Raw genomic sequence first — 54,384 nt, forward strand, 5'->3', positions numbered from 1 at the left:
ACTAGTGTCTTATCAATTCCACTATCAGAACCGATCCTTAATGGTTGGTTCAACTTTTTCCATATTGTGGTGTCTTGTTAACTTTTTATTTTGCAACTCCAATTTATTTATCGACTATTATATAGCATGGTGGTTGGGATAAAAATGGATTTTCTGAATTTAGACTTTTCATTTGTTGTGAATCTCATATGAAAAAGATCACTTTATTATGAAGAGAATGACATAACATTCAGCACATTATCAGGCAGTAGCGTTGTTTCTCTTTTGTATTATCAGTGTTCCAAAATGTTTGAGCAACTGTTCATCATGTATGTATAGCTTCGAATGTGAAGCATCTAGCCTAAATTGGCACTTTAATATGAGTGGCCATTTAACTATTTCGTGGATTCGCATATCATTCAATTGGAATAGTAGATTCATAATGCACCTAAACCCAAAGTGTTAACATGTTACTTTTGTGACCAGTAATGGTGTAAAATATAAGTATGGCATGTTTATAGACGAAAACTAGATTTTAGACCCGTGTCCAACACTGGACACGAGGTTTATGATATTATCAATATTATGTCTTCATACTTTTAAGTCATAAAAGCTTATAATTTTGAAGAAATACGGTTCTAAGTATTATATTTGTAGTACAATAATCATATGTTTGTCACTGTAATAATTAGTCTAGACATATTGATGGAATTGTTTGTCGTAGTCATTCCATAAGTCACATGCTATATATAATAATTTCTCCATTATAGAATATTTTGAAACCAGTTATACTCATAATGTGATATTATTATGAAAGATAATTAAGAATTAAAATATAAACATATTTGTGATCCTATACTTGATATTCAAGTATATGTATTTAATCATGATTCGTGTGCATAACACGCATAGGTTTATTTTCAATCACTTGTTCTATGATAATATGATAACAATTAGGATTGTTTTTATATTCTTTGATAACAATTAGAACTCTTGATTTGAGTGACAATTGTAACATTAAACATTAATATGTAAAACTAATCTATAAAAAGGAGAAAATTATGTATCTTTTTTTTTATTGAGAGATAAAATGAATCTTGAATGTAGTTTATATTGATTTGGATTTAGAATTCAAGTAACCCTTTGTTGTAAATCGTGTTTGTGATATGTATCTAGAGTTCACATTGTATTTATATTAAATATTAAACTAAATATTAATATTTATAATTATAAAAATCTAATATAATATTTGTTAATAAGTCGTTAGGTTTTGAAATAATTTTTTGTAGAAAATATTTCATATGTTAAAATTTATTTTTAATTTAATTAAATGATTATAAATTTAAAAAATTCTCTCAAGTTGATGGCTAAAAATAAATATAAATTAAGTATTCAGGGATAAAAAGTGTAAATTATTGATGAAAAATAAAAAAGTGTAAATTAATGAGACTTTTTATACAAATTAATATAAATACTAATATCTCTTATATTAATAAAGTAAAATTGTTATGACATCATCTTTTGCTTACATGGCTTCTCAATATTTTCTTACATTAATCCTTGATATATACTAATTTTGTTAATGTGATGTCATCTCCCTATTAATAAGGTTTAACTAAATTCATGTTTTTATATGTTACTATTTTAACCCCATATTTTAAATATCTAAACAAAGTGTTATCGTTGGAGCTTTTTAAACAAAGGGTGTATGAACAAATAATATAGATAATTATGTATTTCTATTTGTAAAGTTTTCAATTAGATAACTCGGGTTAAACCCGTGTTTAATTAGTTAGTAATAATATATTTGGATAATAATTATTAAGATTTTTAATTTGTAGTTTATCTAAATGATGATTTATCAAAAGTCAATTTGATGAAATTGAGATATAAAGATGCGCCTCTAACTTGAGATGTACCCACCGGATTGAAATTATGCTTTCTTTCATAAAGGAATGACTAAACTGCAAATTTAAGAAGAAAAGGCACTTCGAACTCTCCGGTAAAAAGGAAAAAACAATTTACTGGTTTTAATCTTTCGATTTGATCATAAAGTAAGTGTGACCTAGGATGAACCATGATGCCATATATGTTATGAGCGTCATATCACTTTTCATCCTATCATGTAAATATCAAATCTATCCATGTTAAGTTGTTATCGGTCGTCCTCGCCATAAACAACCTCTGGCACTTGTTTCATTGTGCTTGATAGAAGTTGAAATGGAAATACAAAATGACCCACCAAAATCCCACTACGAATGAAGTTCCTAATGATCCTCACCTCGAACATATTTGACGCCGAACATTACATTGACACCAATATTGTGAGAACACCGCATGCTCTTATCTTTGTTATCTATATGCAACTCTTTTTGGTTTCATTTATCTAGAATCTAAGAATTTAGATTCTCGGACTTTTGACTCTTTAGATTTTTTATTTTTTCTTAACAATAAGCTTAATGACATCGCCTCTTCATAAAATTTTGTCTCTACCAAACATTTTGTTCACATCATGATTTGAACCTCAAATTTTCAAGTCCCCCAAGTTTCAATCCATGTATCAATTGATGGTTGACTCTTGATACTCGTACTTGATTCTTATATTTTATGTTATTCGTTTATAAGAATTTGTAATTAATGAAACCCATAAAATTTGTAATTAATGAAACAAACATATTTTTAGCGTTAAAAGCAAACAGAGGAGCCGAGGTACAAAAGGCCAAATTCACAAGTAGTATATTTCATTGCTCAAGGTCAGGCTTTAGTTGAATACATTGGGACTGAACCAATATCCAATTAACATGGCTCTTCTGCACCTTTAGAAGAGACTAACCGCAGATAATTCCAAGTATCGGATGATTATATATCACATTGTGCGGTCTAAAGGCACATACCAAAATAGTAAACCCTTGTAAATGTCATGTCATACATCTTAAATTTAAGAGTGCTGACAGTAACAAAACACAGAAAAAAGACAAGTCTATGGGCCATTTTACTCTTTAGAAGACTTGTTGATGAGTGACTTGTGAATGTGAGGGATAACACCTCCACCAGCAATGGTTCCTTTTATGAGTGTGTCGAGTTCTTCATCCCCTCTTATCGCAAGCTGCAAATGCCTTGGTGTAATACGCTTCACCTTCAGATCCTTGCTTGCATTGCCTGCTAATTCAAGCACCTCTGCAGTCAGATACTCAAGAATAGCTGCAGTATAAACAGCTGCTGTGGCTCCAACCCTTCCATTAGCTGAAGTTCTGGTCTTCAAAAACCGGTGAACTCGACCCACAGGAAACTGTAGAAATGTAATCAAAGTTTGAGTTCACACATAGCCATCTTTTAAATAATATATAAGGTTGATGTAATTCTTATTCAAAACACTGTTTTGTAAAATTTGGATCGACTCGAAAACGTAGAACTGCTACTCAATTATGATACAGAATCACCACACAATTGAAGTTGCAGGGCTAAGCCAATTAAAAATCTAGATAAAGACTCACCACTAGACTTCAATTAACTCTCCAAAGTTCACCACCTAAACTGCCATGATTAGGATAAGCAATGGAGTTATCTCAAGAACAAGAGATAATAATATTTGGGGTTAAAACTCTCTGCCTTTTTCATTGCAAAAGTAGTACATAAAAACAATAACATAAACGGTTACTACATCATGGGTAACCCACGATTTGTGTTACATGCACTTGATTGGATATTAAAAAAAACAAAACACTCATACTAAATCACATGATAAAAATGAAAAACTTGGCAGACGCACACGTGAGCTGTAAACATGGGAATCATGGAGTGGACCGGGTCACCCAATTGAAGGACTGTTGGGCTGTATGGGCTTGGATAGTAGATGGATCGACTTCCTTGCTAACAAAAAGGTTCTGAACTCGCTCAAAGAGTATTTTGATGCTTACAACCACCTAAAGCGATTTGTTTACAAAATACTCCGTAACAGATTGTTTGTCATATTTTATAGTTAAGGCATGATACATTAAGTATTAAAAAAAAACAAAAAGAGCCAATTTTATAGTCTTGATTCAATCCAACAGCCTCAGTTTGACCCGCGTTCTAAAGCAAAGCAGTACCCATTAGACCACTAGTATCTTGCTAGTGTTCTTGTTCCTATATAGCAATACAATTTTATTGCCATTCAAAAAAAAAAAAAGAAAAGAAAAAGTCCCCATTAGACCATTTCATTCAAACCCATTACACAACCTGTCCTAACCACCCATTATGCCACTTGTATAGTTCTATAACTTTTCTCAGCGTATCTGCAAATTATACTTGAGAATAACCAAATGACATGGAGTGATCAACAAGAACTAGAAGCAAGCAAGTGCAAATCCCAACCTTCGTTATTGTTTCTAATGCCTATGTATTTTGAGCAGATTTTTACTCAGTTGGCTTTAACTGCAAACTTACAATTTGAATGGAACATATAGGGATCAGGTAACTATAACAAAAAAATATTTTTATCACTCGTCAGTGGACAGAAACCAGAAGATGGGCATAAGGCCAGCATCCCCCATATGGTCAAAATAATAATTATACTTATAATCCCTGACTATTCATAAGCATTAAGCAAATGTAAACATCAATCTCAAACCGTCCACGCTCCAACAACAAACTCAATGTCGACACGATTTCCACACGTTGTAAAAGCGGAACTGCATATACAAATCTCGCGGATAATATCCTACACTCTCAGGACCCTAATTAAACACTTAGACTTACAAACACAATTTTAAAATACATACATACACCATATATCTATAATCGTATAAATATGTAAGTAATTTGAAACCCTAGGAATCCGCAATTGAATCACACGCATATAAACATATACAATTGGAATAGTATAACTATAAATAAATCAAAGTAAAACCTGAAGACCGGCGCGTGACGAGCGCGTGACAGCCTTCTTCTTATCTTTGTCTTTGTTACTGGATCCACCAGAAGCAGGTGTCTTCCCCATAATCAAACCTTTCGCTCCTTTTCCTGACATTTTCCCGCCAAATTGTTTTTGATTTTCTATTCGCAAAAATCTTCTGGAATGAATTCGCTGGAATTTATCTACGAGAGCGAGAGGTAGAGCCGATGAAGGACTTTTGTTTTTGTTTTTATTTTTTTATGTTTTGTGCGCATTTATTTACATTTATATATATGCGTTGTAAAAAGGTCATTTAGATATTTTGGTTACTCCATTAACCTCATTAATATATTAGGAGTAAAAAACTTAAAATATATCTATATAAATATTAAAACAGTAGGAATCCTAGCCTTTGAAGTCATCCTCCCCAAATCAAAGTTATGCTTAAATGTTGCCACATAAGATTTATCCTATGTGGCATCTCCATGTTTTTTTTTAAATTATCAATCTTTTTTATAGAAAATATAGTATAAATTAAAATATAAAAACTATAAAATTGGATATATCGTATATGAAAAACAATATATTTATGGGATTGATCAACATTAACTTGGCAAGAATATTACAAATCCACAAATTCTTACATACCCTTTATTATTGTTGTTGTTATTAATATTATTATTATTTATTTTTATTTTTAATAAAATCGTCACTTTGTACGTACGATTACAAATTCTATATTACTAAATCCTTATATTTGTTAGAATTGTACGTACGATTACAAATTCATTTGTTATTGATTCCATTTGTATGTATTTAGGATGAATGATAATATAATCTAATCACATTAGTAATTCTATAAAAAGGGTTTTCTTTTAAGTTTTATTTTGTGTATGTATATAATTGTTATTTAACAAATAGTTAAACATTCATCAAGCTCTATGTAGTCAAAAGATTCAATCATCATGATGTGGAAATAATATACTCTATATGAACTAATAGATGTATCAAAATAGGTTGGTTCAGAGTCCAGACATCTTCACCTAATTCTTGATCATATACACTATGAACTCCAATAAATCGAATTCGCGTGTTTCAACTTTACATGTAGGTCTACACTACACTTCATTGTTTTGTTGACCTAATTGTATGTTGCGGGTATTCGACCAACTATAACAATTCTTTAAAGAGGAGAAGAGATGAATGAAAAAGAAGGGTAGATTTTCTTCCTTCCAAATCATCCTAAAAATGGAAGGAAAGAATGTTAAACAAAATGTATTAAATTCTCTTTCTAAATCTTTCCTTTTCTTTTCTCTTCTTCTCTTAAATAAAACTCAAGAACACAACCAATTTTAAAATCCTTTAAAATCTTTTCCTTTTCTTCCAACAAAAAACTCAAGAACACAGGGTTAGGAATATAATTGAGAATAATGTATAAAGAGTTAATGTGATCAAGCTCAAAATGTTAATTAAGTTAAAAAAAAAGTAAATGAAGATTGGTGTCAATATATGAATTTTACTTTATTAAGGATGAGAATTACTACTCAAAAATTAAATCGAACTAATATTGTACCGGTACCGAAATAATGTACTAATAAGGATTGAGTTTCGACTCTTGATTTGGTTTGACTCGTATCGGTATTGAACCAACGTATGGTGATGTAGCATCGGGAATCTGATTCAATGTAAAACCAAGGAGTCAGAGCCTCATCTAGCAACGATCGTGATGAAAGCCAATTTTTACAACTTACGGTCGAAATGTGGGTATAAAGATGGTAAATGGACTTTTAATGGTTAGAGTGTTTTTTTTTTTGAACATGGTTAAAGTGTTTTAGAATATAACAAGTAACAGTAGTATCGAAACTATAAAAATCATTTAGTAAAGCGACTAATACAACATACAAAGGTCACATACACACATAATCATATTCGCAAAATTGTATAAATAGCAAAGTCAGCAAACTAGCTATGAGAAGAAGGGAGGTGATATTTATTTACTGTAAAAAAAAGGTAATGTTTACTATTTTGGTCAGGTTATTTTCCAGTTCAATCTTGCATTAATACGTTGGAAAATTGGCAACAACTTCCAATGATTTTTGGCTTTCTCTTTTGTTAGGGTGGTGCTTATAAGAGTCATGGGCTCGCGTCTTCAAGCCATAGGACGCAGGACTTCAATTGGCAGTGATCGTCCAAAGTGTAACGTCTTGAGTCAGAGTCTTTGAGGAGAAGATTGGGGACGCTCCATGTTGGTCCAGGCAGCAAACCTTTATATGTGTGTGTGTGTGTGCCGTGTGGGGGGTATATATAGGTGTATTTATGTGTGTGAAATAAATTATAATTGATTGATGATATGGCGAAGAAGTTCTAAAGAAACAGTTCTTATAGACAGTAAGTGTCCTGAGAGGAGTCCTGAATAATTTGATGCTGATGTGACAGTGAAAAAGCTCCAAGAAGATGTGTCCTATAAGCACAGGCCTTGGAGACTGGAGTCTTGCAATAATTTAAACCCGACAAAAGAGAGAAATAATAAAGTGAAAAAAACACCAATGATCACATGCTTACTACTCGACGATTATAACAGAAGTGCAATTTTTTTTTTTTTTTTTTGGAACGTTAACAGAAGTGCAATTAGAATTAGAATATACTATATGCATAGACATAAGCCATGATCTATTGCACGACAAAGACCCTTGTATTATTGCCGACCAAATAGAAGTAAAGACAACTTAACACAAATATTCAAAGGTTTTCAGATTGTTAGATAAACAATAGATCGATGTTAGATAAATAGGGAGTGATAGACATTTACAACAATATATGCTTTACATGGTTATAAACTATGTAGTAATTAAAATGTGTACATTTAATGTAAATGGCTAATGATTGTTGTAGATTTATCACTATAGATATATACGCACAAGAACAACAAAACACATGCAAGCGTAATTATGGTAGCTGTGTTCTGTTGTTAAAGCTATTGATCCTAAATTTGCAGTGTTAGCCATGGAGGATTGGAGGTCTTCTCAATACTATTATACAAAACTATTTCTATAAAATAAAATCACTTTATGTCATTGAAAACAAGCTAGTAATTAAGTTGCTAGAATAAGCTAGAAGATCGATGGTGACAATGCACGATATTCAAGGATAATAACAATTAGAGATTACCATTCTATCAATTCATTTGATTCCAAAATTTTTACCTACTTGAAAATTGAGATCCTGGTATAGGAAAGGAGCTTGAGGACACCAATTAAGATAAACAAATGAAAGAGTGTTATATAAGTCCCAATTCGCAGGATCTTTTAGGCCCAAAGTGTTATTATATGTTTGGTTATTATGGTATCCAACATTTGATTGATTAAGCTATGAGGTTTGAGATTACTTTTACACACACTTGAACCAGGTAAAAACTCTTCCAAATAGACAATATCATGACCCACAAAAAGTTGTCATATTTTTTATTTTTGTATATATATTAGTTAAAATATAGTTTAAAACTTGAACTTCTAATTTGTCAACATAGCCACTTTGACAACCTAAATTTGGTTGTCAATAACAACTCGAAAGTACAAAATTATTGTATTTAATTATACACACTAGTTAATAACCTCGGGTTCAACCCGGACATTTTAATTAAAATTTTCAAAAATATATATATATATATATATAATGTATGTAATTTTTGTTATTAATATTATAATTTGATATGAACATAGTGAATCGACCAATACAATGATATATAAAATAATAATACCTATTTCGTTAATAAGAAATAAAAGGCATTTTATCACATTATATATATATTTATATATTTTTCAATTAAAAGATTAGAAATTTTAAATAAGCATTAAAATGGGGTTCTTTTAAATATGACATCATAAATAAGAAAAAAACCTTTTTAAACAATATGTGATATTGACACATAATAATCTTTCTAAAAAATACTTTAAAAAACAATCTTTCTTTATTATATATAATATAAAGATTATGATGATCTTTAGCTTAGTCAAATCTTAGAGACATATGTATCCAACTATCCACGCCTTTATGTAGGCATTACGATCATGGTTGCATATTTGTGGAATAGATAGCCGAAGATTAATCTTATAAGAGAAATGATCCCTACACAACACAATTTTACCATATACAACAATATACGCATTAAAAGGTTGTACAGTACAACTGTCTGATGATTGTATTGTTGTGTATGGCAAAATTATGTTGTGTAGGGATCACCTCTCATCTTATAAGCTTTTAGATTGCTTTATATAAAAAAGTAGCATCTTATCAATCTAATTAACTCGATCTATATACAAGTTAATTAACTCAGGGTAAGCTACAACATAATATATCTATACTTTTATACTATCTTATAAAAAAATAGTTTTTATGTTGAAAGTTATATAAGAAAAATATCTAATATAGACTTAATGATTATATTACACTATCTTTAAAAATATTACACTATTAATCTTTTATCTTTTAAAATATTTTCATTAACCCTTTACATCCTCGACGCCGCCTCTACCACCAACTATTAATCTTTTATCTTTTAAAATATTTCCATTAACCCTTTACATCCTCAACGCCGCATCTACCACCAACAGTCGTCCCCACCACCACACTGTCGCCGTCACGAACACCGCCGCATTACGTGGGTACCGTGCTAATATATATATAGGAAATATAAGGTTGTCCGACACCTAAGCTTAGGTGTGGAACCTCTTACATACTACTATTTTATTATTTCTTGTTTAATGAATAAATGCATGGGCCCCCATGATTTTTATGGATTAAAAAAACAATATGTGAGTGTTCCACACCTAAGCTTAGATACCCGACAACTTTATATTACATTACAAATATATCTATACTATATTATAAAGTAAATTCACTTTTCAACAATATACACATATTAATGCATGATGTACCATACATCATGCATACAACATTCTCTCTTTTGCATAAATCATTTTATTTTTTTAATTCTTTCAAAATATTTTATCTCAATAACTGTACATAGATAAATTATAAAAATTATATGGGTGTTCTTAAAATTTCATGCTTTTTCATTAGATATGTCATTCAATATACTTTCGACGAATTTTAAAATCCGAGGGTGGAGCCCGTACGACTAAGGCATTTGGCTATGACACTCTATGACATATAACCTCCTATGACCTATATATCACACTTTATAACCTGTCACCCTCATCATTTTACCGCCGCAACACGCAGGTACTTGCTCTCGTATATATATATCCAAATAGCCAAATTCACCATTGGCAGATAAATTTATGTAGCAGTAATATATATGATACGAGTATAATTAAGTGAATTATGGTTTAAGTGTCGTAGTTAATATAAAAAAGGATAGGATCACATGGAATTTGGTCAGAAATCAGATCTTGGAGAGTTATTTATGGGTAAGAATGAATTATTAATTCTCAATCTTTGATCAAAGAGTTTGTAGACAAACACCACCTTCCATCCATTCATTACAACATGATCTCCATATTTGTTTATTTATTTTAGATGGCTACCCCCACCAGATATACATCTTATGTGTGTTTCATCTACCAGACATTGATTTCAATGTCCATGTGCCTTTTGTATCCCACATAAAATCTTTCTTGTAGAGATGACATTTTTGGTCATTTCAACTTATATCTACTATATAAACACGTAAATCACGTATAAAATCCTAAACTACGTTTATTTATGACATCAGTCTAATTTATAAATAAATTCCACTTAATTTTGTTCTAGTTGAAATAGATAATTATGAAAAACCACAAGACGCAGGTTTGAATCCTCGATCGGTTGGGTCATTGTGGCGTATTTCATGGAATTCATTCTGCTTTTGCAGTGGCATTAGCACAATTAAGATACTCGCGTCTACCTTGTAATGGCCCTCACCCTTGTGTAGTGAGATGAAGGAGTTGTCCGAAATATGTCGTTCCAAATAATTAATTTTATGAAGAATGGAATAAATTCTCTATGAAAGATTTGCAAATGAACTCCCTAGTGGCTCACCCGCTTTGACATCGGGCTTGCACAACAAATAGGACTACACAAGCTTGTAAAATTAAGGCAAAGAAAAAGTTTTATGTGCATATATAATTATGGTCATCCAATAAGACCTTAACGAAAAACGATCGACCAAATTGGTTTCTAGATAAACACTCGTATATATGTACCGTGAAATGGTAGCCCAAAAAGGTGTTACAAAAAGATGGTCGAAAACAACTGCTGTAAATCAATGGATTTTAAAAAAAAAAAGTGGTATGAAATATCATCATAATTAACTTCGCGATATCATCTTGTTAAAGTACCAACATACAAAATAACTATTTGGTTTATATATCATTGGTCAATAAAAAGTTACATAGTGTAATATATTGGCATTTTACAGTTAAATTTAAAAAAATTAATTAGTAATACTCACTAAAATACAATTTTATTTCATGTATTGTTAATAAAATTAATAGCCTACGTATTCATCCTCATGGTACTGCCATGAAAAGATGCCCAATATATATATAATGAGGGATCGAGCTAGGAACCCGAACATAAATGTCATACACGAGTTCTTATTCCTTGCTTCGGTGCAAATATTAATAATAGAGAGTAAAATATATGACAAAGATGTGGTTTAAGGGGGCACATCAGAACATGTGCCCGAAAAGGCTTTCTAGTATCACGAAAGATATATAGATAGGTTTATTTTCCTAAATGAAAACCAAAATCTTATTTATTATTTTAAGTTATCAATCATGGTCACTTGACCCGAAAAGATTCTACCCCGCTTCTTTTTATACTCCGTAATTTAATTATTTTTTTTTATAATAGTTCTTTTTATTAAATTATCGGAAATCATTTTGTACACTAATTCTCTTATTCATAGACGACATAAAGTCATAAAATGAATGTGATGATAAATTGTACTATAACTACGAAGGTATGATATTTTACTTGGCATATTTTTGTATATTTAATTTAACTTTCTAATCAAAATATATGCACCGTGAATAAGGTTTATTTTACAAAACTAGCTTGATATATGAAGTGAAGTGCAATAATATTTTTAAACCACATATCGCATGCATGTTGTTCTAAATACACGTACATTTAATTAGACTTCCAACATTTTAAATTTTGTGTATTGTATATTTGAACTGCCTAATATATAGTATCTCCAATTTATTTTTTTAATATTTGTCTGATAGTCATCCGTCTTTCAACGAACGTATGCGACTCAGGCAGGAATATAATATAATATAATATAATATATCATTATATCAATATCTTTTGACGTGAAAATGGGCATGGTTGACGTTGAAACCAGATTCTAAGAGAGTATGTATAGGTTATTATATGTAAAGTCATTAGTTAGTCATGTATCAAGATTTGAATGCTATATGTGTTTCTGTTTCCATCCTTTTTTTTTTCCTTCCTAAATATACTTTTCGATCAGTTTTTTCTTTTTGATCGAACATATACCCTTTAGTTTCTAATTAATAATTTATGCTGTTTATTGCATAGTGATGGTGTCTTGGGAAAAAAAAGGTGGAATAAATACTATAACTCATTTCGTATATATACATCATATACATGATTTATATAATATATGTTTCATAAAAGACTAGGTTAAATAATCAAGTTCCGGATTTATGATCTTTTAAAAGTAGCAGTGGTCGGAAGACAATAAATAGTCGATTACATTTCGTAGTTATAGATCAGATACGACAAGTTTGGATTTTGGAATTTATTTATATACATTTGTATTTATTGGTTTCCCGAAGGTTTATGTTGGATCTGCAAGGATGGGGTTTGTATTTCCCAAGAGTACTGTGTCATACGCAATCATTTATCGGATAAATATATAACCATGTATGGGTTGATATATACGAGTAACACTTATTTAGTAAGTTCCCAAATGACATCTTTGTGCTTGTAGTGAAATGTTATTATCATAGATTTAAGTATACGGGAGAGTTATTTTGAGAACTCATAAAAAAAAAAGACGCGAGAACAAATCTGAACATACGTACATTCTCTCTTTCTCTCTTCAATTAAATAATAAAATTCACCCAAATCATTCAAAATGCTTTATCTCACAAACCGTAAATCGTTAGACGAAACAAAAAGCATGGGTAGTCTTAAAATTTCGTCTTTTTTCATTAGCGATCCAATTCGATATACTCTTTACGACTTTTTAATTTTCGTTTTCTTTTTGGTACTTACACATAACTTACACATGTTTAGGTTGAACTTACACATGTGTAGGTTGAACAAAAATTATGATTCGGAACGGGCTTCGCCCTTAATGATATTCATAAACCAAAGCTAGTGGGGGTGATAGGTCATTGAGGTTGATAGGTCATAGGGTGATAGGTCATAGAGGGTGACCGGTGATGGGTGATCTACCTAACGGGATCCGTCCTTAGCCGCTATGGCTCCACCATGGATTGACGGGCTCCGCCCTTAACCTTAATTGTTGTGTACATAAGTTCATTTACTAATTTACATGTGAAAACAATGATTCTACACATGTGTAGGTACACAAGTACAAGAGGAAAAAAAACGAAAATTAAAAAGTCATCAAAAGTATATCGAATTAGATCTCTAATGAAAGAGGACGAAATTTTAAGACTACTCATGCTTTTTGTTTCGTCTAACGATTTACGGTTTGTGAGATAAAACATTTTGAATAATTCACCCCTTTATTATCGATAAAGATTGGTAGTAGTGTCACTTGTTTTGCTTCAGAATTTAGCATGAAATGTTTGAAAGATTAATTACTGAAATAAAACACTAAATAATACTGTAGTTTTTAAGATGAATAAAAAATAAAGAAGTTATAAAGTATTTAAAAGATGAGTGATTATATTAGTTTAATGCGTGAACAAATATATTAGCCGATGATGTGGTATTGTCAAATCAGAACATACAAAAATACTATTTCAACATTTATATATGTAAACGTATATATTTTAGGGAAAACTGAGAGTAATTACTCTTATCCTTTTATGGGATATCAAATAGTACATAAATTGAATACGAATAAAAATTTCACGAAAAATGGTGCAACACCGGTAAAAGATGAGACGATGTGGGGTTTACTTGACGATCACCTAGGAAAGTAAGTTACGATGGCATGTTTTGTAATTATGACCAACACCAGTGGCTCTTTTTAAGTTAAGAAAAATACGAGTACATATAAAGGAGTGCACACCCCCTAGCTTGATTCATATCCACACTAAACTAGAAACATTCATCTTTCTACTATATCTATTAATTAATATAAGGGGAATCACCAAAATGCAGAAGTTTTCTGCAATCTTAGTGGTGGTGCTACTCTGTGCAACCTCCAATGGTGTTCTATCTTTCATTGATGGTGAGTTTTTCACTTTTTGATTGAGTATATTCGAAATATAGCTAGGTATATATTATTATGTCATTGTTTCATGAAATGGACCGAAACTTGTAGTTTGATTGCATATATATATATATATATCATTGTTTCATGATGAAGTTCGACTATAGTGATTTAAATGTTTTGAAACATGTGTAACTATAATCATAGCTATAATCTATATTAATACTTTGAACTATTGTCAATGTATGCGCAGATAATATTAATGTTATCGTCACAAATTAGTGTCGACATATATAAATATTTAAGTTTAAAATGTTGGATATACACACAATACCTGAATTTGCCTACATATGATAACAGACTTTGGATAAAATTTATATACATTTTCCAATTCAGATAATTTTTCTTGTATATATAAATTAAAGCTAGTGTTCTTGTCCGGCCTACATGTGAAACTATTTTGTATTCGTAAGTTTTACATCCAATCTTGTTATAAATGTACTCGACTACACGAGTTATGAAGAAGTAAAATGTAGAAAGTCATAATGTAAAGAGATCGTTCCGTGGAAGATCTTCGACAAAAGTATAAACAAGTTATATACCTTTTTTTTTTTATATATATAGGAGTATAAATAAGAAGCTTAAGTGTTACTAGCTAGCTAGTATATATATATATATAGACGGAGTTTACTAGTATGTTTCTAGCAGCATGTTTCCATCATGATTTTTAGGCAGGTGGTATAAACTATACAAATATGAAAAAGCATAACAATAACAAGAGAGAACTAAACGTGGTGTTTGTGTGTGTGGACGATTTACAATTGAAATTGCTTTTCTGAATGTGGCTACTGATGGCCGTACAATGCAAAGCTGTTTATTGTGGTATAAAGCTGAATTTGTACAATATTTGTTAAGAGTATGATTTTACTTGCCACTATTTTTTTTTTTCTTTTGAACATTACTTGCCATCACTACCTAACCACATAAAAATCGATTTTGAGGAGGCTATGTAACGACCTGCTTCAAATTTTCGTTACAAAGTAAATATAACACGGAGTAAAATCTAACAAATATTCCTAGACTAGAGTAGATGATGGCGTGTCATCTTATATTCCATTTTGTCAGTAATTATTTTTTCAATTAGAATAAATAAGTATGGTTGTTTATATGTAAGATTATAGTCATTTAATTAATTGAATTGAAGATGTTTTTGGGCTTTAATTCAATGGTTGAAAAACCATCTCCTTACATGAGGTTTTGTGTTCAAATTTTGGGGAGTACATAGGTGTATTAAGGTTCAAGTCTGAGGAGACAAAGTTTACCCTTATTAATCGTCGTGTCTTCGGGCGGATTAGTAGGGGGTTTCCCCCCATAAATAGATATTTCTACTTCGAGAGAGCTCTCTAGCGCGGACCCGGTTAAGACAACGTATGCTAGATCTCTCGCTGTCGAATCGCGACACGAAGTTTTCAGCGAAATTCAACTTTCCAAAAAAAAATTTTTTTTTAATTGAAGTTGAAATTGAAATGATCTATATATGAAGCACTTGATAAAATAACATCTACATTTTATTTTTTCAAAATAAAAACTGAAAATTGTGAGGTTTAAATCCTAATTAATCTCAATGTTACTAAGTGAAACTGATGAATCATGAGACTAGAAGTCGTGAACATCTAAATATATAATGATTAAATCTAAAACTTCAAGGGTTTAACAAACGTCTTAATTATGGGGTCTCTATATATCAAAGAAGCTAAACGTTGTACACCGTTTTTTATTGATATTTTTATATTATTTTAAATATTTTAAAAATCACCAATATTAAAAAATAAATCTCGAATTTCTCATAAAATATGAGGGTTTATCAAATAGATTAACTTTACATTATCATTAAACTTGTAATAATTTATATAAAAAATAGCATTATCAAGATCATGTAAACTGTGAAATTTTATCACGCCCTAGTGCAAAAGGTTGGTGTGGTCCAACCTCAAGCTATTATTGTGAAATGAATATGAAATATAAAAAATTCAAATCTTTCCAAATTTCTATACAATCATCCGTACATAATAAGATATTATTTGTTCAATATATTTAGTTATCCAAAAAGGTTGAAGGATATGGCATTTGTTGGAACTTGTATCCTATAAATATCTTTATGTGTCTATAATTTTATAATCTATATTATGAATCCAAAAGTCCATTCGATGCTTCTTTTCTATGCATACTATCTTGTTATAAAGTTATACGTTTATTTAAGTCAATTGAAAAACTAAATCAATTTACTTTAGTAGTTAAGTTTAGTTAAGTTTCATTAACAAATTAAAACATAGGCTTTAGTGTATCTATTCACTTATTGACCAATTATCCAAGACTTGTATATATCATTCGAATTCACACTACTGTGTTGTAAAAGTTATGACAATGTTAATGAGTTAAATTAAATAACTAGTATATAACTTTTGCTCATGATTCTGAATTCCTTAATTTTCATCGTTGTACCATACAATCTTCTTGTTTCGATCAATACTTTGATACTATACACACACAAGATATATTTAAAGAAGTTTTAGTAGATTACTAAATAAAAATTTAATATATTCTTAAGTGATAGTGGTAAGTTGTATAAGACTAAAGTGGTGTTTGAGATTGCGTTATGAAATAAGTTATATATTTAAAACTTGCCTTTGAAAAAGGTAAATTTAAAGTTGAATCGGTTGAAAAATACAAAACGAAAAAAATTGATATAGTTCATGGCTTCATGCGTAAAGTTGATGATAAGAAAGAGTTAAAATCTCAAAAGCTATTTTATTGTAATTTTGTGCTCGACATTTTGACCCAAGTATCTTTAGAGGAAATCCAAAATGGTTATTTCTGTTCATTTAAAAATAAAATAAATACTCCTAGAGTCAGCTAGGGTATGACATTATTATTAAGGTGTCTATTTTTATTATTATGGGCACCCAGATTGTCGAGACCTCTACACCCATCCATAATTTGATAAAACCTGTCTCTTTGTATTTGGGGTCCGCGTAGGCAATGTCACATGGTTGTGAGAACTTGTCAATTGTAGTTTTTCATCCCATTATATATTAAGCTAATTTTCCAAATTCATGAATGTGAATTTTTGAATTTGACCGTTCATTTTTCTAATCTAATGATTAAGATTGGTTTCTTGATTCTCAAAAGAACCCACAAGTTTAGTAGTTACACATGTAATTGGTTTTTAAGTTGACATACAAAAGATGTTTATCTTGAACTCGACTCAATCGTTATAATGTCCATTTCACATTCTCAGTGAACTATCTATACTTCTATACTACTATATAAAATTATACCCCATGTTAAAAAGTTACACAATCATTTCATTATTTTCTAAAAGGTATCCACTACTTTTTTTAATTAAATTTTTTTATATCAAATACCTACACCACTTGATGCATCTGTCATCACCAACGTTGCTGCCGCCGTTACCATCCGTCGTTGCCACTACATCACTGTTACTACCATCGTCGCCGCATTGCACGGTTACCATGCTCGTTGTTAATAATGTATAAAATAAATTAAAAGAGATATTAAAACCACTTCAATTTGTGTGCCAAAAACGATAATATGGAACAACATGCCTTATCTTTGCTTTCATGTTGGACCTCTTACATAGTATATATTTTGGTTATTACTTTATCATATTTTTTTTCTCAAATGATGTGTTTTGTTCTTTCTTTGGTGAGCATGTTCTTTGATGAAGCCCATGTTCCTTTCTTTTCCAGTTTTATAAGAAAAAAAAAAGACAAAAAACATTCAGCACCATTCGTCACGTGACTTTAGGACAATACACATGATGACATGCTGGCCAACTGCTTTACGTCTATTCTTATTTCAGAAAATTAGTGGCAAATAGCAATTAGGCCCCCTCAACCATTTCCTAACTATAGTTAATAATAGGATTAATAGCTAAGATTTCTAATGTCACCAGCAGTTTGGTCACATCAAAGAATTAATTGCTTTGACACTTATAATTAAAATGATAACGTTGATAAAATTTGTACAATAATAATAACGCTTTAAACTTGTAAATAAGTTAATATTCACTATACCAATATGTTTTGAGGTTAAAATATGGATATATATTTCTTAAATTTCAGGATTTTTGCCAAATGGTCAATTCGAATATGGGCCAAAGCCTCACCAGATGAAGGGTACTAGAGTGATCGACCCAAAGGCGATACCAAACTGGGAACTCACCGGGTTTGTTGAGTACATAAAATCGGGTCAAAAACAAGGTGACATGTTGCTAGTAGTACCTGAAGGAGCTTTTGCAGTTAGGCTAGGAGAGGATGCATCCATAAAGACAAAGGTTAATGTGAAAAAGGGGTTGTTTTATTCCATCACATTTAACGTGGCTAGAACTTGTGCACAAGAGGAAAGGTTGAATGTCTCGGTGTCTCCGAATTCAGAGCCCAATGATTGGGGAATCTTGCCAATGCAAACCATGTATAGCAGCAATGGTTGGGATACTTACTCATGGGGGTTCTTGGCTGAAGCTAATAACATTGAGATCGTGATCCATAATCCAAGTGTCGAGAAAGACCCGGCTTGTGGTCCTCTCATTGATTCCATTGCACTAAAGGCCTTATTCCCCCCTAGAAGAACCAATGGTAAGAAAAAAGAAGAGTAATTTAGTCTCGTTTAGTTACATTCGATAATTAATTAGTCCCAAATACTTAAAATGATTAATAATCATTATCTTGCTATATATTGTTAACTTCAGTTAATATGTTGAAGAATGGTGATTTTGAAGAGGGTCCATTTGTATTACCAAAAACCGACGTTGGTGGAGTTCTAATCCCTCCTAACATCGAGGACGACCATTCCCCTCTCCCTGGTTGGATGATTGAGTCATTAAAAGCCGTGAAGTACTTGGACTCGGAACATTTTGCTATCCCAAAGGGCAAAAGAGCCGTGGAACTCATTGCGGGAAAAGAAAGTGCCATTGCCCAGGTGGTCAAGACCATCCCGGGCAAAGTATATGCACTTTCTTTTGTAGTTGGGGATGCCAACAACGCATGTGAGGGGTCCATGATTGTAGAGGCATTTGCGGGTAAAAACACTCTTAGGGTGCCTTATGAATCCAAGGGCAAGGGTGGGTACAAACAAGCCGTTCTTAAGTTCAAGGCCGTGACAGCACGTACAAGAATTAGGTTCTTGAGTACATTCTATCAGATGAAGACTGATGGTTCTCTTTGTGGTCCAATCATCGATGATGTAAGATTGATTGGGGTTCGATATGCTAAACATGCTTAATTTGTTTTAGTTCTTCGCCCGGATAATCAAAAGCGTGGCATAGGGATGCTTGATCGTCACCTATGATGTTTATTTAGCACGTTATGTTATTATAGTTGTGTAATGTTATTTCTATTCGTGTGCTAGAAAGAAAAAAACACGTTTTAAAGTACTTGTTATACTGTTGAACCGATGTTTGCCGGAATAGATCATATGAAGCAGTTATTCTATTAAGCAATAATTCAAGTATCATGTTCAAATTCAAGAAGTAGATTACCTTTATAAGTTTAATCTATTCAAAGTAAGATAAATAACATTGGTTATGTGTAATTGGTCAGCATGAGATATATGTGTTAAATGGTATCCGTTGGTAACTCTCAACACAAACAAATACTCAAAAGCAAACCAACATCTGTTTACAAATTTTTATTAATCAAGCAATTAAATTTAATTATAAAAATGCTACTTCTGGATTGGAGGAATTTACGGAGGATAGATGCATTTTTTTAAAATTTTTTTTAAAAAAACTTGACTATATGGACTAAAGGTTAATAAAACTGAAAGGATGTAAACATGTAAGTGAGGTAAACCCAAACTACGCCAGTAGTGACCCTTACCGCCCATAATATTCTTATTCTAAGGATCAATAAATCAAAAATCACATTGTTACAGATAACGCAACAACGCATTTCTGTTCTGGATAATCAAGTCACATTAGAGATACATCTACTAAGGACATCATGCTCTTTAAGGGATTTAAAGTTGATGAAGAAAAAGCTCTATAATTTCTAGAAGAAACATAAGTTGCTAAAGTCCTAAATAGTCTCATACATATAATCAAGGTCATCGATAAGCTAAGCTTACTAAGTGGCCATTTGAAAAAAAAAAACGATGAACGTACAAGGATTTGAGATAAACGACACTTTTGGGGAGTGCATCATCCATTCATCCCTAAGCCAAACAACAAAAAGTACCTGTGAGCGAGGCCCATAGTGAATGCACCTAAAAACAATAATAAATCAATAGATATAGATAATAGTGGGAAATGTATTGTTTTTGTACTTGTACAAACATAGTAGGAACTGTAAGTTGCAAGAGGGGCTTGTCACAAAATTCCTTCCTTTTGTACCCTGCAAAAAAGAAAGAAAAAAAAAAAGGGTATGACAATCTCATGGTTATTTACTATTGACGTATTGATCTAAACTTGAATTTAAGCATTCTTGAATACCACTGACAATTCTCATATACGAGTATATAACAGCAGCATGAAACATCACAGCAAGACCACAAAGAAGCGATCAAATGCTAGCTATTTTCCCTAACAAACATATCAACTGTGTTAATATAGCCTCCGTTACCTCCATGTTAATGAATACAGTGAACCAACTATTATATCTTTAACCATGAATGAATTAGCCAAGAAATATGACACCAATCAGACAGCTTTTTGAAAAAGAAAAAAAGTTGAATGCAAACAATGTTTTGTGTACAAAGACTAATACATGGATTAATAGATGAAAAACGAACGAAACTAAAAAAGCATGTATTAGCTAAGTGAGCAAGCCTGCAAGCTTCGACCCACAAGGATCCAAGTCGTGTAATCTTAGTGTTGGTATAAGGCAGGGGTCCGTGTTTTCTGGTAATATGGCTACCAAAAAGCTTCTAATCTTCGAGCTATGCCTCTTATTGAATGTTATGAATCGTCATTTGCCAAGTTGTGTTATACAGTCCTTATATGGCCTAACTTGGTCACACAATTAGGAGCAGAACATAGAAGTGGCAGGCAATTGTTAACTCATCTGTCGTTCAATGAGAATGATTTTGGTTTTTTCTATTGATCTTAAAAACGATTATAAGAGATCTCTATATATACAAGTCATTAAAACTATTTATGGAAACATAGGTCAATATGACCGACTCTAATTCTGGACCGATCCTATCTCTTGTATGCTTTGGGAAGTGATGAACCCGTTTCTGATCCCACTTTATCTAACACTCCCCCTCAAGTTGAATATCAGGATTACCGAAATTCAACTTGCTTAAACATTTATGAAACATAGTTGTTCCCACAGCTTTGGTTAGAATATCAGCAAGTTGTTCTTCAGACTTAACAAACGGTAACTTGATGACTCCATTCTCCAATTTTTCTTTTATAAAATGACGATCAACTTCCACATGCTTGGTTCTATCATGTTGAACTGGATTCTCTGAGATCTGGATAGCAGCTTCGTTATCACTCATGATTCGAATACTTTTCTTGGGAGCAAAACCTATTTCAGACATAAGTTTTCTCAACCACAATGCTTCTGCTAATCCTCTAGCTATACCTCTAAACTCAGCTTCAGCACTTGATAAGGAGACAACTTTTTGTTTTTTACTTTTCCATGTAACCAAATTATCACCTATCATTGAAAAATATCCAGAAGTTGACCTTCGATTACCTTTGTCTCCTGCCCAATCTGCATCTGTATATATCTGAATCTTGAGATGTCCATTAGCATTAAACAACACCCCATGACCTGAAGTCCCTTTAAGATACCTTATAATTCGCAGAACTGCATCCATATGATCTTCCTGAGGTTGGTGCATAAATTGACTAACCACTCCAACAGCATATGCTATGTCTGGACGAGTATGAGCCAAATAAATAAGTTTCCCTACCAACCTTTGATATCTATTTTTGTCAGTGGCTTTAGCATCTGTCTTTATAAACAACTTCTGATTGACGACCATGGGTGTGTCTGCTGGCTTGCAATCAATCATTCCTGTTTCAGCTAAAAGATCTAATATATACTTTTTCTGACAAATAAAAATTCCACGCTTAGACCTTGAAACTTCTATTCCAAGAAAATACTTCAGATCTCCCAAATCTTTCATTTCAAATTCTGCAAACAAAGCTGTTTTCAGTTGATCAATCTCCTTTTCATCATTTCCTGTGAATCATGTCATCAACATAAATTATTAGACATGTTACTAGATTCCCTCTATGACGAAGGAACAATGTGTGATCAGAATTGCTTTGTTGATATCCATAATTCTTCATCGCAAGAGTAAATCTTCCAAACCAAGCTCTAGGTGACTGTTTAAGTCCATACAAGGACTTCTTCAACCTACAAACTTCCCCGTGTTTAAAATTATGGGAAAAACCTGGAGGAGGATCCATATACACTTCCTCTTTTAATTCTCCGTGTAAAAAAGCATTTTTCACGTCGAATTGATGAAGAGGCCACCCCTGATTTGCTGCTATTGAGAAAAGAACCCTTACTGTATCTAGCTTTGCAACTGGAGAAAAAGTTTCTGAATAGTCAATGCCATAGGTCTGAGTGTACCCTTTGGCAACAAGTCTCGCTTTATATCTTTCTACATCCCCATTTGGTTTATATTTGATGGTATATATCCACCTACACCCTACTGGATTCTTTCCTTTTGGAAGAATACACTTTTCCCATGTATCATTCTTCATAAGAGCCTCCATTTCACTATCCATAGCATCTTTCCAATTTTTTAACTTCAAGGCATGCTCTACATCTGACGGGAGCTCTTCTGAGTATAGTTTTGCGGCAAATGCTTTTGCTTCTTTGGAGGAAAAACCTTCTGCAATATTAGCAAAGTTGTCTACCGGATACTTAGTTAACCGAGAACTCTTCTCTGGAGAATATCGCTTTGCAGGAATTCCTCTGGTAGACCTTGGTGGGAGAATATATCCTTTTGAGCACTTTCTGGAGGAGTTACTTTTTCTATATTTTCTGACTCTCCATTAACATTTTCCTGCACTTCATTAGCCGGAATATCCATATTATTCGAAGTATGACTTGGATCAGAACTACTTACCTTGGATATCAGGTCAGGATTTGGGTTGTTACTTTGAGATGAGGACTGTACATCTTTATCTGGAGTCTGAACTTCTGACGATGAAATAGTGGTCTGAACTTCTGATGAATATTGAAGCCAACTCAGTGTGTCACTTTGTTTCTCCCCCTGACCACTGAGTTCCTGAGAGTAGAAATACTTGGTTTCCAAAAAATCACAATTCATCGTAGTAAACATACGATGAGTTATAGGATTGTAACATCTATATCCCTTTTGAGTAACCCCATATCCCACAAAGACACATTTTTCAGCACACGGTTCGAGTTTATTACGATATGATTTTGGAATATGAACAAAAACTGTGCATCCAAACACTTTAGGCTGCAAAGTAAGAACTGATGGAAGCTTATGAAACTCAGACAGAACTTTTAAAGGGGTTTTCATATCGAGAATTTTCGTAGGAAGACGATTGAGCAGGTAGGTAGCAGTAGCTAATGCTTCGGGCCAAAAACTTTTTGGAACTAATGACTCAATAACAAGTGCCCTAGTCATTTCTAAAAGAAGCCTATTTTTCCTTTCAGCCACACCATTTTGTTCGGGGGTGTGAGGACAAGTGGTTTGATGAATTATTCCTTTGGATTGAAAAAATTGGTTCATTTGTGAATTCACATATTCTCCACCATTATCTGTTCTCATTATTTTGATAGATTTTTGAAATTGAGTTTGAACCATGTTATAGAAAACAGTAAATCTATCATAAACGTCATCTTTATTTTTCAAAAAATAAATCCAAGTCATCCGGGTGCAATCATCAACAAAAATCACAAAATACTTGAAGTTTTGACCTCCAACAACCGGTGCAGTACCCCACACATCCGAATGAACCAATGAAAAAGGAAATTCAACTCTAGTGTTACGAGGTTTAAAAGTTTGCCTATGACTTTTTGCTAAAATGCAAGTTTCACAATCAATCTTTTTATTTAAAGGAAAAAGTTTTGGAAACAGAACATGTAAATAACTAACTGATGAATGCCCCAATCTTCTATGCCATAACCACGCTTCTCTTTCACTAGTCCCATGAGCAAGCATGACGTTTCCACTTTCAGTAACTTCATCAACATAATACAGTCCTCCTCTCTCAGTGCCACGCCCAATAATCCGTCCCGTCCTGATATTCTGTAACAAACAAAAAGTTGGATGCATGAGAACTGAGCAATTAAGTTCTTTTGTCACATGACTTATTGACAAAAGTTTATGTGATAACGCAGGAACATAAAGACAATTGGTTAAATTGATGTTTGGAGAAATTTTAACAGTTCCCCCATTCATAACATTCATTTTTCCCTTGTTAGCAGCCTCTATATGAGTTTTTCGAGGTTTAGTAAAATTTGAAAAATCAAATAATTCATAAGTCATAGTGTCAGTTGCACCGCAATCAAAAATCCATGATCCATTCCACTTATTAGACTGAACCATATTTTTTCCTCTTTTTATTCTAGATGGGCTTATATTTGATCCACAAACAAGTCCATTCCCCTTGTTATTGTTTTCGGCCGATCTACTCCAAACCCTTCCCCCACATGTTGTTTCATTATTATTAATATATATATATGTGGAAAAGGAGAGTGTGACCGTGTGAGAGAATGAGTATTATATCTCATTCTCTGTCTACCTTCCACCACTGAAAAACTGGTCCCTTCTTCTTCAATTTTCCCAGCCGCCGCAACCCCACCAAAACCTTTTTCTGATCGACGGTAGTCACTGTTATCTTTGGTGGTGATGTTGTTTCGAGCGGTAGGGTTTGATTGTGCTTTATCCTTTTCTGATGATATAAACCGCCGCCCCTTTTTGTTCTCAATGCACCAAGCCGGATAACCCACTAATCGGAAGCACTGATCTTTTGTGTGCCGTTTCATACCACACTCGTCACATGTAAGATGTGATTTGTCATCTTGGGCCATCGACTTGTTCTTATCATCGAATCGATTGTATCTTTTGGTTGCAAAACCAAACCCATATTCTTCTTTAACAACCAAACCGGTGGCTATTCCTTGTGTTTCTCCAGCAGTGATGGTGGTTGCTCCCAATATATTTTGGTGAGCGGCCTCCTTCCGGATGGTAGAATAAGCAACTTCAGCCGCCGGCAAAGGGTCGATACGAAGAATTTCTCTTTTGACGGATTCAAATCGCCGATCTAATCCACTCAAAAATTGAAATAATTTTTGATCCGATCGAATCTTGTTATAGGCTTTGATATCCTCTGTACACTTCATTGGATTCGGATCGATACGATCAATCTCGCCCCAAATTCCTTGAAGTGAAATCCAAAAATCTTCTATGGATTTGTCGGCTTGTTTGATTTCGTTGGCTGTAACATGAAGATTGTAAGCTTGTAATTTATCCTTGCCACTACTATAAGTCGTGACAAGAGCATCCCATAACTCTTTGGCGGTGGAGAAATCAGTTAGATTTCCGGCAATATTCGGCTCTATATTTTGGATAAGCCAAGAGAATACAATAAGATCCTCCTGCTCCCAAGTTTCAAACTTTTCGGATGATGACTTCTCAGAAGGTAATTCAGTTAAGTGTTTTAATAAACTTTTTGATTTTCCGCCTATGGCAACTCGAATCATTCGAGCCCATAGAGCATAGTTTTGACTGTTGAGCTTGAGATTGATTTGAAGGTTGTCGGATAATTTTGGATTTTGAGATTGGTGGCTGTTGTTTTGTAAAAAGTTTGTTAATTGTAATGCCAAGTCATTACCAGAGCCGCCGGTTTCTCCGGCCATGGTGGCTCAGGTTTTGATTTTAGGTGATATAGTTTGAGGGATAAAAAAAAACGGTAGATGATGAAACCCTAAGTCGATTTAGGGCTCTGATACCATGTCGTTCAATGAGAATGATTTTGGTTTTTTCTATTGATCTTAAAAACGATTATAAGAGATCTCTATATATACAAGTCATTAAAACTATTTATGGAAACATAGGTCAATATGACCGACTCTAATTCTGGACCGATCCTATCTCTTGTATGCTTTGGGAAGTGATGAACCCGTTTCTGATCCCACTTTATCTAAAAGCATCAATAATTGAACTTGATAAGAAATTTTTCTTGAAGAGTATCAACTGTATTTTAACTAACCAATCAATACTATTCAAAAGAAAATAACCACCACTTATCCAACATAAGAATATAAGATATCTATACTAGCAAAAAGTCTATGTCTAAATTTTAAGTTTCATCATTTACATTCTTAAAATGTCTCTATCAATTCTATATTTACTTAAAATAATTACTCGTATAATACTCTTTCTCTCTCCTAAAATCTCAACCAATCATTTTTTTTTCTCTCTCCTCCATAAATCATTTATTCCTCCAATTCATTCAAAATCTTTTATCTCAAAAACCGTACATCGATAAATTATAAAAATTATATGGGTGTTATTAAAATTTCATGCTCTTTCATTAGAGGTGTCATTCGATATACTTTTGACGAATTTTTAAATCCGAAGACAGAACCCGTACGGTTAAGGCATTTGACTATCACACTCTATGACCTATCACCCCCACCATCTCATCGCTGCAAAACGCGGGTACTTACTCTCGTCCAACATAAGAAGCCATACCTTTCCAGCAACTGATCACACCGTTCATAACAAAAAAATATATAGAAAGAAAACCATGGACAAAGACATACTTATTTGGGGCCTGGTATTACCTCAATCCAGATTCCAGAGGGAACAATTTTAGTATTACGTCGATCATTTTCTTTTGTACTGAACATGAAATATCTAGCCAAGGAATAGCGATATCAAAACCGCAATATGGACCAAGACTGAGAACGAAATTGTAAAACTTAAAAGATTAAAGAACTTGAATGGATTCCAGTATTACTAAAGGTTAAGAATATTAGCTACAAAGCACAAATCTTATAAGCAAATTATTAGAGTAAACAATAAGGTACCATACTTATCGTTATAGTAATATGAAATAGATTCCAATCACTTCCACTATCTACCAATATATATAACAAGGTGCTAAATTCATTCCTAAACAAAAAAAAACCCTTAGATGAATTCCATCTTTGATTTAGAGCCATTAAATCAAATTTAACTATTTTATCTTTCTTAAATGACAATATTAATACTTAAACTTTTTATGATTATACAAAAAATAACCCTTTAAAAATAATTTACACTTTTTGATTAAAAAATATGAAGTTACATTAGTCGTCAATTAGACCGCTTAACAGTGTCCAAAAACTTCGTTTTTAGGCATGAAGTTTGCTTTTATAACAAACCTTAGTCATTCGCGACCCCTACTCTAATCAAAAGACTAAAAGCATAAAATAAATCCAAAAAAGTTAAATAAGGTATATGTCATCATCATTTGATCTAATGACTCTAAATAAAAGTTAAAACTCATCTAAGAGTCCTTATTTTTTCAATTATAAATTAAGGTTTCTCTTTAATATATATTTAATGATAATAAAATAATATGCGTGACTATTGTGATTACTATTATAAAAGGAATTTGAAAAATAATAATGTTTTTACATACAACTATATTAGTAATGTACTTTACATTTACCAAAAAAAAAAATATATTCCAACCTCTTTTTCTTTTCTTTTTTTCCTATTCTTTTTTCTGAACAGCAGTGGTGATTGGACTCAGCGGCATGTCTCTCTATCGCCCAGTAAAGATAGACGACGTCACCAGCACAGTCAATCCGAGGGCACGACTGGCGGTGGAAGTCTCACTACCGTTCTGGAGGAAACCAACTACATGCTAGATAAAACCCCCATGCCCCACCTCTTTTGCAAGGACTTCCCAATATGTCTTTCAAAGGTTTTGAACCTGTGACCAACATTTGGCTGAAAGACATAAGGGGCTTTGAATGTCCAGTTGGGCTACCAATAGAAAGGTGACTAATGTTTCCAACCAAGTGATATACTTTTAAAGAAGAGACTTATGACAACAAAGTCAATGTTTGTATGTATTCTTTATTTATTAATATTTTGTAGGAACAAAATTACAAAATAACCTTAAAAAGTTTACATTGTACAAAAATTTAAGTCGGACTCCATCCATGGTTATATTTTATAAATTTTACAAAGTTATTATAGAATAAAATCTAAACTTAATACTAATGTGTTGCCTGTAATGGATTCTAACTCGACAATTCAAATTATTTAGGATATATTATTTTTCTTTATTTCGATTGATAATGATCACAATTTCATTTTATATAATTTTGTGTGGAAGGAGCAAGGGGGGGTGGGTCGAACTCGAAAAATGAAATGTAATGGATTGATTGAAAGGCAAATGTCAGGTAAAAAAGTAGGTGGTTTAGGTTTTGGTGCTCTGGAAGCTCAAAATTTAGCATTGATATGTACAAATGGATATGACATGTGGTTCAAAACTTGGATGCTACGAGGTTTAAAATCATCCATGTGATTCATGGTTCTGAGTTTGCGTTCCTATGTAAAACAAATGGTAATAATATCTGGACAAATATATGTTCCTCATTATCTGAGGGACACTCGATTGCTAGCTCTTTAAGATGTTATTAAAGATCAGTTGGGAGTGAAGATAAGACAAGATTATGGAATAATCAGTGGCTTAATGGTGGCAATCTTGCAACTCGGTTTAGAAGGTTGTATGCCTTGACACCATCTAAAGAACGTGTCATGTGTGATATTTTTTATGATATGACATGAAAATCCGAATGACATCGAGATATTTGTGATCACATGGATAAGCAATAACTTTTAGCATTGAATAATTTATTAAATCAATAAGACTTAATGAACAACATAATAATTTTTTGTGAAATTATCAAGGTCAAAAACACAAATGTTAATAAAGTGAAATTGAATATTTTAATTCATTAATTATTACTAATTCGTTAACTATTACTTAAGAAAATTATATTTTTAATATATATAAGTATAAAAATATACTTACCCGCGTATTACACGAGACAATAATCTAGTAACTACATATGGTACCATGCGTAATCAAAACCACCAAAAATCATAAACATAGAAATTTAGTAGATAAAATTAGTAAGTAAATTTTGTGGCGTCTTATCATCATTCAATTAAATATTCTATAAACCGGAGCAGATGGATAATATATAATCAAATATTTTACTAAAAAATACATGACCTTTTAAAGCTGGGAAATAATATCATGAATCATCACCTCTCATATGCAAAACCAAAAGAAAGCAAGCAACTTTTATGCATTAAGAAAAAGGAAAAAATAATAATAGAACACATGAGATTTGAACCCATAAGCTTATAGTCTCTAGGTCTTATCCGGTAATATTAAATGGTTGGGCTTGGCAAAGATCCACGTGTTTTTAAGTCTTGTTTTATACTTTTATTATTTTAATTATCAAAATATTACAACTAGTTGGTGCAATTGGTGTAGATTCGAATTGTTGTAATTGTATAGATGTGTATATACCCTTGACGATTTGTAGGGAAATGTGAATAAAAGTTACCTTTTAAAAAATAAATAAATAAATAAATAAGTAAATGAGGTTGGTTTGAATGTTAGTAAAAATTCATGGAGGTTTAGGATTAAGTTTGAAAGGTCTTAAAATAAGTTTGGTAACTAAAGTTTTGTTATATACTAGGTTTTTTTACCCGCGCGATGTGCGAGTTGTAATATAAATATAAATTTCCTTCATCACGTCTGAATCGAAACCAACTTTTCAAAAAAAATATATAAATATAAATAATTTGTATCATATTTTTGGAATGCAAGCCGTTGAAACATATCTTTATATATAATAAAACAAGATTGTTTCTTGTAAGTATTATTAGAAAATTTTTGATGTGGAAAATCCATATTTCATCTTAAAATTTATTTTATTTAATTATGATGTCATATATAAATAAAATAGAAATAGTATTTTACATGTTTAACAAAAGTATTAATTATTTATTTAAAGAAAAAAAATTCTCTCTTATATAATACTTTACAACGTTTTAATAACAAACTTTATATATTTCTTTAATATATTTTTATATTTTAAAATTTTAATTAACATGTCCGGGTTAAATCCGGTTGATTAACTAGTTACAAAATGAACCAAAATTAAAATAATGATATGATGAATACCTACATACTTATATATTTGCCTTTAAAAAAAGAGATGCTACAACCTACATCCACTTTCGGGTTTTTCGGTCCAACCCGGACCGAAACCCGATTTTTTAAAATATGCAAACCCGAGAACCGAAGCGTTTAGTGCTCGGGTGAGCTGGGTCGGTTCAATCTTGAGCGGGTCAAGGTTGGGCTTCAAGTTTCCAGTTTATATGCTCATGTCTAGTCTATAGGTTTATACAATCATTCATACTTTTATGAAAATGCTAATAGTATTATTATTTTTGATTTATCTATCACTAACTATTATACAATAATGACTTATAAAACTTATATGATGTAATTTCTCTAGTTTTATACCTCAATCCAGCCATTCTTCAATTCGATATTCTTGGTCAAAAAAATCCAATGTACAATAAGAGATGCACAATGTACAAGTAGAAGCTACACTACTTTCCCTACACCCACGGGCAGAGAATTATCCCACACTGCTCGCACAAACTCACCCCCTTTTTTCACTCTCTATATTTCCCTTCTTTTTCACACCAAACATTTTGTTACCATAAAACAAAAAGTTTCCGGTCGCCAGATCAAGTCACAAATTAGGGTTCCGGCGAAAACACACACAAAAAACACCATCACTATGTGGAAACGAGCCTCATCTAAACTATTATCTCTCCGATCTTTCCCCAAACCTAATCGTATCGTTACGCCGTCGCTTTCTCCGGCGACGACTATTCGTCCGTTCGCGAATATCGTTGCTCGTCACTATTCCGGTACGATTTTTTATATTAGATCTGATTTTAGTTTGTGTAATTATATATTATGTGTATATGTGTTGATTTAGATGTGTGTGTGGTTATGAAATGATAGGAAATGTTGCGAAAAAAGTGGAAGATGTGATGCCGATTGCCACTGGTCATGAACGTGAGGAGCTTGAAGCTGAGCTTCAGGTTTTGCCTATAAAATACTGTATATATATTTTTAATAGTTATATGTGTGTATGTATATGCATATGGTATGTGTGTTGATTTTCAGCTTTTTGATTTGATTTTTTGAGATAAAAAATGACTGGTAATTGTTTTTGTGTGAATAGGGAAGAGATATTCTGGAAATTAATCATCCAGAAGGTCCATTTGGTACCAAGGTAAATACATCGATATTCTATAATTTTGTTTCACGGATTATATTTATGGTATTAATTTTTTGATAATGATATTTTTCTTCTTGCTATGAATAGCCTTGGGTGTTTGAAATATGAAAAGTGTGTTTGGGTGAAATCCTACAAGAATTCATGTCTATTGTGAAAAAACTGAACTTAATGGCGGGTCTTTAAGTTGTAGTGTTTGCACTTTGTAGCATTTACATGAAAATATATGCATCAGCTAGCTGCTTGTTTGATGAATGGATATACTTTACATTGTACCCGTTAAAATCCCTTCTTTAATTTGTTTTGTATTATAATAAAAGTATGCTTTTCATAAGAAAAACAAGAGTTGCAAATCAGATATTTGAAATAAAGAATCTGACTGTGAAGTAATCTTGTAATATTTTTACAATGAGCACAAAACAATGATTTGAGACTAACTTGTTACTTGTAATTCAACTTTGCATAGCTATTTGTTAAAAGCTGACATGACACGCTAGTTTCATTGCTATGCCGTTAGGATTGTAGTTTGTTTCTATCCGAGTAACCTTGGCTAACTTGTTACCTACCAAGCGGTAAAGTCAGGGGAAGTCTTAAACTCTTACAGGGTGCTGGTTGATAGATTTAATCGACACAATTTATTTGAATTTATATATAAATTTTCTAATGAAGAGGTTTGCCTTTAGGGACTGAGGTTTAGTCTATTAGTTGAAAGCAGCTAAAGGATGGGTTTAATGGAAAAAAGTGTAAGCGTTGTGTTTATGTGGAGAAAGATGTAAGCTCTAAGTAAAAGATTTGACCTTTTGTTGTAACATTGAAATATTGAGTGCAGATCTAATAAAGTTGGAATCCTGTCATTTGTCTAACATCCAAGCTCATGGGCTAGGTTAGAATATACACGCCAAAATGTCATCTTACTCTTTACTTTCGAAATTATGCTACAAGTAATGACAGAAAAGTACCCAAGGGCTGTGGTTCTTGGTATTTGAGATAACCCATCAAGCAATGAGTTGTGGTTTTTATTCTTATGGTGGACAACTTTATGTATGTGTGAATTTTTTGTGGAGTTGTGGATATTTGTCTTCTCAATAAAGACATATAAAAATTCCTTAGATACGTAATCATAGTGTAGCATAGTTCCACCTCTTTTACATTTTTTTGTATACACTCCTTCAAATACAAAAACTTCTCTGAGTAATTAAAATGGGAAAGAAAGTGCATGATTCTTTGCTACTTATAAAGTTTTTCAAAGTAGTAGTCAATAATGATACGTCTTTCATTACTTTTAATTCAACAAATTGTCATGTTTTCAGTTATTTTAATGCAGCACTTGATTTCACCTGACATGCCTAGCTTACCTATTTTGCTTTAACTCTCTAACCGGATCTTCCTGTATCACATTGAACCCTGTATTTGTTCCTATTCCCGGATGATGCAAATGTCTTGTCCTACTGGCTTTGTATTTTTTTTAGTTAGGCCTCTAGAATATAAAGTAAAACAATTGTCTTCTATCCATCAGTTTTTAAGTGGAACTTTATGAGCATTGAAAAATAAGAAACAGTTATGTTTAAAAAGGCCCAGCTCTGTTGTTAGCCACCTACGCTAGGGTTACTATGTACTTTCTTGTTGATAAGATCTCAGCAATGGTAGCTTAAGGTTACTGTTTCAGAATGTGAAAGCTTCTCCCGTTATTTCGAGATTTAGTTTTTCGAAAGTTAATGACCGTCATTTGTCTTTGTAGAACGGGGAATATTCATAAAACATTTTTCATCCAGCTAAGCATATAATCTTTTAAATAGGGTAGCTATGACAGTAGACTGGTTAATTGGAGGAGTAACACGAAATAACGAACTACAATGAGAAGTAAAACATGCGGTGATACCATCGTTATTAGCCTTAAATATATGAATGCTTGCTGAGTCTGTGATATTGTCTGTTACTTTCTTACCTGTAGGAAGCTCCTGCTGTGGTTAAATCTTATTATGACCAGAGAATTGTTGGTTGCCCTGGGGGAGAAGGCGGTGAGTCATTTCTAGCATTTCTGTATGTCTGAAGACCGTATTCTCTGATTTCTATTTTTTTTTAATGCTCTGTTTGTATTTGTCCTAGCTTATTATTTAGTTATATATTTTTTTAAATACAGAGGATGAGCATGATGTTGTTTGGTTTTGGCTAAAGAAAGATCAACCACATGAATGCCCAGTATGCACACAATATTTCAAGGTGAGTCTAGCTTAATTACTTTGGTAATCATTTCCTCTTGAAAGGTTATGATATGTCAATGTTTATTTATCATCATTTAAAGATGCGATTTATTTTAATATATTACTTAGAATATGAAGAGGTATCTGTTTTTTTCTCCCTGGGTTTAGTCAATTCTCAGTGACAGGAAAAGAAGTTAGAGAAACTAAACCTGGCTGTCATATTACAAGACAATTTCTTATTATTAGTTATATACATTATATATATCAAACACATTTTTGTGTTTGATAATTATTCATATTCAAATCTTGATTATATATATATATATATATATCTACTTATCAAGAATGTATTGGTGAAATATTACTTTTTCGTTATATTAATAAAATTCCTTTTAACAACAAAATTACCATTAATAAGAAGTTAAGAACATTATATAATTTACATTGAACTTCACACCATCCTTAACTTGTGGGGGGTGATTTAATAAATAAATATACACTTCTTTTGGCACATATCAATTGCAACATGTTTCTTACTGTTATCCTAAACGATTGTGATGCTATACCCAAAATAACGATCCTATCTTTAAACATGAACTTTGCTATCGGTTTCTAATACTCTTTTTCTGCTTTACAATGTGAACTTCCCTCTTTTATTGCTTTCGGAGACCAAGTCTACTGACACTTGGCCCAGTCAAAGCTCTCCCAATGGAGACTGGGCATGGCTCCCAACTAATAACTACTAAGTTGCTTCTACCTAGTGGGTTTGAACATAGTCCTCAATAAATATGTGAGGGTTATGTTGTATCTTTCCCTTGAATCTAGCAAAAGGTGCTTGGAATAGGGGTGGAATTTAGGTATATTGACAACAGACCTCTTCATATCCACAATGGAACATTGTAATTCTTCTGGGAAGACTTTGTAACTAAGTGTTATGGTGGAAAGTTTGACCCAATTTCTTATGATTGTGATGATATGGCATAAGGCCTGAATTATTTCTTCTTTAAATAAACTCTCCTAAAATCGTGTAATTTGAACATTTGTCGTTGAAACAATCAATTTCTTTAGTTGTTTTCGACCCGCTTAACTATTTATTCAAATCAACATCAGGTTTTGGGTAAGAAGTGTTTGCATTAAATCCAGACTTGTTTTGATTAGCAACAACAAAATTATTACTCGTCTAAGATTACATTGTCATATTTTTATCTTTTTAGTATGCTGCTGTGTTATTTGTTCATATGGGAATTGCATATTCGTAACATCACAGCAAGAAGTTTTCTGATGTCACGTTGATTATATTACTTTTGTTTATTACAGTTGGAAGTCGTGGGCCCGGGAGGACTTCCAGACCACCTTGATGAAGATGAACATCACTGATTGGATTTTCCACCTTTAAAATATGCCGGAATAAGAATCTGGTGAGATGACAAGACTTTGAAGTTCTGCAGTATCAGGATTTAATCAGTCCTGCATTTTGTTTCATATGTTTATTGTCGTTTTTGGTTGAATCAGAGCATGCATACATCTTTTTTTCTTTGTGAATTCTCGGATTTTGGGGCATGCCAACTATTTGAATTATGGACACCAATGCTTGAATTCATTTGAAATAATTAATGGTGCCAAGTTTAGGCTCTTAGTGGTTCTTCAATTTGACATCAACACGAACTTTTGGATGTTTAAAATATCACTTGCATCACTGTTTCCATGGAATCACATAGTATATGGTTTGCATGCTTGTAAATGAGCAAAGGTTCTTTGCTTTGAATTGAATCACTCAATCACATAATCAATAGTTAACAAGTTGAAAGTTTAACTGATTTAGGTACCTACTTTCCAGTGTGTCCAGCCAGTGGTTGAACCAAATGTTCTTCTCTAGTATGTCCATACCAGATTCCCAGTTTAGATTGAATAGTCGTCTATTTTTTTTCATAATCAGTTTTACATTATTTGAGAACTAGTTAATTAACTCAGGTTTAACCTAGGCCTTTTAGGAAAGCTGTTTTTTTAAGTATATGTGAAATTGATTATACTCTGTATTGTTAATTTTTTGGAAGCTTTGTTGATATAATGTACATGGGTTTCAAGATTCCATATAACTAAAATTCCATAGAGATACTCCCGCGGTGAATATGTAGTACCCAGGCCCTGCACATACCGCCAGTAACACCCTGGGAATAGGTTTCTCCCGAAGCATCGGACCAATGATCACCCATGACATCTATATACAATTTAATATCGTCATGAACCATACAATATGTTGAACCTTAATTGATTTTACAAACAGAGGTTTGGAGTGTAGGATATAACAAAATATAATGACCTTAATATTGTGTACTTGTTCCTAGTCTAAAAGCACTGGGATAAGCACATCACACCTGAGACAGTAAGGGTGGGCTTGAAGATTAAAGTTCCAGCTGAAATTTGTAACCATTGACATCACAAAGAATCATTTTTCCAGTACCAACTACATCCAGAGAGTGGCGGGACATGTTCATAAGGTTGTCACATCAAACCACATTTATAACTCAAATCATTCACTGAAGCCCAGATCTTTGGATCATAAGAGCTTCATTTGTCGAAAAATGAGCTTCCTTATTAAAAAGATCTAAAGCTGGAAATTTTAGATACACTTCACTCACTGCAGTTAGACTTTTTATGCATGCACATAAATAAATAAATAAATAAATAAAAATCTCCAGATGCATAAAAGCACAACATTATTATTTTTCCCACTCATGGTCATTAGAACGACGCTTTGAAAAATGAAATCACAATTTAAATGTATACTAAGCCGGAAACACTAACATAATAAATAAAGCATCAATAGGTAAAAAGTGCAGGCAGTTACTCTGAGGATGTTGCCTTTATCTTCTCCTTCAATTCACCATTCTGCATAAAGCCAGAAAAGCTTGAGCTTTTTCACATCATACAGCATAACATAAAACTTAAAGAGAGATACCAGAGATGCGGAAACTTGCCTGATGCATATTGAGGATAATGTCTGATCCTCCAACGAATTCTCCATTTATGAATATCTGAGGAAATGTCGGCCACATGCTGCACAGAAAGAGTACAAAGCAAATAAGAGGAGGCAACACTTATTCCTAACTGGTAAATGAAAGGGTCAAAACAAATCCAAAACCACCAAAGTGGTATTTTATAACACACAACATACTGAAATGATTTAAGAACTATATTAAGCTATCATTGTAAAATATCGATTTCAAAGTTGTTTTTGCGAATTAATTATAGATGAAATCTTAAAAGAAAATGTAGAGCAAGGATATATGCAATTGCAATATGTCAAGCAGGTTAATTACAAAGAAGTGCTTATTACCTGAAAGCTTTTACAGCATTCTTTAGTTCAGGATCTTCCAAAATGTTTCTAGAATGTATTGGAACACCTGAAAAACCCCCCACAAGTCCAACAATACTTGAAATGATTAAAATACCCTTTATCAAAATGGATAATAGAAAAAGAAAGCAAAAGAAAGTCTATTTGCAAATTCCAAACGACAACCACCAAAAAATTTACGTTGCTGGCATTAAAAGAAACATCTCCTACTAATATCATATAAAATATCATAATGGAGGTGCCAACATTTAAACTTGAATCAAAACGTTATAGGACAGGATTTCTATTTCCATAATATAAGCCATTGTGAAATTATCTAGTTAGTTTTTCATGTCCTGCATTTTCAAGTGCTCCCTAGTCAGCTTCTGAACCCTGGACTTAGAGCATATAGGGACAGCTTGCTTTACTTCTGTGAGAGTAAGAGCGGATATAAAGGATAGCATTTACCTTTTCACTGGATAATTAATACACATATGGGCATGTGCCATGTGGTTTAATATGTAATAAGCCTCAAGCAACCAGTTACAATTAGACATTGTTCAACTAGGGTGGACAAAGAATCCCAAAAAACATCCAAACTGAGCCAAAACAAAGTAAATTTATTCAAATCTGCCTCTTCAAAAATGGTAGTTTGGTTTTGCTTTCTCACATCCCAATTGTCACAAAGACCGATAGACAAACTAATTTATCAACATATTATATCATAATTGTTTTACAAATCAGTACTAACACTAATAGAAGTGAGCCAAAACAAACTGAGCCAAAATAAAGAAAATTTATTCAAATCTGTCTCTTCAAAAATGGTGGTTTGGTATTGCTTTTTCAGATCCCAATTGCCACCAACACCAATAGGCAAATTAATTTATCAACGTATTAGTTCTTAATTGTTTTACAAATCAGTACTAACACTAATAGAAGTAACCAGAAAACAGGATGCAGAAAACCAACGTCTTAAAAACAAATTCCAATTAAGAAGAAAAATAGCAAATTTAAAATCTTCAACACGTTAGTTAAATTTATTTTCACTGGAACCAGAAACGGAATGTATCAAAATGAAACATCTTTTACCCTGCACTTAAATAATCTATTTATGAAAGTTTTGATCTCTACACATAAGGTTGGATCCAAAATGTAGTCTAACGACTCAAATGTAACCGAGATGATTTGATCACCAGAAACTCAGAGTTTGGCCCCACGGGACCGCACATAGACTGAACCGTGGTTAGCAGTTGCCACTACCATTTATGCATACAAATGAAGCTATATTTGCTCTTCATCTACTCATTTAGAAATGAGAATCTAATCTGAGGTAGCATACTGAGCATGATAACTCAGACTACCTAGAGACCTATGTGCCTATGATAATCACTCTAACTGGAGTCAAATTATCGTAGTATGAATCTTTAAACTATATGTCAGCTACTCAGCTTCTTACCACTCTAGAACCACAAAAAGCATCTAACTCAATCAAGGAAAGATTTTGATCATTCGAGCACTTACGATATTCACTCAACACTCTGACAGCTAATGAGCTGAATCCACATCGCGGTTGCTCTGGATCTCCTTTCATGTAAATCATCACATGGTTGTCCTTGACATCCTATACATTTCAAACCATTCCTTCAGGAAAAAAAAAATTATTACAGCAAAGAGGTCCAAAATACAATATAAACAGCCACCAACCTGCTCAACGATATCCTTAAGGGTAATGTCAGAATTCTCGAGCTTATTTGTAGGCTTAAAATCATCATGCGTATCAGGGTCATTAGGCACACTGGTCGAGAATCTCATTCCATGTCGCAAGAATGATCCAGAGGCCTATCAGGTTGAATTATATAAATTACGTTACAAAAAGAAAAAAAAAACTGGCATTAAGCATCAAATTCTATTGAATAGATGCAATCCCTTTAGGGGGTGTCTGGGATTGCTTATTTCTTTGCTTATCTGCTTATTGCTGGGTTTTTTAAGATGATAAGCAATAACAAACACTCTTTCAGAAACTGCTTATTTCAGTAGAAAAAAGCTCTTTTTGTTATAAACAGGAAGGTACCTGCTTACTTTTTCAAGCAGAAAATCACTCATAAAGAAGCAATTCCAAACAACCACTTAGCAACCGCAACTGTCTAGTCAGCTACTAGCGAGTTTTGTTCGAGGCGTTGGGTATAAGGGTGAAGATTTCAATGAACGGAATATAAGAATTTCGTTGTTGGGTATTACAAAGACTCATTTTTTTAAAACAGGCCAAACAAAAATCTGGTTGCAACAGAGTGAGTCCCAAATTGTTTTAGTATCGCTTAGATATAGAACACCCAAATTACTTGGAACAAATAGCAGTCAAAAAACGGTTTCCAAACGGTCACAGGTGGTTACACGCCATGATGATCACGAGCTATAATACAGAAGGGGACGTGGTCTCCTTGATCCTATCCAAATACAAGTTAAAATCCCCTCATTACACTAAAATTAAAAGAAAGTTTTAACTTTGAAGTGTTCGGCTCTAAAATGCGTTTTAGCTCATTGCATTTTCGAGTGCATATAGCTATTTTTTACAAAAACAAATAACTGTTTGAAGTGTTTAGCCACGAGGCGCTTTGCAGCTTATTTGTTACGGAAAAAACGCACTCATTTTTTAGCCAATGGAGTGCTGCTTATTTTGAAATGCAACTTTAAACCGATATATATAATATCCCAAAACACAATATATCAAAAACTTATACACCGAATGAAACTATACATAAAACAATATAAACATAAATATAATGTATATTAGATTAAAATATACAATATATGTATATGTGTATATATCATTCATACCGACGCAGCAGCAGCAGCTGAGCGAGAAGTATATTGAAGAGACCTAAAGTTGTTGAGTAACATATTTGATATAGCTCCTCCTCTACCCATCCTCCTCCTCCTACCCTATTACACATATAATAATTATTATATTAAATTAAATTTAGAGAAGAATAACAACTCTTCAAACCGAATTCACCACAAAAACTATCTATTATTATTATTCAGAGATACATCAAGTAGTAATTAATGTTTAACCAAGAAAAATCTTACAGATCGATTAATATCTGAAGATGATGATGATTCTTTGTAATTGTTTTCACGACCGGGAAATGTGAAACAAAAAAAAAAAGTAATAATTAATAATAAAAGGGAGGCTCGCCCAATATCGAATTTTGTCAAAAGCCCAACACGTTCAACGGGTATTCACCTTATAATAATATGACAAAGGTATCGTTAAGAAAAAAAGCATGGTATCCGAGCAATACGTCAGTGATGCTGGAAAGACGGTCTAATGATGTCGGTAATAGTATTATTGCTGGTGGTGGCGGTGTCAAGTAGTGTAGGTTGATGTAATTGTGATAGTAGAAATTTTTAAAAGATAAAGGCTTAAAGTGTTATGTAAATTCCCATATCTTTCTTGTTAATGTAATAAGCCTATCTTCTCTTATCATATTCCAAAATGAAATCAAAATATCAAAAATTATTAAAATAAAAGTTTATAGTGTAAATTATATTTTATTAAAGACAAAATATAAAAAGTCAAAAGTAATTCTGGTAATTCAAAAGTAAAAGTATCTAAGATAAAAAGAAGCTATTTATTTTATAAGGAAGTAAAGATAAAGATAAAAAATAAAGATTGAGATAAGTAACTTGGACATTAATAGTATTTTTATGATTTGGTTAAAATGTTAGAATCATCTAAATAAAACTCCACTTAGGTGGGTTGACCATCTTTTAAATCCACTATGAAGGCCTCGGTTTTGAGTTTTTTTTTTTCTCAAAATCTCGAGTGGTTAATTATATTCCAGAGTATTTATCTCTGAAAAAATTTATATTCTAAGAGCATGTGCATGTACTTAGTACTCCGTACATTCTAGTTGAAAAAAAGTTGTTTAACCTATATGTTTAACCTAAATGTGCATGTACTTAGTACTCCATAAATTATTTTATTTCTTTAATTCGTTCAAAATCTTTTATCTTAAAAACCGTACATCGATAAATTATAATAACTATATGAGTGTCCTTAAAATTTTATGCTCTTTCATTAGAGATGTCATTCGATATACTTTCGACGAATTTTTAAATCCGAGGGCGGAGCCTGAACGGCTAAGGCATTTGGCTATCACAGTCTATGACCTATCACCTCATATTATTTATCATACTCTATGACCTATCACCCCACCATCTAACCGCCGCAATGTGCGAATACTTTGTCTCGTATTTACTAATATGTAAGTTGCATATAGTGCTTCATATATTTCGCATCTTAAAATACTTCGTATAATAACATAAAACTATATTATGTTATGTGTGTGTATGTGTGTAAAATAATACATTCATATGAAAAAACATGGTGTTAAAGATATTTAAATGAAGAAATGAATTACCATATGAATGTTTATATGTAGTTAATTCCTATATTCACTTTAGTTATATGATGATGACATTACCTATTTGTAATACATAAAAAAGGGAAAACATGTAGTTAAAACCTCCAATGAAACCACACTTCGCATTAATTAATGAACTACATAATTTTTTTGATATTGATTGTAGAGTTTGGTAAAATCTCCAATGAAACCACACTTTGAATTGAGGTTGGGATTGACTTGATGACTTTTGAGTTTTGGCCAAACCCGAATTGAAAATCTCTCTCTTAATGTATATAAAAACGTATGGTCAACAAAATTGAATGTACTTTCAGGCAACTCTTGCTTTTGTTTTTGACTTGAAAAACCTGGACAACGTTTTATAATCGCAAATTATTCTTTTCTCTAGCCACCAGTTGTTGACCAGTGTACTAGAAAGCCGTCTCTTGTCTTGGACCCTTGCCTCACCTAGTCAGCTTCATCTTCTTATTAAGACCTTTACCTTGTTTGGAGGAACTCAATTTTGTTTTTTTCCGTTTTACACAGGTGGTTGGCACAAACTGCGCTACAAATTCTACAACAATACTCACAAAGCTTGATCATCATTGAGATACATCATTGAGAACAACAGTTCGATCAAGCTCAAAGTACTTGATAAAAGCTCGACTTGCAAACCATCTTAACTAACAGGCTGTGTATAACTGTATAAGTCCCAAGTGAACCCATTTACACAACTGACAAGATAATTATTTAATGTAGAAAACCAAGTCCCCTGAAATGTAAATTGTGTGTTTTATTGCTAAAAAAATTGGTCAAGGAAAATAGAAAGCAAGACCTAACTACAAGTTCTACAGCCAAAAGTAAACCAGAATACAGATATGCCCAGACAGCAAGAAACCTTAAATTAAGAATAAAATAGAACATAAGAATAATAATCTAAAAGAAAAAACTCAGATGATCAAAGTACCAAATTACAAGAGAGCAGATCTAGAGATGTCCGGATTTGCATTGTACCATTAAAGCTCACTGAACCCGCACATAACCCTGAAGATACAGACATAAAAGCTAATGCCGGTTTGAGCTAAGATCATGAAATACAACAATGGTTGATAATTGATCCTCAGGAATGGAGATAAGAGAACTTGGTTGGCCATTTGACCCGCGCCTGTGATGTGTGTTGCTTCTAGTATTCGGGCCATACCCTCTTGTTCCTGAAAACCTGTTATGACCATCGGAAGGGCCATACCTTCTTGGTCTTCCTGATAACATGTTATGAGTATCGGTCTGGCCATACGCTCTTGGTCTTTCTGACAACATGATATTAGTATCAAACGGGCCATGCACTCTTGATCTTTCTGGCAACCTGTTATGAAAATAGGTCGGGCCATTCTCTCTTAGCCCTGCTGATGACCTGTTATAAAAATTGGTCAGTTCACTCTCTCTTGAACTTACTGGCAACCTGTTATGGGTATAGCCCGGGCCTGAGACAAAAAGCTCGGAGGAAAAAATATCTTCCAAATACAGATTACTGTCAACGGCATGCTCGAATGCAGAGAAAATATTATCACTATCTAACATTGAAGGGTCCAATAATGAACTGAACTCATGTTCCAACACAATTGGGTAATTGAGGTCAGGTACAACACCAGCCATGAATTCATCATTATCGTAGTCGTCATCCTCATCATTATCATCAACATCGACATACTCCAACTGTATAGTGACTACGTCTTGTTGCTCCAGTTCTTCCTCCAAGCTTCTCCACTCGAGCTCGCGTTCAGGGTCTACATCTCTTGGTCGAACATTCGGGTGTTCACACCTAGCATGTTTTTTTAGTTGTGAATAGTTTCCAGAAAAATCACATGTTTCCAATGAGCAACTTCTAACTTTGGAGTCCATAAATCGGCGAGCAGGGTTGACCACTTTCCACCCGTTGATCTCCCCCCTGCATAGAGGGCAAACAAGCTTAGTTTCTTCTCCTCCGTGAACTTGTGGTGAAGCGTCCGCATTCATGGATGACTTGCGAAACTGAGCAAGGCAGTTTGAGTGAAAGTCATTCGTGCTACACATGTATGGACGACATCCTTTCTCAAGAGAAGAACAAAGCAAAAGCACAGCATTGTGAGGGTGCTCCATACAAATCGGGCATCTAGTTTCTTCCCATTCATTCTCGTTCCCAACCGGCAGAGAAGGAGTTCTGGGCCTAGTCATTCTAACATCTTGGTAGTTACGCGAGTACGGTGATACCCTACTACACCTATCAACAGATGGAGATCTTCTATCCTTAGGCATCTTCACTGCAAACAATATATGAGAAGATACAATCATTTCCCTATACAGCTAGCTACACAACATAATTCCAAACCCAACAATTCCCTGTTATCCTAACCATATTTAACCCATTTAGAGAACCGGCTCAGAACAGATGCAGACCAAACCCGAGATACTTTACAAATGCCCCCGTCTCAGTAAACGAACCAACAAGGTTACACGCTAGACGCAAAGATCACATACTAGCTATACGAACTGCTTATATACCTAAAGATCACAACTTTAACAAAAACCACCCCATAATATATAACAACTCATATAATTCCTTTCATATATATATGTTACAAAACATTTTTTTTTTAGAAAAAAAAAACTACATTTGAGGTTTTAGAAAACGTAGAGGTTAGTTTAACACAAAACTTTCAACCACATTCACCAAACAAAAATTCACTAAATTTGTTCTTTCAACCAAAATCATAATCACACTAACAAAAATTTATAAAAAAAAAAAAAAGAAAAAACCAAACAAACACTACAGCAGATCATAGAGTAAAGAATCTAAACCTCAACAAACAAAACACAATTCATAACATACATACATACATATAAATATATATATAAAGGTAACTATAAAACCCAAAGTTAACTATTATTATATAGTATAGTATAGTCGATGAAAAAAAATAAGAGGTAGATATCAGACCTTGTTTGGGTGATTAAAGAACTTGGAGAATTTTGGGAGGTGTCTGTCTCTGTCTCTGTCTGTCTCTGTCTCTGTCTGTCGGATGATGAAGTGTTCATATAAGATAGATAAATAGAACGAACTGTACATGTGTTTTCGTATTTATAATGTGATTTTGTGGTACAACTATCTTTTTTGTCCTACGTGATTTACGTTACAAGTTTTTGGGTTGGGTTTTGTTATCACGAGCCCAAAACTCCATGAAACCCTACACTTCTTTTAGCTTTTTTAAAACCAAAATCTTTTATAAATATTCCGTCAATATCATAATAAAATTTACAGTTATTTCAATATCCTTATGAACTTTCAAAGGATACATATTTATCCAAATAAACTTTTACTATGATAAATGCATTTAGTTATTTAATTAAAATAAATTATTTTTTAAGAACTTTTACCCCCTTTTAATTTTCTTCTCCAATATAACTCTAAACATATTATTTTGTTGAGGATATTGTTTCTCTAATTACAATTATTTAAACTCATACAAATCCCATTTCATCTTTATCAATTTGTGACTTTACTTGGTTTGTTTTTTACCTTCTTTCATTTGTTTTCTATTTTATAATTTATTAATTTATGGTTTTAATTACTCAAGTTGAATCAAATAGTTAACATCTTTTTTTCAAAAAAACAAACAAACAAACAAAAATCAAGGTTTAATACTTAGTCCTTTCAAGGAGGAGGTGTTTTTTTACCCCAAGTAAAACATAAAACATAACGTATGCTATTCCGTTAGGATAAACCTAAGCCTATTATATCTCAACTTTTTCTATACATATTCAAATATGATATTGAAATCCAAAACCTATAACATTGACATTGCTGTTGCTTTTTTTTTTCTAGTGACATGATACCTTTTGTTAATTTCAGTTATTCAGTTTTATTATATCATTTTTGTTGACACAATTTAATTTGCTAGTGATTTTTTGTATTTGGAATTTTGTTTTAGAGGCATGAAATAGTGAGATAAGCCATTGATATGTACATATATTGATGTATATACAAATTTTGAATATTAAAATTCTAGAAATATGATGACATTGTAAAATCTTCGTATTTAAAAGTCTAAATTGTAAGACAATAGTCAAATACTTTATGTAATCTTTATCTTTATAACAAAACAAATAGAATATAAAAGCATCTCATAAAATAAAAACGTTGTGGCAAACCTAATCATATGACTTCGTAACATTTTCAAAAAAAAAAATAACAATCTAAATTCTTTCTCATAAACTGGTGCAGTGCAGCAGCGCTAATGGTGATGGTTGCGGTAACAATGTGGTTATTAATGTAGTAATATATATAAATGATGATAGTGTAGTTATTATAGGTGTTTGAGAATGTATGTTGTAAATAACTTTATTACGCATATTCTAAGTATATTAGGTGGAAAGTTTTTAAGTTAGAGTGAATAAAGGAGAAATATAGTTTATATCTATTAATGGCCGAAAGTTGGAAAAAAAATGAGAGATAGTTTAGTTTATATAGAAGTAAAGTTATTATCAAAATAAAATTTTTTTTACTTTTTGTTAATAAAAACAAATATTATTGTTAAATATACTATTATGTTAGTTGAATCACTAATTTTATTATAATGTTACAATAACAAAAATTATATATATTTTTAACGTACTAGTCCTGATACCCGTACAATGTACGGTAGCTATATATATTGTATCATAAAGAAATTTGAATATGCCACAAACATGATTCATGAGTATGAAATAAATTGTGGTTAAAATAAATCGATGATCGAAGCTAAATTATAATAAACAATAATGATAAATATTATATATGTTTAGTTAAAGTTTTGGATTTACCTTAAATATTTAGAACTACGTCAAAATCAGAACTTGTAAGCATAGTGGATGATGATAGATAGCCTTGTGATTTCGGTTTGTAAACTAAATTTTTTGAAATCTTCATGTTAATAACTTGTTATAAACTTACAATTAATATAAGTAATAGGAATAGAAGAATTGAGAAAGAAAAAAAGACAATTTATTAATGAGAAAACAATCAATCAAATAAGATTATAATGTCTTTTATATTAATAAGTCAACAGAAGACACATGTCGATCTAAGATTACGCCACGTGTTATTTCAAAAACATGTCAATCCTAGGTAGATAGATATTTGGTTTTATATATATTGATAACTAGGTGAAACCCGTGCGTTGCACCGGTCTAGTTAACTATCTACATGATTCATCGTATATGACTAAATGGCATGCAACAAAAATATTGTTATAAATGAAAAGTGAATAGTTATATATAATAAAATAGATGTTCATATGAATTGAACAATATAAAAGATTCAGACTTGAAAATCTCTACAAAATGAATATACTTGTAATAGATTGGCCAGAGCCGACCCTTATTCGATTTACATTCAATGTTCTAAATGAACAAAAGCTATTAAACAGAAGATTCATCTTGTTTTTATTACAGAGCCAATCCTAGATGCCATAACAAAATCCAATATAAGGCCCCAACTTGAAGTAAACACAACACGAACCTAAGATCTGCAAGATGTATAAACAAAGTTGTCAACTTAGGGATGAGGGAGCAAATAATGGGCTACCCAACCATTCACAATCCAAGTATGTTTTCAATATAAAAGCATGTTAGTGTTTTTTTAATCATGTTTGATAGATTTGAAGTTCATGCAATTGTGTTTGATCAAAAAGGGCATCTAAGGCAATTAGATTCTCAAGAAACCAAACTGTAAAATCTCATCCAAAAATATGAGTCAATAAAAAAATAATACCTTATATATACTTGAATATATAATTTTGATGTCGCATTATATAAACATGAATCCATAAGCAACCATGTGATAACACCAAAAGGACTTCACTTTCAGCATTACTTTTATCTAGAAATCAACTTACAATAACAAAATATAGAAACAAACTTTCCGGTACATTTATAAAATGACTCGTATCACAACGAAGACATTTGATCGGTGATCCAAACCTAACCATCTTGTCCCCCTCTAAAGTAAAAAATAATCCTGGATAAAAATAATTTTAGGACAGCCAAGTTTATTCGCTCCAAGTTCACCTGTTTTACTTACCCAACCTAACACAACCTAATGGGTGGTGGCCTTTCTTCGCAGTGAAGTACTTACAGTGAAGACTTTGTCTCATTTGGAGCAATAGAAGATGTTTGCAAAATTAGATCTTGCCTTAAAACAACTTTGGAACTCATGGGTGCCAAGAAGTACATATTTGTGCTTGGCAGATAGCTCTTGACAGATTACGTACCCGGCCAAACGTTACTTCTTGTGCTATGGAGGTGATTCTATTTTGTATCCTATATGTGAGCTAGAGAATAAGTTGATGATCAATGTGTCATTGATGGCTCATCTTGTTCTTAATTATAAATGCATTGTTCCTAGTAAGCTGGGGAAAAAAAAACCAAGCTCATGAAGTTGTGATTCATCATCTAAAAATAACTACTGCAATGAATAATAACCACTTTTCATATTTAAATAACCTAGTCACATAATAAAATCATTTATATTTTTGCATCCCATGTATAAGCAACCCAACACAACTCTTACCATTCCTCTTGGGTCAAATTGACGACAAAGTATATGATATTTACTTTCTGATCGCATATGTGTATCTCGATAATTTTAGTTAACACTCAACTAATGCTCAAATTGATCTTTTATCTCTTACCATTCCTTCTATAAGTTAATCCAACAACTCTTACCATCCTGACAAATAATCAAATTATACCATATGTAATGACTTACAGATCAATACCATTTATTGTATTGTACACTAAAATCTATCCATACTTTTAATTTTACTTCTAAAATCAGATCATATTGTGTTGTACAGATCAATACCATTTATTTAAAAAGTTGCCTCTGTACGTAATATTTGGTAACTGAATTTGCTCATGCCATTAGACAATATCTAATAATGGACGTTATTCCTTTTATACACTACTTTAGGCCAAAAAAGTGTAGGATGGCATATAGAAGAAACAGATACAGCAAGAATATATCTTTACGGAACCGCATCCAGCTGTAATGTAGGTAGCATGCTCGGGCATTAGATATGTCACGGCTGCAAGTTCCTGAAAGATAGTGAATACTCCAGGACTCGGAAATTGCAAATTGGATATGAAAAAAATTATGGAACGCTATTTATCTAAATAACTTGTTGGGAAACTGTTCATACCAAGTTGATATTAAAGGCCCTCTTGAAAGCCACAATGGTTTGACTTGGGAGTGTAATCCAGGCAGTTATTAGCCATGGTTGCAAAGACGGGAGTATAATCCGGGCAGTTGGCAGCAAATAGAGTGCATAATTTAGCGTCGGGCAGCCACAGAAAACTGCTACAAATCCTAATTCATATACACCAAAGAAGATTGGTTAGTCAAACGGGTCGTCTAATATAACAGTAATTTCTACAAGTAGCCGGCTGCAAGATCCATTAGCTTGTAGACGGTTATCACATGTTATAATATCACGTATAGTACTAAAACCTTGTAACCTGTCATTTGAATCAATGTCATATCGATTTAATTTTTAAGAGTTGAGTTACCTCATGTGTTTATCAAATAGTATGTATTGGAAATTTCACGTGCTTATGAAAAACCTTTATTTTTGATATTCCAACAAATATAACCTCAACGACTAAGATCACTTGTTTCTTGTTAAGGGGTGTTAACTAACTGAACCATCTAAAAAGAGTGCTAAAGACAATTGAACCTTTTAGTAGCTCTTCTACTATAAAACTACCACCCACTCATATACTATGATTTGGTGCCAAAATAGGGTCAAAATGCAATTATAGAAAAAGGCACCGTATTTCGGTGTTAATAAACATTCCAACCCAACTGGTCAGACCCGTTACCCAAATTGACAGTCGTTCCAACCCAACTGGCCAGACCCGTTACCCAAATTGACAGCCGTTCCAACCCAACTATAAATGACCTAAGTCAACTTAACCCATTTAGACCTGTTACGCAACCCAAACCGATATTCAATTATAATCCTAATATGACCCATCTTCTTTTCCATTACCTTGAGAATAATATTTATTACTTTTTGTCAATTCTCGCATATGTAACATACCAGCCATCCTAATCAAGCAATTGTAAAGATGGTCCATGAATTGTTTAAAACACTATTGAAGATAAGTAAAATAATGAGTTATACAAAAGTTAACATCTTATTTGTTTAGAAAACAATAATCTAAACAACCGTATAAATAATCAAGAGACGAAATGAATACCTTATCCTTTCCCATATAAAGAACTATGTTCCGTGATGGAATCCGCTTAATATAGATATCTCCTGAAACAATTTTAAAGAATAAAGCATATAGGTTACTAATTCGAAACTTCGAATCTGTTGGATAAAAAACAGAAAAACCACATACATCGATCATGCAAAAACTCTTTATATATATAAATCACACAAAAACTGATTTAATCAAATAAATCACATAAATGTACATGCTTTGATGGCGTATGTGCTCACTGACTTTAATCAAGACCATATGCGCACAATAAACTTTGGTATTCGTATATATCTCTGATTTATATATCGAAAACATTAAAAAAACTGATTAAACAGGTTAGGGATCGAAAATTGTTACCTGGGATGATACCCGATTTCGCTGCGCGTGTTAGCCAGAAAAAAAAAGTTAATGTTCAAATGGATTAAACCTTTTTACGGCTGAAAATAACGCTGCATCATATAACCTTATCTCTGATTTATATATCGAAAACATTCAAAAAAAAAAGATTGATTAAACAGTCAAAGGATCGAAAATTGTTACCTGAAATGATATCTGATTTCGAACGTGTTAGCCGGAATAAAAAAAACTGTTGTGTTGATATAATATACATATAGTCATTTTAAAAAACCCCTAAATCTTAGGGATTTAGGGATCAGAGGTTATCTGATAGAAATTAGGAAGAAATATAAGGAGTAAAGATTTGAAGGAAACAAATTAAAAATAGGAATAGAGTTGATGGGTTGGGATCTGCATTTTTTTTTAAAAAAAAAAAAGTCTAAGTAAGTGAGCGTTTATTATTAGTGGGTTTGATAATTATAAACAAAACCTCTCGAGGTTCAAATGGTAAACACGCTCGGCTTTTAAGAGTAACGCCGTGGGTTCGAAACCCAGGAGCCTTACTTTTTTTTATTAATAAAGGGTATATTTATAGCTTACATGCTTATGTGGACTCTACACATCAGCCGTAAAACGCTGATGTGGCTGCTAACGTGACGTTCGAATCGCTCTGGTAACGCCACATCAGAAAACGCTGACATGGCGGGCTCAGAGAGCGCCACCCGAGCGCTTTCTGATAGCCTTTTATATATAGATATAGATATAGAAGTTAAAAGATACTCGATCGGGTTGAACCTGATTGATTGGTTAGGACTCGTGTAATATAGATATGGAATAACGCAGAAGAAGTGGTTGTGTACATGTGAAGAATTGTTAAGTGTATACAAGAACTGGACAACCATATATATAAAATTCATAGACGACGTTTTCTGCGGCTCTCCAGTTTCAAAAAAAAAGGAAAAAAGAAAACAAAAACAGATGATCAAAAGTACCAAATTACTAGACAGAAGGTCAAAAGGTACGCCCACAAAAATAGGATTTGCATTGTATCAATATAAACCTCACTGAAGCCGCACATAATTACCCTGTAGATATATACTGACATAATTAAAAAGCTAATTAAAGCCGGTTTGAGCTAAGCTCATGAAATTCAACAACGGTTGATAATTGCTCCTCATGATTGGCATTACGAGAACTTATTTCACCCGCGCCTGCTGCGATGTGTGTAGCTTCTAGCTAGTATTCGGGCCATACCCGGCCTCTTGGCCCTGCAGCTGATAACCTGTTATAAGAATTGACTCTTGAACTTACTGGCAACCGAGCATTGAAGTCAGAGGAAAGCCTATGTAACGCAAAACGGATAAAGTCGAGATACAGAATGACTAAATAGGCGTCGACATCGTTATCATAGTCATTATCGACATATGCCAACTGCATAGCCAATATGTCTTGTTGCTCCAAAATTCCCCCCATCCTTGTCCACTCGAGCTCGCGTTCAGGGTCTACATCTGTTGGTCGAACATTCGGGTGTTCACACCTAGCATGCTTTCTTAGTTGTGCATAGCTTCCAGAATGTTTCCAATGAGCAACTTCTTACTTTGGAGTCCATACATCGGCGACCACTTTCCACCCGTTGATCTGCCCCCTGCAGAGATCGAGGGCAAACAAGCTGCTTACTAGTTTCTTCTCCTGCGTGAACTTGTGGTGAAGCGTCCGCATTCACGGATGACTTGCGAAACTGATCCAGGCAGTTTGAGTGACGATAACTCGTGTTACACATGAATGGACGGCATCCTTTCTCAAGAGAAGAGCAAAGCAGTAGCACAGCGTTGTGAGGGTGCTCCATACAAACTGGGCATCTAGTTTCTTCCCATTTCCCAACCGGCAGAGGAGTTCTGGGCCTGGTCTTTCTAACATCTTGGTCGTCACGTGATACCCTACTACACCTATCGAGAGATGAAGTAGAAGATCTTCTATCCTTAGGCATCTTCAATTCACTGCAAACAATGAGATCTTAATTAATTAAACATATAAGCTAGATACAATCATTTCCTATACAACCACACAATGTAATTAATTCCAAACAAGTCTATTGTTGTTTAATTTTCTTCTCTCAAGAATTACCAAAAAGGCATATATGTTATCCAAACCATATATATTAATCAAGTTTCTTAATTGTGAAATAGTTTTACCCTAAAGTAATACGAATTGCTATAGTAATATACCTATAGATCAAAACTTTAGTAAACCACCCCCCACAATATAACAACTCATATAAGTAACTCCTTCCTTGTAAATGTTACAAAACATATACTATATATAAAAAAAAAAACCACTACGTTTTGGGTTTTAAAAAACGAAGAGGTTAACTTTACAAACACCAAAACTTTGAACTGAATTCACCTATACCAAAATCATAATCACAATAAAAGTATTAAAAACAAATGAGCAAACAAAACACAATTCGTAACATACATACATACATAACGGTAACGAAAAGCCAAGGTAACTATTATCATATAGATATAATATAACTGATGAAAAAATAACAGGTAGATATCAAACCTTTTTTGGGTGGTGATTAACGAACTTGGAGAATTTTGGATGATCGATGATGATGTGTTTGAAAAAGAACGAACCGTATATATATATATGTAAACATACATTTGTTTGAAAAAAAACACAAACACACCGTATTTATAATGTGATGTGGTACCGCTATAGTTGCACCGACATACATGTATTTTGTGGGCTTGTGGCCTACTTGATTATATGATATACGTTACAAGTTTTTTGGGCTGCGCGTTATTATCACGAGCCCACAACTCATGAAACCCGAGAGTTTCTTTTTTTATTAACTCTCTTTTTAAAGAATATTTCCGTCAATAACTTTGCAATTATTCCTATAGGAAATTAAACTTTTTAAAAACTTCTTTTTAACAAAAAGTTATGGACGATACATTTCTTTCTAATTATATATATAACAATCCCAATTTGAATTGCTACAGTACCGGTTGAGTTGGTACTGTACCCGGTTCGGTTAATGTAGCCGTCTTAGTTAGAAAGTCACCCGGTTTAGTTGATCTAATACTTTACAAATTCTGATGCACAAAGTACAACTTCAAAAGATACACCCACTTCATATACACATAAAAGTTTCTTTCCTAACCACCGCCGGCAGCAACCGCCACACCAAGCAACGGCGGCGGAGCTGATACACGTCCCTAGAACTAGAACGGCAGCAACCACCGCACCAAACAACGGCGGCGGGGCAAAACAACTTCCGATAACAACCGCAGGCCAGTGGAGCTGAGATGTACGGCAACAACCACCGCACCAAACAACGGCGGCGGCAGATCTGATAAACATCCTAGATCTAAACTATAAAAATAAAAGGACAAAAAAGAAACTACTTGTGTTAACCTAAAGCAGATCTTCATCTGAGAACGGAACAAAACAACTTCCAATAACAACCGCAGGTAACAATATCCGGTAACAACCAGCGGTAACATACACCGAATACAAAGTGATTTACAACCGCCGGTAACAATTAACAATCACCGATGACTTCAGTATTGAAATTTGAGGCTGCGCAACCACGATCTCGCGGTATGGCGGCAGTAGCTACCTGCAATGGTGGTTGAACGCCGCCGACCTGTAACCCCGGAAACGGCTCACCGACGTTGGGTCAACCACCCGCTGCCGTCATTTCAGTTCTTATCACCGCTGAAATACTAGATGAATGAGTTGAAATATATGTTATTTATATTGTTGGAATATATGTTTTCATGAATCAAGGGGTGAGGTTAGAGAGAGAGATAAATACAAAGATAAAAAAGTGTCTTTGGTACAAACGAATTGGAAAAATGGTTTATCTTCCATATTCAGCTCCCTGTTTTGTAAAAACCACCGAATGGTTTTAAAAAAGTAATGACAAAGATATTAAATCCTCGAATGAATGCCAAGTTTTTAAGCCCACTATGCCACGTTTTACATATATTAACGGTTAACCTATATGATTTTATTATTTTCTGACATTGTTTTGACTTTATATTAATTATGTTTTTGTTAATACTTTCACCAATTATTGAATGAATACTAATGAATTTACTTGATAGACTAAGTGTTGAGAAATAAGTTTGTCTCAATCTTAGCTTTGTATGCATGAATACATGGAAATAAGAAAGAGCTACCACCGATGATGATATGGGCTAGCTTGATGGG

At 32.9% G+C, this 54,384-nt stretch overlaps 5 protein-coding genes, 1 long non-coding RNA gene and 1 pseudogene across 6 annotated transcripts; 2 read left to right on the forward strand and 5 right to left on the reverse strand.

Annotated features, from left to right (window-relative positions):
• Positions 1 to 2,689: 2,689 nt before the first annotated feature.
• LOC122595534 (probable histone H2A variant 3) lies at positions 2,690 to 5,119 on the reverse strand. The gene is made up of 2 exons (XM_043767906.1): positions 4,868 to 5,119; positions 2,690 to 3,268 (listed from the first exon to the last, which is right to left on the reverse strand). Exons 1-2 carry the CDS (start codon positions 4,985 to 4,987, stop codon positions 2,972 to 2,974), a joined length of 417 nt encoding a protein of 138 aa, XP_043623841.1. The 5' UTR covers positions 4,988 to 5,119; the 3' UTR covers positions 2,690 to 2,971.
• An 8,980-nt stretch (positions 5,120 to 14,099) lies between these two features.
• Positions 14,100 to 19,761, forward strand: LOC122596252. Its single transcript, XM_043768801.1, has 3 exons — positions 14,100 to 14,255; positions 18,383 to 18,895; positions 19,009 to 19,761. Exons 1-3 carry the CDS (start codon positions 14,180 to 14,182, stop codon positions 19,539 to 19,541), a joined length of 1,122 nt encoding a protein of 373 aa, XP_043624736.1. The 5' UTR covers positions 14,100 to 14,179; the 3' UTR covers positions 19,542 to 19,761.
• Positions 19,762 to 30,965: 11,204 nt separating this feature from the next.
• LOC122597982 (cytochrome c oxidase subunit 5b-1, mitochondrial-like) lies at positions 30,966 to 35,434 on the forward strand. The gene is made up of 6 exons (XM_043770585.1): positions 30,966 to 31,226; positions 31,324 to 31,403; positions 31,547 to 31,597; positions 33,552 to 33,618; positions 33,741 to 33,820; positions 35,119 to 35,434. The coding sequence occupies exons 1-6, from the start codon at positions 31,094 to 31,096 to the stop codon at positions 35,176 to 35,178; spliced, it is 471 nt and encodes a 156-aa protein (XP_043626520.1). The 5' UTR covers positions 30,966 to 31,093; the 3' UTR covers positions 35,179 to 35,434.
• Positions 35,435 to 36,467: 1,033 nt separating this feature from the next.
• LOC122596597 (monothiol glutaredoxin-S15, mitochondrial-like) lies at positions 36,468 to 40,341 on the reverse strand. Its single transcript, XM_043769208.1, has 7 exons — positions 40,223 to 40,341; positions 39,971 to 40,075; positions 38,840 to 38,974; positions 38,657 to 38,756; positions 37,139 to 37,205; positions 36,780 to 36,858; positions 36,468 to 36,690 (listed from the first exon to the last, which is right to left on the reverse strand). Exons 2-7 carry the CDS (start codon positions 40,058 to 40,060, stop codon positions 36,646 to 36,648), a joined length of 516 nt encoding a protein of 171 aa, XP_043625143.1. The 5' UTR covers positions 40,061 to 40,075; positions 40,223 to 40,341; the 3' UTR covers positions 36,468 to 36,645.
• A 1,973-nt stretch (positions 40,342 to 42,314) lies between these two features.
• Positions 42,315 to 44,608, reverse strand: LOC122597813. Its single transcript, XM_043770391.1, has 2 exons — positions 44,516 to 44,608; positions 42,315 to 43,838 (listed from the first exon to the last, which is right to left on the reverse strand). The coding sequence occupies exon 2, from the start codon at positions 43,831 to 43,833 to the stop codon at positions 42,607 to 42,609; it is 1,227 nt and encodes a 408-aa protein (XP_043626326.1). The 5' UTR covers positions 43,834 to 43,838; positions 44,516 to 44,608; the 3' UTR covers positions 42,315 to 42,606.
• Positions 44,609 to 49,814: 5,206 nt separating this feature from the next.
• LOC122595151 lies at positions 49,815 to 50,423 on the reverse strand. The gene is made up of 3 exons (XR_006323201.1): positions 50,365 to 50,423; positions 50,182 to 50,273; positions 49,815 to 49,877 (listed from the first exon to the last, which is right to left on the reverse strand). It is a non-coding gene; the product is annotated as an uncharacterized LOC122595151 (long non-coding RNA).
• A 726-nt stretch (positions 50,424 to 51,149) lies between these two features.
• LOC122596580 lies at positions 51,150 to 54,082 on the reverse strand (annotated as a pseudogene).
• Between the last annotated feature and the right edge of the window lie 302 nt (positions 54,083 to 54,384).

This window comes from Erigeron canadensis, chromosome 4 (genome assembly GCF_010389155.1).
Source record: "Erigeron canadensis isolate Cc75 chromosome 4, C_canadensis_v1, whole genome shotgun sequence".
In the NCBI taxonomy this organism is placed as follows: Eukaryota; Viridiplantae; Streptophyta; class Magnoliopsida; order Asterales; family Asteraceae; genus Erigeron; species Erigeron canadensis.

Excerpts from the sequence above, each read along its gene's own strand:
- LOC122595534 (XM_043767906.1), bottom strand. The coding sequence starts at position 4,987 with ATGTCAGGAAAAGGAGCGAAAGGTTTGATTATGGGGAAGACACCTGCT. Across the intron at positions 3,269-4,867 it reads CGTCACGCGCCGGTCTTCAG|TTTCCTGTGGGTCGAGTTCA; the intron begins GTTTTACTTTGA and ends ACATTTCTACAG.
- LOC122596597 (XM_043769208.1), bottom strand. The coding sequence starts at position 40,060 with ATGGGTAGAGGAGGAGCTATATCAAATATGTTACTCAACAACTTTAGG. Across the intron at positions 38,757-38,839 it reads TTAAGGATATCGTTGAGCAG|GATGTCAAGGACAACCATGT; the intron begins GTTGGTGGCTGT and ends TGAAATGTATAG. Across the intron at positions 36,859-37,138 it reads AATGCTGTAAAAGCTTTCAG|CATGTGGCCGACATTTCCTC; the intron begins GTAATAAGCACT and ends CTTTCTGTGCAG.
- LOC122597813 (XM_043770391.1), bottom strand. The coding sequence starts at position 43,833 with ATGCCTAAGGATAGAAGATCTCCATCTGTTGATAGGTGTAGTAGGGTA.
- LOC122597982 (XM_043770585.1), top strand. The coding sequence starts at position 31,094 with ATGTGGAAACGAGCCTCATCTAAACTATTATCTCTCCGATCTTTCCCC. Across the intron at positions 31,227-31,323 it reads CGTTGCTCGTCACTATTCCG|GAAATGTTGCGAAAAAAGTG; the intron begins GTACGATTTTTT and ends ATGAAATGATAG. Across the intron at positions 33,821-35,118 it reads TATGCACACAATATTTCAAG|TTGGAAGTCGTGGGCCCGGG; the intron begins GTGAGTCTAGCT and ends TGTTTATTACAG.
- LOC122596252 (XM_043768801.1), top strand. The coding sequence starts at position 14,180 with ATGCAGAAGTTTTCTGCAATCTTAGTGGTGGTGCTACTCTGTGCAACC. Across the intron at positions 14,256-18,382 it reads TGTTCTATCTTTCATTGATG|GATTTTTGCCAAATGGTCAA; the intron begins GTGAGTTTTTCA and ends CTTAAATTTCAG. Across the intron at positions 18,896-19,008 it reads CCCCCCTAGAAGAACCAATG|TTAATATGTTGAAGAATGGT; the intron begins GTAAGAAAAAAG and ends TGTTAACTTCAG.